The sequence below is a fragment of the Dioscorea cayenensis genome, chromosome 16 (assembly GCF_009730915.1).
Source record: "Dioscorea cayenensis subsp. rotundata cultivar TDr96_F1 chromosome 16, TDr96_F1_v2_PseudoChromosome.rev07_lg8_w22 25.fasta, whole genome shotgun sequence".
NCBI lineage: Eukaryota > Viridiplantae > Streptophyta > Magnoliopsida > Dioscoreales > Dioscoreaceae > Dioscorea > Dioscorea cayenensis.
Window position 1 is genome coordinate 11,620,030 of NC_052486.1, and position 72,089 is coordinate 11,692,118.

The 72,089-nt window shown below is 34.3% G+C and overlaps 1 protein-coding gene and 1 pseudogene across 1 annotated transcript; one reads left to right on the forward strand and one right to left on the reverse strand.

Annotated features, from left to right (window-relative positions):
* The first annotated feature begins 15,961 nt into the window (after positions 1-15,961).
* On the forward strand, positions 15,962-27,449 carry LOC120278514 (preprotein translocase subunit SECY, chloroplastic). The gene is made up of 8 exons (XM_039285294.1): positions 15,962-16,140; positions 17,976-18,142; positions 19,374-19,759; positions 22,614-22,913; positions 23,027-23,116; positions 24,544-24,667; positions 26,445-26,608; positions 27,138-27,449. Exons 1-8 carry the CDS (start codon positions 15,962-15,964, stop codon positions 27,366-27,368), a joined length of 1,641 nt encoding a protein of 546 aa, XP_039141228.1. The 3' UTR covers positions 27,369-27,449.
* Positions 27,450-37,984: 10,535 nt separating this feature from the next.
* LOC120279463 lies at positions 37,985-39,119 on the reverse strand (annotated as a pseudogene).
* Positions 39,120-72,089: the final 32,970 nt, after the last annotated feature.

Below are 72,089 nucleotides of genomic sequence, written 5' to 3' on the forward strand. Positions count from 1 at the left end.
AACAACTACTATATCGTTTTGACAATGTATTGGATGAAAGGTTGCAACTTTAAGTATAGGAAATCTCATTTTCAAGACATCAATAATGCATTCAATATGATTCCTCAATGAAGCATGTCTCATATTAAATAGTTCTTTGTGATTGCTTGGTCTACATTGTGCCCGTCCTTACTCCTGTAAGTGATAACACACACCCCGATAGGGAGCAATAAAATTTGGAGTATTTGCAAATCCTGCATCCACTAGGTAATATTTACTGGGTGGGACATGGAAGCCTTGGTCAATTGAATGCTGAAGTACTCTAGCATCAGAAGTAGAACCTTCCTAACTAGCTCAAATATATGCAAAACATAGGTTAAAATTGCATGCGACCATAACTTTCTGGGATAATATTTGTTTTCTATTTATATAAGGATCTTGCAAGGGTAAAGAAATAGTGATTAGAATATGTGTTCCATCAATAACACCAATACAATCCTAAAATAATAAACCCATAACATTTGTTAAGAGAAATTTTAAAACATAAATAATAAATTAAAAGATGATAACTTATAATTTAAAGCTTTCTCATCTTGAAATATGGAAAAAAAAGTCTATTGTTCTGGATAACTGCTGATGTAGTTATTGGTGGCAATTCTATATATGTACTAGCAAGTGTAACAATAACTTTAAGCACTTTACCAAAATAACGGCTAACCATTTCTGCCGAATGTTGAAAACATTCTTGCACACTACTACACTAAAGTAGGCCTTTCGTGGCGTTTTTAAATGCCGCTATTTGAGTTGCCGGTGATATCATAAAATGCCACCAAAAGTGGCGCCATTATAGGCGTTAGGATTTTACAAGTGATTTATTATATAAACGCCGCCATCCTAGCGGCATTTTTTACTTTAAGCGCCAATAACCAAGCATCACACCTCAACTTAGACATGGGCACTATTGCGGCTTTTATAACATAAAACACCTCTATATGAATGGCGTTTATCAGTTAAACGCAGCCAAATTAGCACCGTTTAATACTACATATGCCGCCCAGTTCACAACGTAAATGGATGTAAACACCACAAGGTTGGCGGCGTTTAAACCTTAAACGCTGCTAGGTGTCTGCCACATGGCGGCGTTCTTAATTAAAAAGCGCCGCAACAATTGTCTCACATTTGAATTTTTTTTAGTTCGCGGCATTTTTGGGATAAACGCCGCCAACAATTATACTAAAGTGGTTTCATTTACCTCGCAATTCACATTTTTTTGGGCATTTTTTATAATTGATGCCTCTAATAAACCTGGAATAACAATTGCCATTATACCACTCATATATATATATATATACTTGTTTACATACACAAACAATTAAACATATGCAATAATTGATGATTTCTAATAATCCACATGCATTCGAATAAGAAGTCACATGGCATTCCAATCATAATACAAAGTAAATTACAGAAACACCAAAACAACTCATATTTAGGTTTGAGATTCTTGTCCCAAAATAAAAGGCAAAACATAGCAAATATATAAATGTCTAAAGATTTCCAATGCATCAGCAACACCATTAATTAATGATCTCTAGAAGACTGATCCTACAATTAAATTAAAATTATTAGAAGATGGACCTAGGCATAAACATAATAATTTATGCACTTGTATAATACTTGTGATTGTGAAGATGAGCCAATATTGTTAATTCCAGGTATAATAACTCTAGTATACTGATTTTGTAGAAAACTAAGAAGAGCATTGTATTGAGCATGTTAGTATTCATGTTTAGCTCGTTCTTGCGCACGCTCTTCTTTCATTTGTTGCATTTCTTGTTCCATTTTTTGAATTCGCTCAACAAATTCACTTGATTGAGTGTTTGCGTTAGTAGAATTTCTATTTCTTGGACCTTCATAATAGCTTTTGGGTGTTGGACCTAACCCAAACCCTCTTACTAGGCCACATCGTTCTTTTCCAATAACTTGTCTCAAAATCTCAGTTTCAACCATTTGCATACCTCATCAGTTGTTTGACATCCAGCCAACTTCTCATTTGCCTTCTCCTATATCAAAATACAATTTGTAAAAGAAATTAAATACTTTAAAACAAATAGTAAAGTGATTAAAGAACAATAAAAACATAGGTATTACCATAATTTGTTCAATTTCCACATTCATGTGAGAGTCATCCTTCTTAGTATGGGTTGTTCTAAAAAGTTCAAGGCGTCCTACTTTTCTTCCCGTTTCACAATTCTCATTAGGATGAGCAGAGCAGCTCGAATGAAGGCGGTTTTCTGTACCTTTTTGTGTCGTATCGGTGCCTGCTCTTGCTAGCCTCCTACAAGTAATTAAACACAAATTAGTTTGAATCACAAACATAAAAATTTTATAGTTTCTTACCATTTCTTTTTTCCTTTCTTGCAAAACTCTTTGATCCAGAAGTATGCATATTTTTTTGTTGCTTTCTACTAGCAATCCCAAGTTTTTCTGAATCCTACATAACAACATGCATATTAAATTATAAATAACTAAGATATGATACTTTCAATGAAATAAGCAAAATATTTACTCCAACCTCTCCTTTCCATGAATACCAAAAGTCAACTAATTGTTTCCATTGCCATCGAATAGTAGCACTTGGATGTTTATCCTTGTTTGCCTGCAGACCTTTATCTCGTCTGAGATGTTTTGTTTTTAAATCATGCTTGTAATCTCTTCATTTTTTCCCCGAAGATTTGAGCACATACTCTTTTAAAATTTCAAGAGAAAATCGTAACTATATGAGAAAGTTTATATAAACAGTTTGGATTAGTAATAGAACTTACTATCGATACTTCAATATTTATAAGGATAACATTTGAACAATTCAGTTAAGTGAGATTACCTCAATAAATTTCAACAATTCATCCTTCAATGTTTTTGGCACTTTATGCCAACTCTCATATTGGAGGCCAATTTGTTGTCCAGATCGAGTAAACATACCTAGAAATCCAGCCAATAATTGTGCTTCAGATCCAATTGGTTGTCCTAAATGATTGGCACTCACTAAAACCCTTTCTTCAGGAGGTAATGTCCATAACTCTTTTAGAGTTATACGACCCCTTTTCTTTGTTGTCCTTGATTATCAACTACAATAATATATATATGTATATATATAATCAGTATTCATGTAAATACAATGATTTTTAATTGAAGTTGAAGATCATGAAATTACCTGTATTTAAATCAATGGCTTCATTGATTGGGTAAACATTCTCTAATCTTGTGCATGTGTTGTTGGTTGCAACTTCATCATTAAGGTTTGAATCATCTGAGAATGATGGAATCGAGCTATGTGGAGTAAGATCAGGTAGTGGAGCAGACCTAGTAGAACCAACATGGATTGGTGCATTATTATTGCAAGTGGTGCCTATTGTAGCACCGCCAACATCACATTCACTTTCATTGTTCACAGCAGAGACAGATTGGACCATTTTTTCCCTTGTTTGCAAAATATAAAAATAAGTGTGCATAACATCGAGTAAGAAAGCAATTGGTTGTGGCATAAAGTGATGTTCACCCTGTTGCTTGTGAATCATGCCAAAATAAAATGAGTTCTAGATTAACACTCTAATTCTAAAACATTTACTTTAAATATATAGCAAAAAAGTAACAAAAAATTCAAAGGATGATGTTAATTATTGATTCATGACATGCAACAGAAAAAAATTTCAATCAAGTTAGCATTTGGTTGTGTAATAAAATGATGTTTTCCTGCAGTTTGTGGCATTAATGCTTCTCTCACAAATCATGTTAAGATATAGTGCTCAATATTGCCAAAGCTCTGGAAAACAAAGATGTTAATTTGTTGGCATGAGGAGAACTAGTGAAGAAAATTTACAAAATGGTGACCTGGGTATTAATTTCTAGCGTTCAGTAATCTTTTGTAGTTCCTAGTAATAGATGTAACCTGCTTCTATGCGAAAGATGAGTATGAATGCCTAATAGTTTTAACCTTGAATGTGCCTATAGTGTAATGACCTATTCTTATCAACTTCATTTATACATAATATGCTCTAACACTTAATGGTAAAACATCTGAACTGCATGCTTTCTGGTATCTAATTGATTGCTTACTTGAGTGCACAATAAACTTTAAGTCACATTGTGGGCTAAGAATTCCCCTATCTTCTAGTATGTCATCTTTATTATTGTTATATTTTGCAATTTGCCGTGAGAATATTTGTGAAAACCAATTAAACCTCATGCTGTTATCATCATATTCAAACAACCTCAAAAGTTTTTTGTGTCCCAATGAATGCATTCAATGTTTAATAGAAGAGACTAAAATTTCTATATGGCAATCAGTCAATTATGTTTATATAGAAACTTTTGGGTCATGATTTAAAGTGATGTTCACTTAACCAAAATTCTAATAGCAAAGATTCATCAGGAAGCAATGGACAACAACCATGGGAAAATAGGTTGATGGAGAGGAGTAGTAGCTAGATTGATCAAACTTTGGATTTGTTTTGTTTCAAGAAAAAAAACAATAAATCTGAACAAAAGAATTTATATCCCTAAATATCATATTATCAGAAAGCAATGCGGTTCCATAATCAAGTTTTAACATGAGTATTCCATAAAGCAATGCCAGAATGCTAACCTTCTAACGTATGCGCGCTTCCAAGCTGCAGAATAACCCTAAAAGCAGAGAAGCACTTGTATGCTGCACTGGAAACACAGACTCATCTCAGTAAAATAGGAGAAGAAAATTAAGCATCATTGCAAGAGGAAATAAAATTAGATGACTCACGGGAAAGATGAGCAAGACCACACTTGAATTCTGATAAATCTTGCTCAATCTCCTTCAATATCTGTTAAAATCACCATCAAACACAAAGCTGAATAAACTCAATAAGATGCTACAACTACTCTGAAACAATACAAACATAACACTGAGAGTGATTAATTTCAAACAAAATGTGAGAATTAGGAAGATCAAAGCAAGAATAGTAAACAAATATTCTAAACAAAATGTGAGCACGCTTCAATATTTACATATTTGATAATTTGCAGCTGATAAACTCATCATGTAAGTGTCATCAACAAAAGATATACGAAAAAACAAAATGATTGGCTTATTGAAACAAGGATTGAAAACAAAATTAAAAACTTACACATCCAATATACTATCAATAGAAGACTTACGGAATTGCTAAGTGTCAACAGTCATAAATGTCATCATCAACATCTTAACGGGCCCAATGGGAGGCATCATTTGCACTCAAAATACTATCACCAGTGGATGGAAAACATTCGGTTGTAGGTACAATATTTGTACTTACAATATTTGTACTTTCATCATCCATGTTATACACTTCCCTCAGTTGATTGCGTATCACAACCAACTAACCTGCTTTTTTTGGATCTTCAGAATAAAAAAACTTGCTTTACTTGTGATGAAAGCACATATGGCTCATCTAAAATGTATTCTCCCGTGTGAATTGTGCGAGAAAAATTTACCATTGTGAACTCGTATTTATCATTCTTGATTCCCTTGCTACTATTCACATCAGCCCAATCACATTGAAATAGCACAACCTTGAACTTGTTGAAAAAATCCAACTCAATTATATCATTCAATATCCCATAATAGTTAACATTTCCTTCTAATGGATTAACATCCCTTGCACTAGCATAGCTCATTGTTGAAGAAGTAACAACAACTCTAGAATTTTGTGTTTTCCTACATCTTTCATGAGATTTTGTATGAAATCGAAATCCATTAATGATGAGTCTATTATATCTTTTTATAATCCTGTTTGGACCTTGTGCAAGAAATTTAACTTCTTCAACCACATCATTTCCATAAGAAACCTGTTCAAATTACATGTATCTAGATTAATATATGTATATGAATGTATATATATATATATATATATAATGGAGAATTGATCTGGTCAAAAGGTTTTTCCATGGCTTATAGTTTCTCCCAACCATTCATGGAAAGTTTCGGTAAATTTCCTATCAACATCTCGAGCATTTGAACGTTGAGCACACATTTTGATCGCTCAATATATTTTTATACTCACTCCAAGTAATGATAATACATGTCAACAACTTATGTCTCACCAAATAAGAAATCTAAAATGTTTGGCTTACTTTTGGAATGGTTGAATAGTTTCATGGTGTAATAGCACATAACGATGTGCTTGTGCCCATGATTTATCATCCAACTCCACCACTTCAATTTTACGTATTGGTTCTCCACTACTTTCGAATAAATAACAACTTGCAATTAACTCATCATGCACTTGTCGTAGGTTTCTCGCAGGTTTATCAAATACAGTTTCAACATCAACCAAATATCCAGAACAAAAAGTTACACATTCTTTTGCCAAATATCCTTTTGCAATAAACCCTTCAAGAAATCTCTTATTTCGAACATAATTTTTTAACATGAACAAAAGCCTATAACAAATAGCTGAAATTATTAACCACACAAATTTTGGTTGATTAGATATCAAAAAAATTATTGAATGAGGAAACTAATACCATTCGACTGGATACATCCATCGATAATAAACAGGACCGCTGAGCTTGGCCTCCAATGGAAGATGTATAACCAAGTGCACCATTATAGTTAAGAATGAAGGTGGGAAAATCTTTTCTAGGTGACATAAAGCTATTGCTACTCGATGTTGGAGCTTGTCAGGTCTTCCACCTTAAGCACTTTACCACAAAGGATTTTGAATATATTTAAAAGTTCTGAAATGGTAATTGCCACTTGCTTTGACATGGATGAGTGCAAAGCAATTGGAAGCAAATCATGTAGTAATATATGATAGTCATGAGATTTTAAAGATTGTAGTTTTCGTTCTTTCTCATTCACAGCTTTGGAAATATTTGAAGAGTATGCATCTGGAACTTTTATATTTCTCAATACATGAAAAAAATATCTTTTTTCTGCTTTTGACATGGAAAAGAATGCCGGTGGTAGTCTTATATTTCCATTGGAGAGATATTCAGGATGAAGCTCTCGCCAAATGCCCAATTCCACCAAATCTAGTTTGCTTTTTAAATTGTCTTTTGATTTCCCATCCACGTTAAAAATTGTTCCAACAATATTTTCACAAATATTTTGCTCAATGTGCATGACGTCAAGGTTGTGGCGCAATAGATTATGCAATAAGATAAATCAAAGAAAATGGCTCGCTTCTTCTATAGTATTGCCTCATGTGTTTCTTCTTCCTCTACCTCATCCTCATCATTGTCCACATCAATATTGGACACTTGATGTCGCCTTTTCTTTGATCCAGAAGAAGATTTGGATTTCTTCAACTTATCTTTCATCCCCTTTTCATATATAAATCGCACATCTTTTAACATTATTAAGATATCTGTTCCAAAAATAGCCGAAGAAGCTCCTCCATGCATCTCAACTGTGCCATCAAACATGTGTTTCTGTGATCGGTACGGATGATCATGTTGTAACCACCGTCGATGTGCCATGAAACAAAACTTTTTCCCATTAGAAAATCAACTTGAAGAAGTTTGTGCCGCACAACAAGGACATGCATATTTTCCTTTGGTGCTCCAACTTGATAAATTTGCATAAGCAGGAAAATCGTTAATAGTCCATAATAAAGCGGCTCTCAACTGAAAATTCCTTCTCACTGATGCATCAAATGTCTCAACACCGATCCACAATTGATTTAACTCTTTAATGAGAGGTTACAAGTAGATGTTGATATCATTTTCAGGACCTTTATTGCCTGAAATAATCATTGATAAGATGAAAGAAGGTTGCTTCATCCCAATCCATGTGGCAAATTATAGGGAATCAAGACTACTGGCCAAGTACTATAAGATGTGTTTAAAATCTTGAATGGGTTAAATCCATTTGAAGAAAGCCTAAGCCTAACATTTTGGGGTTCAGCAGCAAAATCTAGATATCTTGCATCAAATGATTTCCATGCCTCAGCATCGGCAGGGTGTCTCAAATGGCCTTCATTTGTCGGACCAGTAGTATGCCAAATTATATCAACTGAAGTCTTAGAAGACATGAAAATCCTCTGCAGTCGTGGTTTTCAAGGAAAATACCGTAAAACCTTTGCAGGTCTCTTGCGAACGATATCACCATCATCATTAGTCAGAGATTGTTTGGGATCATTGGACACCCAGCTAGAACGCCCACACATATAACAAGATTGTTGATGTTCATTATCCTCCCAATATAGCATGAAATCATTAGGGCAACTATGAATTTTTTCATACTCAAGATCCAAATCCTTGATAACTTTCTTAAACTTATGACTACTTCTAGGAATGACAGCGGAGGGAAAAAATTCTTTAAGAAATTCAATCAACAGATTGAGCCCTTTTCCAATTATCCCACACATATATTTCAGATTAAAAAGGCGAATAATCTAGAATGTTTTGATCCCTCATTAAGTTTTTCATTCATTTCTGTGAGTAACTTGTAAAACTTTGTAGCTTCCTCCAAAGGTTATTCATCATCTACCACCTTAGAAGTTCCATCCCAACTTGTAAAATGAAAATGTCTAACAATTTTAAAATAATTTATTCTCTTATCAAAATAAAAAAAAATAAAAAATAAAACCTTGGACTAGTTTCACATCCAAATTCCTTTGATCATCTTGATGCATGTTAAAAGCATCCCTTAACAATTCTTCCATGCCATCTTTCCTAACTTGAGAAGTTACGTTATGAGAATTTTGAAATTGAAGCATTTCTGAAAGTACAATCTAGAATGTTTTGATCCCTCATAAAGGTTTTCATTCATTTCTGTGAGTAACTTGTAAAACTTTGTAGCTTCCTTCGAAGGTTATTCATCATCTACCACTTTATAAGTTCCATCCCAACTTGTAAAATGAAAATGTCTAACAATTTTAAAATAATTTATTCTCTTATCAAAATAAAAAAATAAAAAAATAAAAACCTTGGACTAGTTTTTACATCCAAATTCCTTTGATCAGCTTGATGCATGTTAAAAGCATCCCTTAACAATTCTTCCATGCCATCTTTCCTAACTTGAGAAGTTACGTTATGAGAATTTGAAATTGAAGCATTTCTGAAAGTGGTTGTTGTATTAGAAGTCTTTGATGGAACATGTTCTCCATAGAAAAACCAACAAGTATATCCTTGTAGAATTCCATCACATATTAAATGTTCAAGCACTACTTCACAGGTTCACCAATGAATATTCACGAACTTTACGCAAGGGCATACAATCATACCATCTTGACTTGAGTTATCGAATGCAAACTTGAGAAATTCTTCCACTCAATGCTCATATACTTGTCTCAACCTTGACTTATGCATCCAACTCTTATTCTTTCTGCTTAATACATAAAAATTAATAATTGGATACTACAAATTATATTTCTTGAGAAGTGAAGATTAAATATTGATTTTTATATAAGAAATCCCTTCCCTCCAATTAATATTATGTATGTATGTCTCATTCAATACATATATAATTTAAAGCTAATTTTAATTTAAAACTATTTAGAGATATAAGGTTGTAAACTAAATTAAAACTATTCAGTTGTTGTTAATAACTATCATAAAAAAAATTATAACATCATCACCAAAGAAACTAACTTCATATTGAATAGTACTAAGATGGATTGAATCTGTACATCACTGATATACAGAGTTAAACTTAACACACTATAAAATCATTAAAAAGCAAACAAATTAAGGCATTTCACAGAAGGAAAAAGGGAAAATATGAGATGTACAAGGTTTAAATTCTTGAATAAAATAGTCTCATATATCAATCTACTTATGTGTAGCATCCTAAATAGAAGTAAATAAAAATAAAAATAATCTTGCCTGTGAATTAATTGAATAGAAGTAAATCATGAAAAACCTTAAAACCCAAGAATGAATTAAAACAAAACAAAATAAAGGCAGATTAAACTTCATCCTTCCTCTATTCCTATTCATGAACTTGCCATCCATATTCAAAGAATGAAAGAAGCAAAGCACCTCACAAACATTCAGAAAAAATTGTAAACATCTTAAGCCGCAAACTAGGACCCAAAGACCACAAGCATAAAAACCAACTCCAACAATCAAAAAATAAAATACAATGAAACAATCATAAACAAACAACAAGGACATCCAGATCTCCCAAAATAATTATACATCAATGCACATCAAAACCAAATAAACTTCCTTATTCTTTGAGAAAGCCTTCTCAAGATCCTCCTTATTCCTGAGATCCCCCTAGAAAAATCACACCAAAAATTTCATCAAACACCAAACACAAAACCATCCAACAAAATTGAATACCCAAACCCTAAGCTCACCAGTTAGAAATTTGAGATTATTAAGGAGATCCGCACCCGTGAGCTCCCTGACCCGATCTACATCCTCCACATGAAAACCATCCGTGAGAAGCTGCACACGGGTGAAAAACAAGATTTAGAAAGGGATTACCATGAATTAGTGAAAGATAAATGCTAGATTTTGAAGAATGAGAGCAATACAACAAATGATAGAAAGCCGAGGATGACAACGAACGAAACCGATCTAAATGCTCTACCATAGTGAAGCTCCACGAGGTCTCTCTACCACAGTGAAGTGATCTAAATGCTCTGCCATAGTGAAGCTCTATAGGACAACGACGAACAAATTAAAGCCGGTTAGGCTGTCTTGGCTGCATAGGCCTAAAGAGAAAGAGAGTGAGAGTGAGAGGGAGATGGAGAGAGAGAGAGAGAGAGAGAGAGAGAGAGAGAGAGAGTATATTATACTTAAAAGTATTTAGGAAATAAAACAGTCCCGGTGTTTAACATTAAACGCCATGATATTAAATATATTATTTATAATTACTGAGAAAACTAAAACTTCCCAGCATTTTATTCCCAAAACGCCGGTCCAATAAAACACCATACCAGCGTTTATGTTAAAAAATGCCGCAAATAAAAATAATTTCTCGTGCCAAACTTTTTGTTGGCCCATGAAACAATTTTCCCGGTATTTTAGTCAAAGGATGCCATAAAATGTAATATAGTGCCAGCGTTTATATAAAACGCCGCCATAAAAATGCCGTGAAAGGCCTACTTTGGTGTAGTGACGTCATGATTACTAGCGTTGTGAGGAAGAGTATACACAACCATTGCTAGTTGTTCCTCGATTGTATTTTTTTTTTCAAGTTGCGAAAAAAAAGAGATCTTTCCCTAAAACTATTAGCAAGTGCTTCAAATATACAAGGCTCCATACAAAATTCTCTCTTACAACGTGCCTCATGACCTTTGATAAGTGTTAATTAGTTCATATTTTTCATATTGTTTACACTGCATTCAGCATGGAATTTGACATGTTTAGCACCAAATTAGTACTTAATTTCATTCTTTTGTTCACAATGAGGTCAACTTGCATTTCAGGGAAAAAGAAGCAAATATTGAGTCGATTTGAGGCAAATCGGACCAAAATACAATTTTCCATAACCTCAATGGACAGAGGATAATCGCATATACTACAAGTGAGCTTTATTTTGGAAATATTCAAAAGATTTGTTGAAGCTCACACACATCCGAGCAGATTTCAGTCACCAAATACTGTAGCAGATTAGTGTAGCAAAATACTATAGCAAATTGATACAGCCCTTGTGTATCTGCAAGTGCACAAGTCATACAAGTAGTAAAGTGTACCCAATAGAATCGGGTAGTCAAATTTACAGGGACTGGTATAGCTCTCAATACTAGCTCATTTTCAATATCTAGCCGGTTCCAAGATTAGGTTTGAATTAATTAATCTACTAAAGATTAGAAGAATAAAAGAGAAAAGAATAGGCAGGATTTTGGGTTGAGAAGACAATGATGAAAAGGATAGTATCTAAGATTAATCCCCTTGACAAATGCAATGACTAGTCAATGATTCAAGAGCTTCCTCTTAGACCACGGTAAATACCTGTGGAGGGTTTGCAAATGTACGTCCCCGCTTAGTAGCGCGGAGTGGAATCAACCCTTGCCCTAATGCGTGCCTTAGTTAGACGAGTAACGATTACTCTCTAGACAGTAAGCCAATCTAGGGTTGAATAGCAACTTAAAATGTAATGGCAACCTAATGTGGAAACTAGCAATGAAACATCAACGCTTGCACGGCTATCTGCAATCCCCACATCAAGCTAGCAACATATAAGCATCAAGGCAATGAACACAAAGAAGGATAACAATATGAACAAAAGGGAGATCACAAGGAAACACAAGAATCAATATCATAAAATTAAAACATTAAAAGTCAAGATTCATAATCCGGGGTACCGAAAAATGGTTAGCCCCTCATAGTTTTACAATCAAGCATAGCAAAACAAGTAGGGAAATAAAGATTATCCATTAAAGTCCTTTCTTGCTTCATAATCACGTTGGAGAAGGCTTCCAATGGTCGTTACCGATAATCCTCAGTTTTTACCTTTATATTCCGTCCAGATCTCGCCCTAGATGGTGCTCTCCATTACCCTAGCCGTGCCTCCAAAAGATAGAAGAAGATCCCTTTGAAATCTAATTTTAGGGTTTAAATATTCTTTTCCTGATACAAGCATGCCCGTGTTGGTGAACGTGATGATGACCCAGCTCAGCTCTAAATCCTAGGAAATAGCCTCGGCATGATTCCAGTAAAATGCACCGAGGTAAGCACGGACGTGCTTACCGACCATGCTTCCCCAGCACGATGGTGCTAGGAGCACTTGTAACCAAGCTGAGTTTTTGATGACTTTCTAGTAAAACGCACGGGGATAAGCACAGCCGTTCTTACCGACAATGCCCTCAAAGCACGAGGGTGCTAGGAGCAGTGAAAACCGTGCTTCAATTTCTATCCAGACACAAGTAAATCGCACAAGGCTCAGCACGCCAGTGCTTCCGACCATGCTTCCCCAGCACGGGTGTGCTTCTGACCCTGCTTGTCCTGAAAACTTATATTCCAACACAGTTTTGAATCGAAATTCATCTGTAATAGTCCTTTTTGGTCAGAAACCTAATTATTTGCACATATTAGCAAACATACCTAAAATAGCATCTGTTACGGCAAAAACATGCTAACAGGACAAGTAAAACACGCAATAGGTAAATAAAAATATATATATATATATAATGCACTCATCACAAATCACTATAGCTGTAAATTTCAATCAGTTCCGATCGTGCCAGAGAGCAATTGGCTTCATAATGGGCATCACAACGGGCTTGGTGAGGCCGTTGTGAACATAACTAGCATGAACTACACCTGTTGAAAGCCCACGCTAGAGATTTCGAGATTTAAAAGTTCACAACAAGTGTGGTGACATCTCACAATGGGCGTTGTGATCACAATGACTTATAATAACGCCTAAAAAGACCGCAGGACATGACTTGGAGCCCAAACAATAACTTACTCACAACGGGTATCACAACATCCATGGTGGGGCTATGGTGGAGCCGATCACTATAAATACCCTAGTTTTCTCCAAATTTGGGGAGACTCTTTTGCTGGAGAACCTAAGGGTAACCGGATTTCTAGAGATTTGAGCGGTGGGAAACGGTGTTTCTTCCATATTCCAACGGGATTCTGGTGGATTTCTCAAGAGTACATCATTGAGCGTCATCGGAGAAGATCGCGCATGAGAGGCATATTCAGAGATCATCATCAGAGGGCCATGAGTGACACACGTCATGCAAACAATCTTGGGATCCTCTAATCCCCAACCTTCAGAGAACTATTGGAGTGAGTTAGTCTAGGAATACATTAAAAGCTTATTTATTCTTTATTTAGTCTTATGATTCTTTTGTTCTTTGATGCTTTACTTGTTATGACCCATAAGAACCTAATTAAAGGGGAATTGTATGTCTAGGTCCCTCGGTTATTATTTATGAATCTTGATTGATTAATACAAATTGTTATAGTTTTCATAATCATTACATGTTCTTAATTAATTGTTACATGTTGATGTGGATAAGGAGGATATGCCCCCATGTTAATGACACCCATGCCATGATAGATCTATGCATGTTCTAAGAGATTAAGCATAGCTAGGTTTTTGAATTAGAGATTGATTGTCCCTTAGGCTTAGGGTCGATTGGTCTTTTCTTGTGGGATTCACGCACTTAAGGCAAACCTAAGAGGCTAGGGTGGAAGAGATTCCATCTTAAGTTCCTAGTGATTTAGACCTAGTCGCTATGGCTTATTTATTACAGCTAGTAGGCCTTTGAATTCCCTCGGTTCGAACCTAGAATACGATTGACACTTGGTGCCTATCATAATTAAAATCAAGATAACTATAGTACAAACTCCCAACTCGTTCTAAGAGTGCTTAGTGTCGTCTCTAATTGTATTGTTTGATAGTGTTGTACAAGTAAACTAAAGAAAAAAGCATAAATGATTAGGCTATTGATTAAGTGTAAAGGAAATAATAGAAGCCTCTCGCCATTCCTGGGGAAATACGACCCTCGTGTTTATCCACGAGGTATTACTGGATGACCCGTACACTTACGGCATTATGAACCAATTGTAATATTAGGTGCATACTTGCATGCTCATATATTTGCATAATTTACACACCCATAACCCGTCCGCCAACCCTCAAGAATTTCTTAGACATATGCAACACCTATTAATATTGATGTATGACAAGGTCTACTTTCTAAACTTCCGGGAAAAAGGCTTTGTAAAATGGTGAGCATTAATCTGTCATCATCTTCATTAAACTTTCTTTATTGATCCAAATCCATATTAAAATAAAAGGCTAGGAGTTGTAAAATTTTAGAGCTGAAGGGAGATAAGTTTACATATTGCATGAAAAGTGTTGGCTTTAAATAGAGAAAAATTATTAAAGGCTAGTTTTTCAAAAACTCCAACGGCTAGTTTTTTTTTAAAAAATTCTAATGGCTAATTTTATTTTCAAAATTAAATTCCTACGGAAAAAAATTTTTCTTGTGCATATCCAAACACCATTCTGATTTTTTTTCTATAGTAAATTCTATAGAAATCATCTTTGAATCCTATAAAATAAAATTCATATAGAAAAGTTTATTATGTATCGAAACAAACTCTTAGAGGGACAACTAGATAGGGGTCTATTAACACTGATGGCGATAGGGGGAGGATGGGACGCCTCTTGGTTCCTGTCCCTCCTCCCTGATGATACTAGGACAATTATTATTATTATTATTATTATTAGTGGAAATTGCCAAAAACACCCTGTAAGTTTGCAATATTGCCAAAAACACCTCGTTAGTTTTGCACTCCCCAAAAACCCCTTCCTTTTGAATACAATAATTTTTTAAACCCCCCAAACATCTAATAGTGATTGATAGAGTTAATTTGGAATTTTTTGGATGAAATTGTCCCTTGCGTGGGAAGTTGTGGCAAGTGTGACAGGGTTTGACTATAATGCCCTTGGGTGCGATGAGTTTCTATTTAAAAATGAAGCTTCTATTTAAAAATACGAGGTATGAGGTTACATTTTAAAAAATGAGTTTCTGTTTAAAAAAATGAGTTTTTCTATTTAAAAAATGAGTTTTTTTGTTTAAAAAAATGAGGTCTCGTTTAAGAAATGAGTTTTTGTGGTGTATTTATCACCCCCAAAAATCTCTTTATTACGAGTTGGGATGGGCGGGTGAGACAAGCATGCGGCTCACAATCACGCGATCACGTTGCAGTGAAAAATGGGATTTTGAACCCTAGAATTTTGATCTCCACCTCGATCTAGATCTCGATCTTGCCAGAGAAAAAGGTGCAACCTTTCGATGCCTTCGCTCGACGACGAGAGCATCACGGTCTTCCCGAGGGTCGGCGAGCGAAGAAGATGAAAGAGATAAGGTCGGCGAGCGGGGAGAGGCGATGAAGGCGAAGGCGGCGAGATCGAGACCCTCAGTCGGGCGCCGCTTCCTCCCTCTGTTCCTGTCATGCGACTTAGGCACCATGGATCCAAAGCCGGGAATGATCCCTAACCCTAACCCTATTGCTATCCATGTTGCGGTCTCCATGATCGAGAATGGTTCCGATTCGAGTTCGACTCGTCTTATCCAGGCGTCGCCATGAAGACCTCACCACTCCGAGCCGAGGAGCGTCACCAGCCGGATCGCCAGCGCCGATAAAGATTTCTCCTTTAAGACCCCACACGAAGCGGGCGCCAGCCGAGATCGCTCGCCCGGATCCGGAGCTCGGCCTCAAGTGTTCGCGAGATCGGCGACGATGAGATACTCGATGTCCCCTACTCAGATGAGGTTTCGTTTAAAAAAATGAGGTCTCTGTTTAAAAAAATAAGCTCTCCGTTTAAGAAATGAGTTCTCAGTTTTATATGCTTGTTTGTCTTTGTTTAACTATCGATGTTTATGTTTAATATATTGCGTTTACGTTTAAAAAAGTGCTTAAATATCGTTGTTTCTATTTAAATATGTACGAGTGGCCAAGATTAATTGGTTTTTATATCCAGGATTAATTTATCACGTAAATATTTGTTTTTCTGTTTAAATATTAATGCTTTTGTCTAAAAAATGAGTTTTATGTTTAAAAATGAGGGTTTACATTTAGAAATGAGTTTTTGTTTAAGAAATGAGGGTTTCTGTTTAAGAAATGAACTCTCGTTTAAGAAATGAACTCTCATTTTAAAAAATGAAATCTACTGTTTAAGAAATGAGATACGTGCAAAGGAATCTGAAAAGAATGAAAAATGTATCTGAAAATGGTTTAAGAATGATGATGGAATTTCATAATGCAGGGGTAAAAGGAAGTGAAAACAATAAAGGAAGAAGTATCAGAGTGTACAAAACTCACAAGTACTTTTGGGAAGTTTTAAATTATCGAGAGTAAAGCATGATAATTTTCTCTTATTATTATTATTATTATTATTTATGTCGTAATGCAACATAAGATACGAGGATACAAATGTTCCACATGCCTGGCCATATTAAATATCACGTCATTTGTGTGCCCCCACTCTAGAGACACTGAGCTATAGTTTTTATAAATAAAAATAATAAATAAATAAATAATCAAGCATCTCTTTAATAAAATTTTCCCTATTAAATATAGAATTCATGTGGTTATAGCAATAAATTTTAAGAAAAAAAGAAAAATTGCCACCACGACCGCTTCGGATAATTTGCCCAAGCAGAAAAAATCGTTTTAGTTCTTCGGAGGCGCAGACGCGAAGCTAGAGTCTTCGTAGTGGAGTTGTTGGGGAGGATGTTCTCTTCAGCGCGCGAGCCTCCTCCCTCCACTCTGTCTCCCTTCTCCCGTCCCTTCCCCATCGGTTCTTCTCCCAAGCACACCGCCTTCTTGAGCTCTATCAAGCGCTCTTCGAACCCTTCTTTGCGCTCCTCAACGCCCGTCACCCTAGGAAAACGCGTGTGGGGACGCTGCGTGGGGGCCTCGCGCCATTCTCCAATCTAGTGCCAGCAGGTTTACGATTCTTTGGTTCTTCTTTTCTGGAGTGATTTTTTTTAAATGTTTTTTTTATTTATGTGTTTCTTTTGTGCCTGGATTTGACTGAGTTTTGTGTAAATTAGGAAGATTTTGAAGCTTTTGGATTTTTTTTCTTTTATGCATTTGATTTTATTGATTTTTTTTTATAAATTTCATTCTATGGATTCTTTATATTTTTAAACTGCTGAAGTACTTTATACTAGATATTGTAGTGAATGATAAGCTTGAAAAATAAAGTACAAGGAGGAGCTTGCATCCAGTTTATTGCTTTGAATATAGTTTTTGATTATATTTTATTATATGTTTATATATATATATATATATATATATATATCTATTATCTGAGGAAGAATGGAGATAGGTTCGAAAAAATATTTTATGGAAAATACAAAAGAATTACAGTGGCCTTTTTGTATTTCCTGAGTTGGAGGAATCAGTTCTGGCGATGAGTGAAAGATATGAGGATTAGAAAAGCAATACAGAAATACATTATCTTTAATATATGTAGAGGATCATGATAAGGGAAGTTTCAATTTTGTTGCTATGTAGTAATTGAAGCTTTGTTTTGAAACTTGTTGTAGATGTAGTCAGCAGACTGATGGCTCTATTTTTGATCCACTGGGTTTAAATTCAGAGGAATTTCATGGGTGCAAATCTTCCTGGAAAAATGTTTTGAATTTCTTTTCACAAATATTTGAGAATACGCCAGGGGCAAGAAAGGAGAGAGCTTCAAATCGAGGAGTAGCAGGTATATCCTTTTATTCTGTACCTGGTGCTTTCTACTTGTTTCTAACATATCATGGATTACTGTTTCTTAAAATGAACAAAATGAGTAGAACAGCTTGACTTCTAGCAAACTGAGCTTAAGTTTGCAGAGTTTAAGGAAGCTAAGCTTGAATGGACTTATTCCTGACTCGTGCTCAAGCTTGAGCTTGTGTCTAGTCTTAGCTCTTGACCTCAGTTTGCTTTGACTTGACAAGAATGAAGCTTTGCTTGTAGACCATAAAGGGGAATCAAATACCTAAACGGGATAAAGAAGTTGGCTGTTCAGAAGCTTCTAATACAAGCATTTGGGCGTGATGATAAACAATCTATCCACTATTGCATCTTTTCTTTTTTAAAATTTATGAGAAAAATGTGTATAATATACAACTGGCATGCTACTTAAATATAAATATAGTTATATTAAACTTCTAAATATATTTGTCTAAATTATCAAACTTTATGGAGCTTATTTAGCTGAACTTAAAAAGCCATCAAATTTTTTAGCTTGCCTTTTTTGATAGTTTAGCCAGACTTTTTGGCTCAAGATTGGCTTGTTAGTATTCAAATGAACTTGAATGACCCTATAGTTTGAGCGGAACTCAAGTGGTTGCAATTATCTTAAATCCTACTCCTATGTGCCTAATAAAAAGTTACTTGGCTTTCAACAGAGTAGGAAGCATAGTTGTTCAAGCTAATAAACTGAACAAAGTATAATCTATCAAATGAATTTGGCTTCTTGGATTTCTACCTGTTATTTATAGAAAGCTGATTTTAAATGAGTATTGAACAATTCATCCTGTGTTGTTATCATCCTGGTAAAAATTATACCAAATTCCACTTTGAATATAAGAGAGTATCATGAGTTCACTCTACAGTTAAAGGATGGAAGAAATACAGGTATAGATGCTTAAACTGGAAATTTAGTTATGTTATTTGGATGATAAACTACATTCTAGTTCTATTATTCTATATGAACTAAATGGACATCTGATATATGAAAAGGGAATTTTAACTAAAAAGTGTTATTAGTTATACCATTTCATTGTTCTTTTAGAATTTTTTCAAGCAGTGACGTTTCCTGGAATGTGCTCCTGAACCATTAAGTGTATCATAGACAGTCATGTTTATCACGAAGTACCACAATTAAAATCTGTTGCTTAAAGTATAATGTGAAACTCCTGCTTCTTTCCTAACTGCTTGCATTTATGCCGCAGCTGCTATTGAGGATAGTTCTATTGACATCAGCGACTTCTTCAAAGGTCCTTTACCAGGAAAATTTCTCAAGCTCTTGGGATATTTAGCTTTATCACGACTTGGAATATATATTCCTCTGGGGGGGGTTAACCGAGAAGCTTTTGTTGGTAATTTGGATCAGAACAGTCTTCTGAGCACATTGGATTCATTTTCTGGTGGTGGCATTGGTAGACTTGGAATCTGTTCACTTGGTATTGTTCCATTTATAAATGCACAAATTGTCTTTCAGCTTCTCACCCAGATTTATCCCAAGTTACAAGAACTTCAGAAGAGAGAGGGAGAAGCAGGTAGAAAGAAGGTTCTCCAATATACACGTTATGCTTCAGTAGGATTTGCAATTGTGCAGGTAGTCTTTAAAGCTTTCTATTGATTCTCTAAGAATAAGTTTGTGAAGAGTTTTAGTTTTCTCAAGGGGAAACTAGTTGCCTCAGATAGTTTCGTTCTTTCATTCTTTACAAATATTTGTTGGAATGATTATTAGAATTCCCTATGCTCTTTGTGCATGAATTGTATTTGAGGTGTTTTCTGTTTCTGAGTCTTTCGATGTATATTTTTTATGGATGGATACTAAACCTTATTCTCTTGGTGAATGGTATCCATAATAACGATGAAGGTATTTATGATCTAAATAGGTCATCTAGCCAATAAAAAATATTACTTTTTCTGTGGCACTGTGCTTGAAGTGGAGCTTGTTTAAGTCAACTTTGGTTTTGTCCATTTGAAATAAATTAAGATAAAAAAAGAATTTAAAAAATTTATATAATTATATTTGTAGGAAATTTATGTCAAATTAGAAAAAAATTTTCTTTTATAGTAAAGATCCTTAATTTCATGATATTGCTAAGATCAGACACATATATTCACCCTCACACTAGCAATGGGCTTTTGAAGAACTTGATTGAGCAATCCAATTCCAGCTCATTTTCAAAGAATTTAGATTAGTTTTGTTGTGATTTGTATGCACAAAATGATGTTGTAGGCAAAAGGTGGATGATAAAACCCATTAACCTGATTCAACCGTATTATACCAGAGTCTAATCATAAATTGCATTCCACTAAGAACCAGATTCATAAGTCTTCGATCCAACGCGAATTTTCTACCTGCAAAATACTCTCAAAAGAACAACTATGCAGTTGCTCTCTTTGGGCCACCACTACTGTTTCTTCCTCCCTTTCTTCAATTTTTTCACTAGAGAAAATAGAGAACTAAGAAAAGCTTTATGAAAGAATATTTGTTCATATTCAAATTTTCCTTTTGCAACCCAATAAACGAAGGAAAATTTTCTTGTGCTTTTGTTCCTTATTTTTGCTAGGGCCTAATGTGGCAGTGAAGTATAAAGCAAGGAGTGCCATCAGCAGATGGCAAAGACAAAGTTTGACGAGAGGAAACTAAAACAGAGGTGGACTCAGTAACCTGCAGAATCTATAGTAGAAGAGAATTTAGGGTAAAATGATCCTTGAGTGTATCTCAACATTTGGTTGTATTTTATGTGCCATATTGAGCATTCAATCTTCAATAACTAAATGCAGTAGTTAAAACAAACATAGTTACAAATCGTAGCATTGGATGACTCTTCTAAATAGCACTTGGAAATTGCAGTACCCCTTAATGTCCAGTTGCTAATGTACATCATTTTATCTTTATTGATTCCAACCACTAATACATTTGAATTAGGGCCTTAAAATTTTCAAATTGAGGGAAGCAAACTTCTGTTTTGTTGTTGTCATGTTTGCAGGTTGTATAAACGCTCTTATGTTTATAACATATTTTGGCCCCCCTTATTTTTGGTGAAAACTTTTCACATCATTGTATATGCTTACACTCACCCATTTCTTTCTTGAGAAATACCAGAAAGTTGAGCCTTTTCTATTGTCCATTTCACACATGCACAAGATGCCCTGGCCTGGCTTGGTGTAAATAGCCAGCTTGCACACACATGACACGTTCGGTGGCTGGTTATTAGTATTTAAAGTAAAACTTAATTTTTTACCCTGTTTGATTTGAATAAGCTTCACTTTCTCCCTCTTCTTCTCTTCTTGAAGGGCCATGTTAATGATAAGCTACTGAACATGGTTTATAGGTCTCAATTCTCTACCGTAAGTAGAGATCAGTCTCCTTTTTTCCGCTTTACCCTATTTGGACATTGAAGAGAACTTAGTTCACCTTAGCTTCTTACTAACATGCACCATCATGCAGTTTGACTATGAAAGTTTTCTGCACCTTGAGGCCAGAGACTCATTTCCATCCCATTTTAACCTTGACTAGTCAGAATTGTTTGTTCTATAATATCAACTTGAATAGATTCCCGGTGCTTCTATATCAATCAAAACGCAAACAGGGGTTTCTATTTTTTCAATCTTTGGAAATGGTTAGGTAAAAGGATGGCTGACAGCTGAGTGCGCAATGTTCCTGTTGATGTCGGTTTTGAGGGGAGAAAAACATATCCTGCTTCAACCTTGTACATGTTAGATCCATGGCACATAGATTGCCATAAATCAACTTTAATGATTTTTCTATGGCCTGTCTCTATAAATGGTTAGGTAACCTAACCTGGTGGGAAATGGAGCCTATCACTATGAGTTTGCCAGGGAGAACATGTTTTGACTGATATCAAATGAAATATATGTGTAATTGTACAACCAAGTGAGATCAGCTTTTCTGAATTGGTATTAGTTCTACCTTTCCAAATATCACTAACTTGATATCTTCTTCGAAATATCCCTTGTGTGCATATGTTTCCTTCTTCAATATCATGCTTGTTAATATCTGAAATTTGTTAAAAATTTCTCAGTTAGGATTTTGCATTATGGGCAGGATATCTTATCTTTCATTTGTTGCTTCCATGCTTATATATATTAGAGTATTGTGATGTTGAAGGCTTGGAGTACGGAATAATAAATTTGAGTTATAGAGTTGTTTTATTGTTTATCTATTTTAATATTTTATATATTTTAAATTTTAATAGAAATTCAGCTGGTTGCCTAGGGACCATAGTTACCTGGATTTATTTCAGAAATTTTCTATTACTACAATTATTACATCGATGTTTTTCTCTTGAGAACATGTTAAAAATGTTTTCTAGTCATATTGTCTTTTGCCATCTTCTGATATTACAGTATTTTCAGCGTTCATTTGTATACCATTTGTTAAACAATTTATACCCTACTTGTATGGAGTATGTAATACGTTCTCTCCACAGGCCATTGGGCAAGTAGTGTACCTCCGTCCATATGTCAATGATTTTAGTACTGAGTGGTTACTGTCATCTGTGACATTGTTAACACTTGGATCGGTGTTTACCACTTTCATCGGGGAGAGGATATCTGACTTGAAACTTGGAAATGGGACATCACTTTTGATATTTACAAGTATTATATCCTACTTGCCGGCATCATTTGGCAGGACAGCTACACAGGCATTTCAGGATGGAAATTACATTGGACTAGCTTCAATTGTCTTCTCTTTTTTCTTATTAGTTCTGGGGATTGTATATGTGCAGGTAATATATGTTTCTGTACTTAAACACAATATGTGTATGTTTCTGTTCTGTCCTTTTTTTAATATGCTTTCCTGTTATGTGTTCTAACAAGCATCAACTTGGAAGTGTTTCAGGAAGCTGAGAGGAAGATACCCCTTAATTATGCTTCAAGATACATGAGCAGAAGTGGTGGGCTTCAAAAATCAGCATATCTTCCTTTTAAGGTTTGTAATCAAATAATGTGTCACATGGTCTTTTAGCCTGGTTACTTGGATTTCATTTCATCCTTGTGAATCAGTATTATAGTACTTGCACCTATCACAGTTATTATGAAGATGTTACATGACAAGGGACAAGTAATAAAAATAATTGTTATATTTTGCTTAAACTTATTGTATGGCATCTCCCTTGTGACATCACTGGTAGGAAAATTCATGAAACTCAGCAGCAAAACATTCTCTTTTTAAAGTAAAATTTTAAAGCATGCTAAATAAAAATTTAAAGAAAGTAAAATAAAAAAATTCTAATTTTAAGACAGTTAAATCTGTAATCGGCATTCACTGTTTTTAATAGCCAATGTGGCTTTACTAAATACACTTGAAGGAGAGATGGTCTCTTGCCATTGCATCTGTACTCAATGAAGAGCTTAATCTTAGAGGCTATTTTTTTAGATGTTGCATTTTTATATTTTATTTACTTAAATACGCATTTTAGGGGTTAATTACTGATATGCGCATATGCGCGGACCCATTTCATAGACCTTCATGTCCCTATACTTACCCTCATCATCCTCTTCTTGTCCGACACCAGAGGCCTCACCAGTACAAAGAAAACATGCCTCCACTTCTCGCACAACACCATCCACCATCTTTCTTTTCCGGCGACCACTATTACCTAACTACTCATCACCATGCAACCAACAAACCTAGAGGAGCTTTTCGGGAATGTAGTCATCGTCGATGACCCTCTCACCGATGACCTAGACCAAACATCAAAACTGATTGGAAGAGCTTAGAGAATGTCCATGTTCTTGTCTAGTGACGCTGGTGAACGTGAACAATTACTTTACACGAAGCGGAAGCACCCTTGTGATGTTGGGACGGGACGCATTTTGTCGGAGATGAGGGAGTTCCTGGTCATTGCTTGCACCAAAAAGTTTAAGTTTGCTCATGTGTATGCTAAGCTCACCGCCAATGAAAGGCTGAAAGCACTGCTACTATTGTAGTTGTTGTTGTTTAGTATTTGCATATTGGTAAATAACCCCCAAAATGCGTATTTAAGTAAATAAAATATAAAAATGCAATATTTAAAAAAAAATAGCCAATCTTAGACAATGACCAAAAAAAAATCTAATCAAAAGGCATTTTTTGCTTAATAAGTTATTAAACCAAACCTTATTTCAACTTTGGAGGTCAAGAGGACTCAAATTGATAATAGGCTTGCTGGGTTTGATATCTCATTATGATGCTTTTAGATAGAATTTCATGGGCCCTTTTTTCTACACTTATCATTTACTTAACACTTTTCATTTTATTACTTTGGGGGGGATTCTGATATGTGCTTTCCCATTATTATATTTGCTAGAATACACGAAAGCTAGTTTGTTGCAAAACTGTATATTTATTATATTCTTGTTTGTATATTTGAGCAGGTAAATAGTTCTGGGGTGATGCCCATTATATTTTCAACATCTTCATTAGCCTTACCAGGTACTATGGCCCGTTTCACTGGTGTAGCAGCTCTCAAAAAGGCTGCATTTGCTCTGAACCCAGGAGGTAAGTTTGACTTGTACTTAATAAATTACTTCTGACGTTGCATGGGCAAGATTCAATTTACTGCTTTTTGATGATCTTTAATTTTTTAATGTCAGATCAAAAGGATTCTGTAGTTTGTGAAGTTAGATTTAATCACCACCCTAAAATGTTCAAATTTTCAGTAGACACTAATCACATGCTGAAGTCTGTTGTAAATGTTGGATATTGGGGGCCATTATATCATCCTCTCTTACACTTTTGATTTGTTGCTACAATTACTTGTATCAACCTTTTGGAAGCAAAATGGGACTAAAAATTTTTTATTCAAATTTTTTTCCTTCCATATCCAGTTCTGGAATGTAATTGTTTTGCATTTTCATGCATACTTCAATTTGATCTTCTCCATCTATCAGCATCATTATCTTCAAGCATCTTATTGACAATTTTTTCTACAAAAACATATGTATAAATGAACAAGATATTCTCTTATGTGTTTCATTTGTTGTTACAATTACTTGTATTACTTTCTGAAAGCAAAATGGGACTAATTTTTTTTTTATTAATTTTTTTCCCATATCCACTTCTGGAGTGTGATTATTTTGCAATTTAATGGATCATGCTTCAGCTGGATCTTCTCCATCTATCAGCATCATTAGCTTCAAGTGGTTTTGTTGACAATTTACTCTACGAAAACATATGTACAACTGAATAAGATATCTGATAAGGCATAGGTGTCACCCATGATGCAATGACTTGATGACTTTTCCTAGTCACTTTACCATATAGGTTGCTGTTTGGAATTGATTTGCAAGTGAGGAGATCTGACTGTTATGAACATGACATGGAAAAAGTGTTATAAAACGTGCAAACCGTTATTTATCATTCTTGAACTTGCTCTCACTTTCTAAATTAGTCAATGCTATGTACAGCAAATTTCAATCCTTGAGGTATTCTAAACTTCATTGATGTGCTTGGACCCTCAGAAAATACCCCAAGACCTTTGGTTGATGGTGCTAATTACTTGTTACCTATAACACAGGAGCACACAAAAGAAATGGATGATAAGATGAAAGAATAACTGTGGTAGGTGGATCCTCATTCGTCTCATTTTTAACAATCATTCACTATGAATAGTTTCTAATGGCTGAGCTTGTTCTCTTATGGACCAGTTCAAGCTCAGAATGGTAAGACTAAGTAACCTAGCCAGTCTACTTGAGCTTAGAATCAGTTCTGGCCTTAGGCACAGACCTTACTCTAGGGCCTCTTGGGACGCTATATTTTTTTTCTTTTCTTTTTTTAAATATGTAATTTATTATTTTATAAAATTAATTAAAAACTTTGTTATAATTTCACAAAGGGCCTCATTTTTACTAAGACTGGCCTTTACTCAGAATGATTCAACTTAGGATGGTTCTAGTGCAATGAGACTGAACGAAACATTGCTCATGTACGTGGGTTGAGGCTATTGGGGCCCAAGGTGGCGCACACATGTATTGAAGAGAACAATCGAGACCTGAGCCCACTTGTGCAGACTAAAGAATTCTCAACGAACACTGCATCTAGAAGTCTCTTGATTATTGAATTCTATGCATACACACACGTGCGTATACTCAAATTGAGCCAAGCTTGAGATTAAACCAAGTAGGCTCAATTTCATCATGAGAAGTTTGATTATTTGATTACAATGCTCATGTACTACTAGGCTACTAGATTTTTTCAGCAATCAATTATTTCATTGGTGAAGTTTCATTTAGTACTTTTAAGTAAGTTATAATTATAAGCCAATTATTTCTTGTAGGTGCACTGTACCTTCCTACTAATATATTGCTGATAGCCTTTTTCAATTATTACTATACTTTTCTTCAATTGGATCCTGATGATGTAAGCGAGCAGTTAAAGCGCCAAGGTGCTTCAATTCCTCTTGTTCGACCTGGGAAAAGCACTGCTGCTTTTCTGAAAACAGTAAGCAGCTGTTTCTGTGCATTTAGGTATCATGCAATTGTGGCAAAGCATGTTGATTGATCTGGAATCTTCATTTGATGTTGTAAGAAGGGGAAACAATTGGCTACTAGGATGAATTGCATTTCATGCTTGTCGAGTGTAGTCTTTGTATTCCACCCATGGAAGAATATTTACATCATTTCTTTCCTTTAGAAACTGTAGAACCAAATGGCACAATGTTTTGGTGGCTTCATTATTTTGTATACATGATTTCCCCATTTATTTTCTCATTTGTTTCAGCTTTTTTATCCCTCCCACAAAGAAATTCATTTCCTTAATAACATATCTTGTTAATGTAAGCTTTTACTTTCTTGTACACTCCACTTTGTCTTCTTTTAGCTTCACCTTGGCTTATATTCTTTAGCCTATCAAACGCCAATCTTTGATTATGTTTACTATGATTTTGGAAATTAGAGTTGTATTTGCAAAACCTATTTCTTTACATGAGAAGCTAACCATATGTTTCCTTTTAAATGGGTTATATTTGTAGGTACTTAGCCGAATATCCGTTCTTGGCTCCGCATTCCTGGCAGTGCTGGCTGCAGGACCAGCCATAATTGAACAGACAACTCATTTGACAGCATTCCGCGGATTTGCTGGAACATCGGTTCTAATCCTTGTTGGTTGCGCAACTGATACAGCCAGGAAAGTCCAGGCTGAGATAATCTCACAGAAATACAAGAACATCGAATTTTATGATATTAACAATGACAATCCTTGATACTGTTAAAATAGACTTCTATTTCAAGTCTTTATTTTTGTCAAATTTCAGTCTTGCATCTCCATTCATGATTTGTTTTTACCAGTGGTCTTTTTATTATTTATTATTTTTATTTTTATTTTTTACCAGTGTTGTTCAAAGGATGAAACGCTTACTTTTCATCCATGTGACAATTTTGCCCTATCTCTTACTTTCAAAGGCGAAGTTATATATTGAAGCGCAAGATTTTATTCTTCCCTATCGGAGCTATTTAATTCATTATTTTATATAAACTCTTAAACCCAATTAGGATCAGAGTTGGGATGTCACGTGCTCACGAGCTTACACGTTGGTTCATTCCAAGCCGTGCCTCCCAAATTTTTAAAATCTAAAATATGCTTCATAACTTTAATGTACCTCTCTACATGATTGAAACATTTCTTTACTAATTTAAAATTAAATATATAATCTATTGGTTAGTTTTAGATTATTGCTTGTGAACTTATGGAGTTAGTGTAATCACATTCCTCTGATTCCCTCAATATAAAATGACTAGTTTGCTCCTTAATATAACACTCTTTTAAGATCTGGTTCTCTACCAACTCTATGAAACATCTATAGAGAACATGGGAGCTTCAGTAAAATGATGAATTCTTGTGTGAATCTCTAGCAACAAAGCGGAGAAGTACTCGGAGAAGGTGAACTTTAGCAGCATAGTAAAGTTGCATTCAATGCGGAGCTCTTGCATCAACGTAGAGAAGCATCAGGTGAAGAGAAAGCAGGTATGAGGGAGATCTAAAATAGATCTGAGAATCTTTAGAGAATCACAGTAAGTGTTTGAGGAAATTTGTGATTTGGTTTCATTTTCTTTTCTTTTAAGTAATTTGTTATCTTGCTGCCTATTGTTTGACGTGGAATTAGTGATGTTTATTATTGAGGAAATTCGGAATTTGTGATATTTGTTTATGAAGAATCACAACTAGTTTTATCTGTAAGAACACGAGTAATTTTTTTGGCTGAGTACCAAACTTTGCTCTGTTTTCAGTTTGAGCACCAACTTTCAATTTGTATCAATTTGAGCACAAAGTTTTAATTTTATTTCTCCGGCGGGGCATTTGGGGAATTCCGATCACAAATTAATGATGTGGCAGCCGGAATGGTGACATGGACTCCCTGGCGCTTCGTCAGCTCATTGCCAACTCAGCGACTTATACAAGTGGGCTTCTATCCCTCCACGTGGCGGCCACGTCAGCAAGGGCTTTTCTCCCTCTTCCCCTCCCCCCCTCCATGATCGTTTCATCATCCTTCCCGACTTCTCCTCCCCTCCCGACCACTTTTCCCTTCCCCGACCATCTGCCAAGCCCTAATAGCCACCGTTTTTTCTTCTCTTCCTTTCCCCTCTTCCCTTATTTCTTCATCTCTTTATATCCCGACCACCGCCGTGCCCTAACATCCATATCCTCTTCCCCCTTTTCGTCATTTCTGTCCCTCCCAACCACAGCCCGAGCCCTAACAGCCACTCATTTTTCCTCCTTTCCTAGTGTTTGATCTCTTGAAGGTCAGCAGGTCTACACTAGGGATTTCAGAAGATCGAGGTGCTATTGTGTGCAAAAAACCAAGAAGCCATGGAGGTCGACTGGATTATCAGACCGGCGGATGCTGGTGAACCAATTTACGGTAAGCTTTGATTTATGTATAGTTAAATGTTTCTTGTTTTGAAACAATGTTAGGGTTTTCAAGCTATGTTCTTGTTTTGAAACAATGTTAGGGTTTTCAAGCTATGTTCTTGTTTTGAAATAATGTCAGGGTTTTGAAGCAATGTTAGGGTTAATGTTAGGGTTTTGAGGCAATTTTAATTTCCAAATAAAAGCTTGTTGTGTGTAACCTTAGACCATAGTAAAATCCACCAGATTACTGTTTTTGAAGCAACATAGTAAAAATTCATTAAATCTGAACTGAAAATCCATCCATTTATGTTTTTTTCACCATTTTACTGGTTTTCATGCAGCTATTTAATAGTTTTTGTTTTTCATGCAATTTTTTTGTATGTTCGCCATTTTTATTAAATGTTGATATCATAAAATAGTATGGTGTTCTTTGCTAACTTATTATGGTGTGCTATGTATTAATCATCACCATTGGCAATTTAATGGCAGAGCCCAAGTCAGAGTATTTTACCATAGAATTCCATTACACAATAGGTGAAAGGATGAGATGGGCTGACAAAAAACTGCTTGGTTTTGTTGATTATTGCTGCCATGACAAGATGTCCAGGTTGGAAATTTTAAATATGGCAAAACAATTCAATTTGGATGTAGAAGGGTGCCAGTTGTGGTGGTTGGATCTAACGAGTGACAATGTGGGCATGAAAGAGTTAGTGACTGACCTGGACGCATTGTCAATGGGCAGGAATGTTGACTTCTGCAAGGCTGTAAACATTTATGTCAATGTCAAGCGAATGCTAGAACCAAGCACTAGGGCACCGGTTGAGATTAATATGCTTTCAGAACATGCAATTAAGATAAATAATTCAGTTGTAGATGTTGGTGGGTTATCTGACTCAGGAGGAGATGAAGACAATCAAGAGAATGATGGAGGAGGAGTAGAAGAAGAGTGTAGTGAGTTGTCTGATTCAGACTTCAATTTCAGTAGTGAAGAATATGATGTGGATGCAAACAATGTGGATGCACAGGTGGGTGAGGCTAATGAAGAAACTTGTGAAATTGGTGCAGAAATAGGAGGTGGTGACACTGATGGAGAACCTAAAGACATTGGTGCATCAGGTGCACAAGAAGCTATTGATAGACCTGCACATGTCAATGAGGTTGAAAGTGAATATTGTGAATCTGAGGAACTCCAATCTGGTTCATCAACAGATGAAGATTTGGTTGGTCCTATCAAGCCTAGGTATGCAGAGTTCAGAGAAGAAACAGACATGAAAGATCCACATTTCAAGATTGGGATGAAGTTTAGAAGCTTCAAGCAATTTAGAGAAGCTGTTAGAGAATATGGAATTAAGCACAGAGTGGTTATGAATTTCAGGCCAAGCAATAGCAAAAGGTGTAAAGCAATTTGCAAAAAGGGCTGCCCATTTTATCTATGGGCTTCTCCCATGGTAAATGATAAGGACACCATTCAGATTAAGTCTGGTCATCTCAAACACGAATGTGCCAGAGACCACAATATACGGCATGTCAACGCAAAATGGATTGCATTGAATTATCTAGAGCAATTCCGGGCTGATCCCACTTGGAGCATTGCGGGTATTATCCAGGCAGTTAAGATGAACCAACAGGTTGATGTCAGTCGGTTGAAAGCTTGGAGGGCGAAGGCAATTGCTAGCAGGTACTTTGTATGGCATACTAAAGTATACCTTACTATGCATGCTATTTTTTTTTTTTTTACTTATGCTTTTTATTTATTCACAGCTTGCTTGATGGTGATGAATATGAACAAATTAAAGGATTGTTCCATTATAGACTGGAGTTGTTGCGAGTACATCCAACATCGACTGTGGTATTTAAATGTTGTGAAAGGAAATTTGAAGGAATGTATGTATGTCTAGCCCCATTAAGGACAGGTTTTCTAGCAGGTTGCAGGCAACTCATCTCGTTGGATGGCTGCTTCCTAAAAGGATTATTTGGAGGCCAGCTCCTAACTGCTGTTGGGATAGATGCAAATTGCATCTATCCCATAGCTTGGGCTAGAGTTGAAAAAGAGAACCGTGATAATTGGCAATGGTTCCTAACTATGCTTGCCGAGGATTTGCAAATCACCAACAACCATCATTGGGCCTTCATGACAGACAGGCAAAAGGTATAAGTTGTTTCATATGTGCCAATTAAATTGAATTTTAATGTTTGTGTTGAAATCCTAACAATATTGTGTGTGTGTGTTTTTTTTCTGTGTTTTCCTTTGTTTGTGTGGGTGTTGTCTGTCCTTTAGGGCTTAATACCTGCAATAGAAGAGATGTTCCCTAATAGTGAACACAGGTTTTGTGTTCGACACATACACAATAACTTCAAAAAAAAATTTAGAGGAAAAACCATTAAAGATCAGTTATGGAATTGTGCTAGGGCTTCATACGTACCTGCATTTAATAAGGAAATGGATGTTCTAAATACAATGTCCCCCCAAGCATGTGAATACTTAAAGAAAATAGGTCATCACCATTGGACAAGGTCACATTTCAAGACCCAATTCAAGTGTGACATGCTCTTGAATAACCTATGTGAGTGTTTTAATAGCATAATATTAGAAGCTAGAACCAGGGGGATAATTACTATGAATGAGTTAATTAGAACAAGGCTTATGATCAGGATACAAAAAAAAAGGGATTCCATGGCAAAATGTGACACAACTCATTGCCCTAAGATTGTAAAAAAATTAGAGCAAGCAAAGACCTTAAGTTGGGCTTACAACACAACTTGGTCAGGGGGCCAGCAGTACCAAGTCTTGGACCCTGATGGGCAATTTGTGGTGGACAATGAACAGATGACATGCACATGTAGGAAATGGCAGTTAACGAGAATTCCTTGCTGTCATGCAATTTCAGCAATCTACTATAATAAAGAAAGACCTGAGAATCATTTAGATGAATGTTATCATGTGTCAAAGTTTCTAGCAACATATAGGAATATTATAAAACCCACACAAGGCAGAGACTGTTGGCCACAAAGCTATGAAGAACCCATGATTCCACCTGATCCTGTGAACATGAAGAGGGGAAGGAAGACAAAGCTGAGAAGGAGAGAAGAAGGAGAAGAGGCTGGATTCAACAAGGGAAGAGTTTCTAGGGTTGGTCTGAAAATTAAGTGCAGTATCTGTGGTGTAATAGGCCACAACAAAAGATTCCATGGGTCAAAGGTAGAAAATTTTTGTTTGCTATGTTAACATGTTGCAGATATATATATATATATATATATATATATATATATGTATGGCCATACCCTCTAGATGCTTATAATGGTTATGATTTATAGGGTGATCAACAACCTGAAGGCACAACGAGTACAACAGAAGCTGTTGTATCAATCCAAGATAATGATGTGAGTTGAGAATAACTATACCATCTTATCTTTTTTCCTTTTAACTATCTGAATTAAATGGATTGTATTTTTTTTAACAGGGTATAAACATTGATCCCAATGTCCTGCAAGAGCATTTTCAGCAAGTATGTGATGGTTCTTTTTTTTCCCTTCGACATGGTTGAATTTCAATTAGATAATTTACACTCCATGTCTACCATTGAAACCTATCTCAGGTTGACCTCATAGTAAGAGACCATTGCAATGAAGATCACGGAACACCTGCACACAATGAAACAGAGCCTGTATCACAGGTTTACTTAATGTTAATAAGCCTTATTGACAACAATGTACTTGCTAATATATAAAATAATTGTACATCCTTTCACTGTAGATCATCAACACATCAAAATATGCACATCAAAATATGCACATCTCATCAAGTGCTGGTCAAGGAAAGGAGACAAGAGGGAACCTTATGACAAGAGGGCTTAAGGGAAAAACAACAAATTTAGAAGAGGAACATGTACCAAAGGAAAAGGGCAAAAATACAATAGCCAACAACAATGACCAAAGAAAATTGAGAATCCCTGGGCTGAGGTCACGAGTGAAGGAGAAGCCGTCAGAAGGCTTAGATAAAGGAGGAGATGCAGGAAAAAAGAGGAAAATGTGGATCCCTCCGGGAGCAGCATAAACAAGAAACTCAGAAAAAAATTTGTCTAGAAATCAAATTTTGTGATGCTTCAAACAATGCTAAATATGTAGAGATGTGAATTCAGGAAATCCAATTTTGTGAAGTTTCAAAAATGCTAAATATGCAGATGTGAAATCTAAGTATGTGAATTCTGGAAATGTGAACTTAGGAAATCCAATTTTGTGATGTTTCAAAAATGCTAAATATGTAGAATGTGAAATCTGAATATGCGAAGTCCGGAAATATGAACTCAGGAAATTCAATTTTGTGATGTTTCAAACAATGCTATATATATATATATATATATTAAGATATGTATGAAATTTGTAACAGTTAATGATTCCATTAGTGACAACAGGTTGTCTTCCTCAATTGTTGTTTTTGGTTTATTTAGATATGTATTGTTTGTGGATTGTGGATTTGGTGAATTACTGATGTGCAGTCAATTTAAAATTCTTAATTTGGTATTGAGAACCTTTGAACATACATAATTCACAACTACAATTTGTAATGTCAAATGAAGATTGTTGGTGCTTCTGAAGTTGCTGAATTAACGGAGTTATATTCTCTCTAGATGCAAAACTTGAATCAATTACACTAGGCTGTTCCTTCCCCTTAGTGTGTTTCTTCTCCATTCCGAACTTTTCCTCATTCTTCTCCTACCTAGTGCGAGTTATGGTATTTATAAATGGACTGTCAATCTGGGGTGATTGTTAGGGCTACGACCGAGCTCGAGATGGGCAGAGATGACGAAAACGATGGAAGAGGGGATGGTTGATATGGCACGGGTGGTGGTCGGGAGGAACAGAGATGAAGAAAAAGGAGAACAATGGACAATTGTTAGGGCTTGACCAATGGTCGGGAGGGGAGGAGAAGTCGGGAAGGATGATGAAACGATCGGGGAGGGGGGGAGGGGAAGAGGGAGAAAAGCCCTTGCTGACGTGGCCGCCACGTGGAGGGATAGAAGCTAACTTGTATAAGTCGCTGAGTTGGCAATGAGCTGACGAAGCGCCAGGGAGTCCATGTCACCATTCCGACTGCCACATCATTAATTTGTAACCGGAATTCCCCAAATGCCCCACCGGAGAAATAAAATTAAAACTTTGTGCTCAAATTGATACAAATTGAAAGTTGGTGCTCAAACTGAAAACGAAGCAAAGTTTGGTACTCACCCAAAAAATTTACTCAAGTACTATGCCTTTTGCAACAGGTTTTTTAAACCATGGATTATGTCATGCCGAATTATTTCCATAGCTAGTTTAATTATACTGATTTCAGGACTAGAGGTATCTATATATACTTTTCTTTGAAAGTTTTCAACTTGGATAAGTAGACTAAGATTTTGTTACCGACTTGAATTAGCAGGTGGATAATCAATATGATTCAAATGAATAAACAGGTGGACCAAAACAAACATTTTATTTTCATGAATCCAAATGAATTTTTGGGTGAAGTGCACCTATACTGCTATAATTAATAGTGTGTGTGCGCACGCGTGTGTGTATTCTTTTAATTTCTGTAGTTCATTTATTTAAAATGCTATTGTCATATTTACATCGGGTTTCATAATGTAGCATAAAGTTCAATACTAGAATGGTGAAGTGAAATAAATTTTATAGTTGGCTAGCTTAGCTGAAAAGCTGATTTAGATGCAAACATAAGTTATGTTTTGGAATATGCCTTATCTTCTGTAATATACATGATGTTTTGGGTGATGATAACATTTCTGGAGATCTTTCCTCTTATGGTTAAAATCATCCACAACGGTTGTCTTTTTTCTAAGAATCTGTTGATTTCAAACATAGGAGCTTAATATTTACCTGCAATTGTAGTCATTGATTTGTATTAAAAGAAAGATCTGCTGCATTGCAGAATGAAGAACCAATTATGTATTCTTCTTGTCAACTAAGATGCTTGATAATAGATGACTACTTGGTCATTAGCTCTATAGTTCATCCTTTATTTTGATTGCGGAAGGGATGGGTTGTCTTTAAGTTTTCCTTTCAACTGTCTTGCCACTGTATATTTAAATTAAATTCTATATTATCTTTTTTTTCATATTGACCCCTAACATTTATTTTATTCTTGTGTCAATCCTTGTAATCAATTAATGACTATTTAAAATTTTTACTCAATAATTAAATTATTTTATTACAAATATGAATAATAGCAAAATTTTTAAATTATAAATCTAGGGTTTTTAAATTTTGGGATGTTACAATAGACCTTTAAAGTAGTGAGATGAAACTTTACTTTAATCTGCCAAAAAGTTTCACCATAGAATTATTAATTAAAGCCATCGTGAAATTACAAGAATATTACACTCAAATTGTTAAAAATTTGAGAAAGGAAGGAATTTTGATGGCCAAGGCATGAGATTACATTTCTTAGGTGTACTATCAAAACAATTAACCTCAAATACAACAAAGCCAGTTAAGAACAGTCTATGAAATTGGATAGAAATGATAAGATAATCCAAAAGAAAACAATCTCTTTATTTATAAATTGAGTCACTTTCCCAATGGATATAATTTACATACGCATCCGTTTGTTACATATTAATAACTGAATTATCCGGTATTAATATTATATATATATATATATATATTAAACGGACTTATTTATTTAAATTAAATTTTATAGGGACCTAAGTGTTTATCTTTGACTATAATTTTGTTTTTTTTTTAAACTCCTGCTGTAATAAACTATTAAACATTGGTGATTTTACTTTCAAAGCTGTTTTAGCTGCTTGTGCGTGGGGAATTTGGAAATCAAGATGCCAATTCATCTTTAAAGGAGTTCATCCTGACTTCAGGCAGATCTTTCAAGCTAGTCTTAATCATGTTGCTGAGTACTCTCATGATCAAAACTCTGTTAACATGGAGACTCTCCTTTCAACTCTAAATCCTTATTCTCTAACAATTTATAGTGATGCCTCTCGGATGAGTGAATCTTCTTTGTGCGGTCTTGGCATCGTTGTGGGGCTTACTAATAGTCGTATTTTAATTGCAGGTTCCATGTCTGCCTTTGTGGAGTCCAGTTTGTATGGCAAAGCTCAAGCCATGATGCTAGCCTTTTCATTTTCACGGATTGTAGAAGTTTGGTTCAGTATATCCATTATGATGATGATAGAATATCTGGGGGACTGAGGGGGGTTCTTGATTCGGTCAAGAGTATGATTCGTTGTTTTCCTATGGCCCAGCTAGAAGTTAATTATAAGGTAAGATCTCAATACCATTGTGGATTCTCTAGCTAACCACGCCCTTAGCAATCTGGCTCTTCCTTATTTCATCAAGGAATGGACCTTTCCCGTTGGCTCAAAGAGGATGTACTGAGGCTCAGGTTTTGATCTTATTGTTTTTCTTATAGTATCCAGTCTGGTTTCTGGTCTTGCTTTTTATAGCTTTGGTTCTTTCCAAGAATGAAAAAAATGTAAATAAGAAGAACTAGAGAAAGAGAGAAAGTATAGGCGCGCCTGCTCATCATCAAGAACGAGATCATTATTGTCATCATCACCTCATCTTGTTCATTGATAAGGATCTGTCGCGATTCCTAGAAAAGGACAAATTCAACGGTTACAATTCTTCAGTATTTTAGATTCGGACTAAAAATAAGTTCTCTATAAAATTATAACCATAAGAATTTTATATTTTGTATTTATTTTCTTTTTCGGTTTTGTTTGCAAGCTGCTCTATTTATAGAAGGGTGCGGGCTGGTTAACTGAGTCCTTTGGGCCTAATATGGTGGAGCATGGTCGACCTTTGGCCGACCCGGCCAACAATGCCAAGATGGTAAGATGACTCAGACCTGACCGGAACCTGCCGATTCACAGGCCGCCCCGCTGGGCTTTACAAATTGTTAAATAAATTTTAAATATAATGGAAAAAAAATAATAATAAGTTAGATTAACTATGACTATTTTTATAGGCAGTTGTCATGCTCTTTTTCTTAAACCAGCTGATGTGGGATTAAATTAGAATTAGTGTGGCCAGCCCGTGCTGATACTACGGGGCTATCTATAACGTTTTTTTTCCCTTTTTTTTAAAATTTATTTGTTTTTTATATATATTCATTGTTTGTTTTTTTTTTGGGAAAAACTTAAATGTAATGAATATTTTATTTGATGATAATTGTTGTTCATTAGAAGTGTTGCAGTAATTTTTGGGGGAAAAACGTCTACTTTGTAAGCATTTATTCATGCATTAACTATAGGCAAAAGTTGAAGTTTTTATTGTCCATTCAAAATAGCAACATAAAATGGTACAAAATAAAATATCTTCATTTCATTCATGGTTTTCATAATGGATGTGCATCAGAAATACTTGTGTGTTCAACATTGTCATCCATGGTAGCTGGAAGGTTGAGGTCGATCAGAGTAATTTCTGTTGGGTTTTAGGGAGATGAATTGGATTTGAGAGGTTTTTTGGCGTTGTTGTTTGATGAGTCAACCTGAAAAAAATAATAATGTATTAGTTCATATATTTATTTTTTTTGTTAAGTAATGTGAAGTTGTTAATTGGGAAGCTATACTAAAAAAAAAGATGCTATAGTTACTAATGCATGGATCGTTTAGTGTTACATTTGTTTTTCAAAATAATCAGAGTAAATCAATTAGTTATGCATTTTGTTTTGTATTTTTTAATCGATATACAAGTATTATTGTTATATGTGATTTTTTTTTTTCATAAATCATGATTAGCCTAAGATGCATTTGTAGTTAACTTGATATTTTCACATATTTAAATTGAACTTACATTTTTTTGGGAGTGTTCTAGTTGCTCATAGTTCCAATTTAGTTTTGATTACACTTGTTCATGACATGGGTAGTAGTCCTATCATTTCAATAGAATTTTTCACACATTAGTAACACATTCATATTTTGGAAAAAATTTTCAAAAACATTTGTAAAAATTTACTTAAAGTTTCTCAATAAGCTGCTTTGCATTTGAAGCGCAGACAATGATATGTCTTGCATTTGGGTTGATGAAACCTTCTTCTACAGCTTGGTTAATGAAAGAAAGCAATGAGTTGTAGTAGCCATTAATATTCAATAATCCAACCTAAAACAACGAATAAGTTTGTCATAATTTGTTCATAATTTCCATTATATATGTCTATAATTGCCATTGAATTACCGGATTGTTATGTATGCCTAATTTTGCCCACGTAATCACTTCAAAAAGTTCTTCAAGAGTACCATAACCTCCTGCATAATAATTTCAATTGAGATTAATTAGATTTTTTTTATTTCAAGAGAAAATAATAATGACTTGTGAGAGGATTTTTATTTTTTTTTTATAATGAATGATAACAGAATGATACCAAAATAAAACAATGTTAGTGAATATATTATAAAAATGAAATGTAGGTTGTGTGCATAGCAATAAAAGCATCAAAATTGCGAGTCATCTCTGCTATTCTTTGGTGCATATCGGCGACTAGTTTTACTTCTCCTATAGTGATGCCAGTAATTTGACAAATTTAAAAACCAATATATTACTGAATATCCATTGATATTTGTGGTTTGATTTTTTTTTTCTTGGAATAGCTTGTCATAAAATTCAATAAATTTTTGTCATACCTCTTTATCCATTAGAGCTTTGGGAATAATACTGAGTATATGGAGAAAAAATGTTAATAACTCAAGTTTTTTTCAAATAAATTAGTGTTTTAAAATTTTTTTTTTTTTTAACATAAACCATACCCAAGAACTTGTCTTCCACCATCAAAGACTGTTTGAGATATCAAGCCCATTAATCCAATATTGCCTCCTCCATATACTAAATTAATGTTTTTCATCACCTGAAGGGATTTGCAAGGTTATTTCATATGTTTGTAGTTGAGCATACACAAATGAGTAGGCTATATGATTATAAGAACAATAACAGAGAAAGAACAATGGAACGGAAGAGAGAGTGATGAAAAAAACAATTTAAATTAAGTAAACGTAAGAAGCCAAACCAGTTCTTAGCCAAGATCAATAGCGGCATCTTGATAACTCTTTTGATTTCCTACGTTGCTACCGCAAAAAACACAAATTGTCTTGAATTTGGATGTACTCATTCTCTTTCTTTTGTTTTGCTTTACTAACACTGTAAATTGCATTAAATTATAATAAGGAAAGATAAATTCAAGCTGCAAGTATGATATGCTTTTTTATTGCTATAAATAAAACAAACTAGTTGACAATTGAATAATAATAATAAGGAAGGATGAGCAAAAGAGGATCTTGGAACCGTAGGAAAATTAGGCTGATGATATGTATTTATTGTTAGAGTCTTACCACGTCTGATCTAGGAGACTGATGATTGTGTGGGAAGAGTACTCTCTTTCTATCAGGCGTTATACATATATATATATATATTTGTTTTTGAGATAACCACTACTACATTAGAAATGCATATATATAGAGAGAGATGGTTACCTTGCGTTGTTCTTCTTTGGTTAATTTTTTAAATTAAATTTTTGTATGTTTAGTCAAAGATATTCATCATGTTTTGTCGGATTTTCTGAAAAAGAGTAGATTTGTTTTAAATTCGTACAATTTTTTTTAAAAAAAAATATAATTTAAAATGTTAAATTTATGATAAAATCCAAAAGAAGAGTAGATTTTTTATACCAATCTAGCCAAAAGCTAGCAAACCCTAGAATTGTGGATCCCGATGATAAAAAAAAATTACATTCCAATCTTGCCATAAGCTAGCAAACCTTTAAATTTTGGATCCCGATGTTTAATGTGTAGATCTGCACCGAATTGTCTTCTTGATTGGATGGGAGCAATGAACAACACATATTGTGTTATAACATATAATGGGCAAAGACCAAGAAGTCAAGCTCAAATACCAAAAATGAATCTAGCTATTTCATACCATGCTTAAATGATTAGTTGTCGATCTTGACACCTATTTTTTTAGCAAATCTTTTTCTTCTTGGACAACGCATTGAGAGCGAGATCCTTAATATCTTTGTACGAAGATGCAAACAAATTATGAAAAAAGTCATGTTTGAGCAAATGACCATCAAGCTATTAAATTGAGGACAAGAAAAGTAAAATCTGAGATGCCCTATAATAGCAAAAATCCTATGACAAATGATATAACCATCTAATAGCCTACAGAAAGTCTTTTACCAAATAAGCTCAAAGAGAAATATATGAATTGATGAAAAATTGTGAAAATTAAAATCAAATCTTACCTCCTTATACAAAGAATTAACAACAAAATCCTTGATATTTCTAATGACATATTCAAACAAATGATATAAAAAGTTGACGTCCGGAAAACCATGCCGACAAGAAGATAGGACAAACACACACACACACACACACACACAATCTCTCTCTCTCTCTCTCTCTCTCTCTCTCTCTCTCTCTTCTTTCTCTATGTATATATACATACATTTATTATGTGTTATTTTTTTTTGTTGTTCTATATATATATACACTTCCATCTATCACAACATTGTTTGGGAGTTTGCATTTGTGGTGATCATTATTCTTTAGTTTGTTAGAACGTTTTTCTTTCCTTATCTAGGTCTATATTTTTTTCCTCAATATATTTTCCTTCATTGCTTGCTTTCATTTTTGTTTGTCTTCAATTTTCTTTCTCACATTACTAATGATAATTTTTTTTTCATTTTGTTAGTATGGGAGAGAAGTATTGCAAGTCTTTTATTGACATCATCCCTCAAGAATTGATTGAAGAAATCGTTGCATATATTGCTTCAACATCTTCTAGAGATCTCTCTCTTGATCTCAAAATATTACATGGCTGGTAATTTTATTAATTACTCATAACATAAAAGAACATAGTTGCTGAATTATGAGTATACGTATATACACATATCTTTTGCAATTGTAAGAGTTTTGCATCAAAAAGTCGGAAAAGTTAGGCAGCTTAATGCGGGTTGATAATCTATGATATCTCGACATGAAGGAGTATATTAGTGTTCTTCAAATATCGTGCCCGCAGAGACAGATTTGGAAGTTAGTTGGTGCTTGGATTGGTGCAAAACTTATCATTCATTTTTCTTGGTATAAGTTATAGGTACTAATATTGGCAATATATTTTTGACATCGATCGATCGATGAAATGGAAATGGATTCAGCATCTAATATCTAACAAATGCAAACTTTTTAAAGGTCATTTACTTCTGTCGGGTATGTAGAATTATTTTGTACAAAAAATCAGGGTAAAACACGTCCTTCTCGTATGACACAATGCTCAACATGGTTACTACTGGAAAAGTTGATCGATGCCTCAAAACCACTTGAAAAGCAAGAAAATCTCGGTAATTATAGGATAAATAATCTGCAAATATTCTGTAAAGAAATTATTTAGAGATATCGACACAAGATAAAACAAAATGGATAGAAGAGAGGGATGGGAGTGTGAGAGCCATTTGTGGTCAAAGTAGATGATATCCTTTGTAATAAATTGTTAGGTGAAGATGGATTAGTGAGAAAGTTTTGTAGTCAAGTTTGTCAGGTGGAAATAGAATTTAATTTGTTTACATAATTTCGTAATGGATCTTATCACGTAATGGAATTTTGAAGCATTGTTTAAAATTTCATTGTTTTCATTCATTCATTTGTTTAGTAATTTATTTATTTATTGAAAAATAAGTTTGTACTTAGGCTAACATGTTCTTCATGATGTTTTTCATTTAAGTGTTGAAAACATGTTCATAACGCTGTTTCTTCATGCTCTTGTCTTTTTTGCATACATTTCATTGATTCAAGAGTGTTGAAGCTGCTAACACTCCCAATTGGGCTTTTGTTGCAACTCCCTTCATCGATGAAATATAATCTTGTTATCATAATGAAATTTGTTTGCCAACTAGCAATAATAATTGTCGAACTTGATATTTATTTTTGTATTAGTTTTATAGAAACTTTTTGACCAAAAACATATAGAAAATTTTTAGTATTCAACTACTTTGTTGTAATATTTATTGATTTCAAACTCTTATTTTATCTTATTGTTAAAGCAGTTAGAATTATGTTAAAATTTTGACTCTCCAAATCTTTCTCAAATTTCTTATGGGTGATGGATTCTTCTAATTTTAAATATTTTATCGAGTAAAATTATTATATGATGCTAAATATAATGTGATAGAGGTGATAAAGCTTATCTTCTTCTTAAATTCTCGCTTTGCTTCATTATAAAGGATGGTTGTAAGTGACTAAATCTCACTCGTGTTTCTTTGCATGGAGTTTTATCTCTATGATATTTGGCCGATAATAACAATAGTTCTATCAATGACACCAACTTTCAACATGCTCCAAATGGCAAGGAGTTAGGGCCTGCAATCCGGATCAATCACTTTAACATAATAAATTTTAAAGGTTAGACCAAACAAACAGCCATGGCTCATCCTCTGCACACCATTAATCCATTCCAATGCACCATCTTATCGTAACAAAATTTTCAAACACTCAAACCACCAATCAGCATGCAAAGAAATGGAGTGTAAAGGTCTGAAGGGATAAACTCCTTTTATAATATGTATATAGTATGTATATTTGTGTATATATATATATATATATACATATGTCCAAAATCTATATTTGGAAAGGCTTTAAAATAGAGAGTATAAGGGCTATTGAGTACTCAGCATTTAGTTTGTATAATCCAATTTTGAAAGTCCAAATGTCAATTGAGAGGCTAGGAGGAGTTACTATTAGTTAAGATTAATATATTGTTATATGTGGTACAAGACTTGTTTATTGTTTACCTCTTTTAGTAAAATAATTATATGTTGTTTTTCCATACTAACTTTATAATAAGATGTCCAACAGCTCGTAGGGCTATCACACATCAACGCACAACAAGACATGCGACTGGGCAATTACCATCTGTTTCTTTTTGCATCTTTAACTCCTCATCTCTTTTATGATTATTTAAATAGCTTATTTGTGGCTTTTTAACCAAATGTAAATTGTTATTAAAATAAAAACATTATTAGAAATTAGAATTACTAGCTATTAATTATTAAAACAGGGAATTATTTTGGGGTTCATTTTATTAATATTTTGATTATTATCAGAGTGCCAATTATTGAAGTAGGATTATTTTAAATTATGATCATCTTTGGTTATTATTAGGTAAAATATTACTATTATTATATTTGGAATAATTTTCAAATTATTTTGGCAATGATTATATTATTGATTTCATTATTATTTATTTTATACGGTTCCTCAAGACTAACCAAAAGTTCCACTCGCTACACGCCGCCGTCCCACCCGCTAGAATGCGAGACTGCCAGCGCAGTGCTTCCCCATCGCTCGAGGACATGGCACCTCCGTGGTGCAAGTGAGGCGCCCGGAACCCTAAGTCGACGCTAATCTCACACTGCGTTACCATGCCCATCCGGCCTCCCGCCCACCCTTTATGGCCGTGAGTTGACAAAATTCCAATCTTACCCGGCGTCTGTCATGTGGTGCCAAGTGATGTAGTAGGGGCATCGAGTCGGGACGCCAACGCAGCTTGACAACCTCAGTGGCACACGCAAATGCCCACTCGATCAATTCTATTATCCATGCTTTCCTCGGTAAAAGTCATGATCCGTAATGTGATTTTATCAATAAAATAGCTTAAAATAATTTCATTTTCCACAATAATAATAATAATAATAATAATTTTAAATAATTAATATTTCATTAATCAAGGACTTAATAATAATCAAAAATACTTAATAAAAATTAAAATAATTTCCTTTTAATAAATCCTCATGTTAATAATAATAATTTGAATTTATAATCATTATATTTTAATAACAATATGGCTAAAAAGCTACAAATAAGCTTAATAAAATAAATTATAAAAGAGATGATGGGTTACAAAGTGCTAAAGAAAAGATTGTTTTAAAACAACGTTTGCACCGAAGCAACGCTTTAGGTACCCACTTCAAACATTGATGTGATGGGACACGCCATTTTGAGAAATAAATGGTCTTCTAAAGCTATTTTGGATAATATTATTATAGCGTTTAGTATGGAAAAGCCCATAATTATATCAATCCAAAACTTATCTGGGTGGTCACGCCTCGAACCCAACTCGCGACCTGGGCCGACACGAAACGGCCGTGACACTACAAGACCTGAGACCCGGAGGCATGCCAGTGCTCCAAAACCCGAACATTCTCACAAAGTGGTGATCTATTAACTCTCGATCTATTAAATAACAGATTATGAGCCTTGATGTGTACTCAAGAAGCATCCACTCATATGGGGATTGGCTTCTATAAAAACTCGTAAATTATCAAAATCAAAATCAAATCAAATTTATTTCAAATAAACAGAGATGTCAAAACCAAGATGATAGCAGGCACTATCGCAAAACAGCCAAATAACAGTAATCTATATATTTACCCTCATGTAATCCGAGAATGTAATTCATCAGTCATATTTTTAATTCCTGAGTGACGAGCTGCACTTTATCAGAGGGCCATTATTGTTCACCTATTATAAAGCAAAGAGAGGGACATAGTTTCTATATCGTGAGTACACACTCCAGCACGGGCCGCTGTTTAACCCTCGTGGTTATTGCAGTTAGCTTAATAGGGACTACGAAGTACCGGTGTCAAAATATTTCATGTCTCACAAAACAACAACTGTCAAAATCTATATCGGGCAAATGCAAGTAATTTGCGAGATAATTTTAAAAAAAAATATTAATGGCTAATAATCGTAATTAACTAGTGATATCTCAAATTGCATCAGTAATACATATTTAGATAAGCCGTCTAAAACTTAGAAATTAAATAACCGGAATTTAAATAGAAATTTAAACATTTTATAATTCTAATCCAAAATAAATATCACTAACCTCGGAATTTCAAATAATTTAAAATAATTCTGAAAATAATAATAAATAAATAACTCAAAATATAAATCAAAATAATTTTTATTTTTCTCAAAAAATCCAAAAGTTCACAAAACTAGAATTTTCACATACACAATGATTTATACGATACTTAATTCGATTAATGCCCCAAAATACCCCAAACCCTACACCTTTGGCATGTCCCATAGTTGAAGAGAGTCCTATTATTTCAACAACAAACGAGGCTAACAATCAATAAGACAAAAATATTTTTAGAATTATATAAACGCAAAGTTCAAACTATTATTCTACACCTTGCAAATATTGATTATCATGAGGGTACAATAGCAATTACCCATTCTAAAGCCGCCACCAATAATTCCAACATGATCAATGAGTGCTAAAATCCTTGCACCCACATACACTTTTCCAAATCACAAATTTCAAAATTCTCGGAAAAATAGACACCTAACAATATGACATCCAAATTACACCACTTAGAGTACAATTTATAACATTCAATTGAATCTCCAATCATTTCCTCAAGGCTTGTAATTCCAAGCGATCCCTTTCAAATAAGGAATATCTCTCTCAATATAAACTTAAAAAGAATAATATTTTACGCCGCAGTGCGCTAGGGTTAACCCAAAGAGAATGCATCATTATTATTTTATTTGCATTTGTATACAACATCTAAGACCATGAGAAACACCAAACAAACTTCGCATTCTCAGAATAACATTGGTCACACAACCACATTGTCAATGCTATATAAATTTTTAAACTACTCATCCAAAAGAATCTAAATTTTTACATGTATCTAGATAATATCAAACTTTATAACTTTGTTATATTACTCTTCTCCAAATTCAATGTGTACAAGACCATCAAATTGTCTAAGCAATCTTTATGTTTTTCCGCAGTAAATATGAATTTGAGCACACCTATGTAAAATCGATTATGAGTCTCACAATCGATACGGCTAAAATCAAATTTTGCGTAGTCAAAAGAGCAAATCATCCGCTATAACTCTCTTTATATAAATCTAACCGAACTTACAACCATGAAATTAATCAAAACTGCTCATGGCATCATAAAAATCCCGCCTGGCCACCCCAGATCTAAACTTTAATTTACAAAGATACTTGTGTAAAATTCAAAATTTTGCAAGCATTTCACCAATCACGATCTCACAAGTTTTTATTTTACTATCCGTCAAATTCATCCTCTAAGACCCCAAAACGAAGAGGGTTTCTCGTAACGCTAACATGAATTTCTTTAATTCTATCCTCAAACAACCAACCTTAATATGGCGAAAAGACAAAAAAAAAAAAAAAAAATAAGAACCTGGCCTCAACCCCACTGCACCGCTAATCTAATAGGTGAGTTCCCTCGCTCATTGCCGTAATCACGTTGAACCGCTTATAGAGCATCTCACTTTTCTAAACGACACTACTAAAACAATGGTATACGGAGCATGTACCGTCACACATTTAAAGAGGTTTCAAATAAAAGGTAACTTAAAAGAAAAAAATCCGAGTTTAAATCTAGCTTATTAGGATCTAATCAAGAGTGGGTCCATTAAAAGAACAAGGATTTCTTTCCAAAATCAAATATACTTTTAAAAAATTTTGAAATATTTAAGATAGTTTCAAATAAATTTAAAATGCATTTAGGGTAATTTCAAATAAACTGCCATAATCAAAAGTTTGTATCATTATTGGTTATTCTGTTAAATACTGAATGTCGATATGTTTTCAAAACTCTTGATATTAATTAATGTGTGATTAAATTTAAATCTTATTAAGAATTATTGATTTGATTGAAGGGATAATCGGTGAAATGGAAGAGATTTTATAATATATGGAAATTTATTTATAAAAAAATAATTAAATATAGAAAGATTATAGTTTTAATAAATAATAATGTATTTTTTACTTTTTAATATTATCTTATAATAAATATTTTTATCACTTTCATTAAAATATATTGTTACCATGAAAATTTATAAAAAATTTATAAATAAAATATATTTTTTAAATCATGTTGAGTGAAAAGTTTTATTAATTTGATAATTTTAAATTAATTATTTATTAATTCAATATATTATAATTTTAAGTTAATAATATGTTTAAAAATGCAAAAAATACACCAAAATATTGTAGAGAAGATTATAGTTTTAACATTTAGACCACTGCACATTATTATTGAATTATGTTACTTTATATAATAATTTTTTTTATATAAATAATTTGAAATAAATTATATTGATTTTGAATAATATTTATAAAAGGATTGTGATGTTAAAATTATTTTTTTTTTGAAATAAATTAAAATTAATTGAGTACAAGCATTTGTATTTCATTTGGTTAAACCTTCTCCACATAAGCAAGAGCCCGAGATGTCATGGGGTCCAGTTTTGCTAAAAGCCTATGACAGTTAGGCAGATTTTTAATAGAACATAAAATAAAAGCCAAACCATCGGATTTTAGCTGGCCCAATCCAGTGGCTGAGCCCGTGTGACCCGGCACGGATTACAAAAGTTCAACCTGTAAACCAATCCACTACGTCATTTACGGACTGCCGGGCCTGGACCCATTGCCAGCTGAACCCGACAACTTGACAGGGCGTGGGCTAGAGCGAGTCAAAGTCTGCTCATGTGCCTTATATTAGTTGTCTCTTTATTTCTGATCAACAGTGTAACCTTAACATTTTAGCCTTCTAATTAAGTAGCTCTCCCACCAATTAAAAAAGCAGGTTTTGCATCCCCTGTTTAAAACCTGTACACACCCAAATATTAGAAAGAAATGTCGCATCAGGTTATGGTGATGTGACATGTTGAAACGTATGCCTGGCTTTGGAAAAATATTTAAAACCACTAAAAAAAAAAATGAAGAGCACTTTAGCTATAAGTGAAAGTCTTTCCAACATGAAGCAAGAGAAAGCAATTGCTTTCAATTTGGAATTTGAAATTTCAAAAACTCGGCAGTATGAGAGAGAATAGTAATATGGTGAGGATCAAAACAGTCTTGAGAGAAAAACGAGGCAAGTATTTTACCCACTAATCTCTATTTTTTTTATGATTTATCTTAAACAAATAAATATATGAGGAAGATCATAAATTAAGTTTTTTTAAAATTTTATTTTAAAATAAAAAATAATTCTCAATAGATTAAAAAAATTGAGACAACTCAAAATAATCTAAAATAACTTTACGCACTTATTTCGTTGTCAAATTAACTTGTCAAGATATTATCCTTTGAGTATAACAACAAAAATTAAAACTTATGTAATTTTCTTTACTTTGATTATTATGTCATATCCACCAATTATTCATCACTATTGAGTTATGTCTCTCATCTTTAACTATTTTATCAAACTTTACAAGCTGATATTATTATACTAAACATATTGTTAGTAAACATATTGTTAGTGCAAAAGAAAAGATTTACTAACTTCCAAGTTTACCATTTTTGTTTTTTTTATTAAACTTATGCATATTTAGAATCATCCATTAAAATTTATAATTTAATGTTTAGTTGTGACAATTAAAACTTATTATGTTAAGTATGTTTTTCACTGTATTTAATATTTACTATAATTAAAATATACAAAAATATTTTTACAACTACTCATGTGAGCATGAGCTGATTGGCTTTCCCACCATTCACAATGGGTTAATCCTTTACATCCATGTTGATGTTCTCAATGAATTGAAGTTGGACATTACAATTGTATATATATATATATATATATATATATTATATTCCTAATAACATATAGAGAGAAGGTCATGCGATACAAAACCCAAAGGCATTGTTTTATATATTGATATATTCCTAATAACTATGTCACAGAGAAGGTCACGCCATACAAACTCAGGGCATGCATTCTCTCGTATTCTCTTATAGTTACAACCCACCGAGTTGGGGACCCGCCAACCCGTTGATCTCACTTGGTCACGGTGAGAAATCCATCCCGTGACTTGGGACCAAGCGATGCCACAGTACAAATCCTAACCAAGTCAGGAAATCGCACTGCGACACACACCCAGTAGAAAAGTATTATAGCACCTTTCCAACAATTTTAAAGCAATACTACATCGTTAGCAGAGGTGTAAGACCGAAATAGAAAGATGCCCATCTCCAAAGCGAGTGCTCATTGAATGGCCTTTCAAAGAAGCATTTTTAAAGTTCTCATCTCCCGAGCCTGTGTGGTGTTTCTTCAATCAGCTGCCTTTGCATTTCCCCTTCCTCCTCGGGCCATGGCAGGCCAGGGACTAACTTCCTCACTACTCGCCTTCCTGCGCCGACATCACCCTCCCAAGAGATTCATTGTTGGCCAACGCCTTCTTCACTAATGGTCCCATTTTCATCTAAACTCAAAGCTAATAACACGGAGTTTATCCATATGGATAATGATGCCCTTGTCAAGACCCGGGATGAGATTTTAAAACTTTTTGTATGGTGAGGTTTTGCAAGCCACCTCCTTCGATCACCGAAAATGATCCTCCAAAGCCAAGTGGCAGCTCCGTATCTCCGATCTCCAAAATGGTTACTTGTTAATTCATTGTGAGACTAATTTTTGCAATCTGAGACTACTGCTCTCTTGAGAAGGACCTTGGATTGTTAATGGTTCCATTTTACACCGGCGTACTTTGAAAACCTTTCTTTGAACCAGCTCTAAACTCTCCACTTCGTGGCCTAAATGGGTTCCAACTTCACAATCTCCCTGCGATTTATAGGATGGAGCGTTAGTTTAGAAACCATAGCCGGGCCCTTTAGTGCGCTTCCTCCTCCAAGGTGGATGAATACACCTGACTCACTTGTCCCCAATCCAAATATGCAAAAATCTTGCATTAGAAATAGATCTTAGTCAAATGCGAGCAAGGCATTTGGATTGGAGATGATGTCTAGACTGAGTTTTTGCGTACTCTTTGTGAAATTGCCACAGTTTTGTTATGTTTGTGGAATGGTGGAGTCCGCGGATCCGGAAACACGCCATCGCCCGACCGCCCATGCTCGTAGTGAGTCTTCTTTGTCACCAAAATCGCCAAGGTGCCTGTAGGTGGAGCATGAGGATCGGATGGCGGTCAAAGCGCCCAGCAGATGGCAGTACGGGAGGCGTATGTGGATATTCGTGAGGCCACATCCCGACACAAATTGGGTGCAAACTGTCAATCCAATTGATCCGCCAGATGCACCTCCCTGGCTCCTGGACTCATAGTCTCAGCGGAGGAGGGACGAGCTCGCGGGCGGTGGTGGTTCTGAAGGAGCTCGGGGACTCGCTGTGACCCTCATACGATCGTGGGTTACCGAGCGTCGACCCGAGCTCGGTTTGACCGCCCGGCCATCGCCGGTGCGGGTTAGTGGCGGAGGGTCAAGGAGGTTGGTTTGGACCCGTCTGCCTATCCCTCTACCTCGTGATGCGCAAGTCGTCTCCTTTGTTTGCTTTACCGAGGGCGGGTGCTGGCTGGGAGGCTCTTTGGGCCTTTTTCTAACCTTCATTCAACAGCTACCATGTGCCTACTGGCTCACGATCCTCTCCATCCAACGGGCTCCCTGAGGCTACCCTTAGCCTATGATGCAGTAGTTCCCTCGAAAAACTCCCACTACCTTGTTAATGACCTCAATCAATTCCTCATTATCTGTTGTTAGTGGGGTTTCTTCGAGCCTTCTCGATAAACCCCCTCAGTAACCTCTTCCTCCTTTCTCCTCCCCAAAACCCCTTCTTTCTCTCCCGATGATCAAATCCTCTCTTTCCTTCCCAACCCGCGGGAATCTGGACTACTCCTAGATGACTAACACTTGATGCTTGTTGACACGGTCTCAGATGCTTTAAACTCCTCTCAAATTTTGCGGAGCGATGATGATTAGAGTATGAGTAATTCTGAGGATCTGATTTCTTCCCATGATGAGTCCCAAGGATCAGATGAGGTTAATGATTCCATGACTCGATCATCGGAGGGCTTATACAGAAACCCTACTAGAAAAGGATCCCAAAAGCTTGTCCTCTGCCCACAAGGAAGAGTGGATAGTGAGGATGTTGGTATTTAGCCTTGTTTTGGTTAAAAGCTGACGCCCTTTGGTTTTAATGTTCAGGGAGTTTCTCTCTCCCTTTATTACATTATTTTTCTCAAAAATTTTTATGGACTTAACTCGAAAAATTTATTGGAATTGTAAGGGGATCATGGGTAGAGACACTGCTCGTATCTTTCTGCCTTGATAACAAAGCTTGACCCTTTGATCTGTTGCTTAGTGGAAACAAAGGGTGACTCTCTTAGGTTGGATCGTTTCTCCTAAGATCAATAAGATGTGATTTTAGGCAAATTTCCGAAGCCAATGGTTATTCTAGTGGTATCTTGGTGTTTTGGACATATTGGAAGGGTTACTCAATACGGCGTCTCAATTTGTTCTTCACTTAATCTCTCATTCTAAGAATTGATTTTGTCAATGGTTTACAATTCTGCAGGAATCCGAAATCAATGCCTCTTTGGTCAAAAACTCGGCATGACACCTCTTAACATTCCTTGGATCATTATCGGCTATTTTAATGCTATTTCTGGTATGCATGAGTATAAGGGCAAACACCATTTTCATTACCTTGGCAAAGCCAGATACTTCTCTTCTTTCATTTCCTCAAATAACCTTATGGATATTAACTTCAGCCTAAGATCACATGGTGCTAATAATCAATTGGGGCCAAGCCGGGACGCTACGGGCCCAACTTGATCGTTGTCTTCAGAATTCTATTTAAGGTAGGATGTTTGAATCCTATATTGTTAATCATCTTCTAGAATTTCTTCGATCATTGCCCTTTGTTGTTTTCCACTTCTCCTCTTGGTCCTTGTAAAAATCCTGTCTTTCAATTTGATAACTATTGGTTGGAGTATATCTCTTGTCATTCTATCGTCGAAATGCTCGACTTTTTACTTGCTCACTCAAACCCAATGCATGTTTTTCTCATTTAATTACAAGATCTAGGAGAGGGCTTATTCACTCTAGCATGAATTCCATCGAGAAAAGAGTTGAATAAAAACATAATTGGATATTTGTGTAGTGGAGGCCAATGAATTGGATCTCAATCCTAACTCTGATAATTACCACTCTAATATTCTTCCCTTGTACAATAAATTTGCTACTCTTTCAAAGACAGTAATTATCAAAATGGGCCCAAAGAGCTCGCCTTCTTTGACTCTGTGTAATGGTGATTGCAACATCTAGCCTCTTTCATAATTCTATTTGGACTCAAAATCATCCACAACTTGATTTTCATATTGTTGATCCCAATGGCAATTCAATGATAACGTCCCTAGTATCACCCGCATTCTATTTGGTCCCGATATTTCTTCTACTAGTTTTTACTGAAATTTTGCAAGCTCTTCCTTGTGATTCGTCAAGATTAAAATGATGGTTTCAATGCTCACTGCACTATCACCAACTTGAAATTCATCGGGCTCTTTCTCTCTTTGCTTTATGGCAAGAGTCCGTATGATGACAGTTAATGTTGAATTCTTTTTGTTATTTATGGGATGACAGGACTACCTTTTGTGTAACGTTGTCGGTTTTTCTTTGATAATGCAGTCATGCTGGCCTCTTCAGTAGAACTTATGTGTCTCTTATCCCTAGAAGGCCAAATCCTAGCCAGAGTTGTTTATTATCGCCAATTTCCTTTGTGTAATGTTTGCTATAAGATTGTCTCTAAAAATCTTTGGCCAATTGCCTTAGCCCTTCCTTCCAAATTTGATAAGTTTTTGAATAGGTTTATTTCGGCGTAGTCCTTTTGATAATATCATCACTGCCAAAGAGTTTGCCCACCGATTAATAGAGCTTTTAGGCACCCCCGGGATGTTTAATTAAGATCGATACTGAGAAGGCCTACTACACTTTGAGTTGAATGTAATTCTTGCAACTCTAACCAAAATGAATTTTCCTAGAGTATGGGTAAATTGATTCATGCTTGTATTAGCTCTTCTCTTTCTCTTTTCTTATCAATAAACAACCCTCAGCTTGGATCCATTTCTTCTAGGGAATTAGACAAGGTGATCCAATCTCCTCTTACTTGTTTATCCTGGTTTCTCAAAATTTATCTTCCATGCTTAATTTTTCTTTAAGCAATCACATAATCTCGGGTTTCCAATCTGATCTTCAAATTAACTTCAATCAATTAATATGCGGTGATGATCTTATCCTCATAACTCTTTGCTAACAGAAAAGTGGCGGAATATTAACCTCTGCCTTTCAATCATCACCGCTATCGGGAAATCGACTGAATATGTTTAAATCTGGAGATTATTTTCCTGATCGTTCAAATATTAGACTCAAAAGAAGCATCTCCAAAAATCCTTAGTTTTTAAACTTGGTGCTCTTCCCTACCTTGGAGTAATTATCTCGCCCAAAAGTGGCCCTTTCCCATTTTCGCCTTTCTTTGGGTCGGTAAGGCTACCATGATAAACTTTTACGCTTTGTATCTATTCCTGCATCTATTACATGTTTGTGTATCCTATCCTAGACTCGATCTTGGCCCGTATTTCTAAAATTGTTAGGAAATTCTTTTGAGTCTAGATATGGTAATCGAAATGGCATTTGCTTTCGATGTCGCGGAGTGATATTACTCTTTGTAAGTCGTGTTTTGTGGAGGGTTAGTACTGTTAGAAATCTAAATTTGTGCAAAATTTCTCTTATGGCCTAAAATGTGCTCCATTTCCTAATTCTTCAATCTTGTTTGGGCTAGTCTTTTTCGCCACAAGCATGGAAGTTTCAATATGATGGTCTCGATGCTGTCCTCTAAATTGCTCTTCTGAGAGGTCTTTGCAATTCTGCATAAGAAATCAAACATTGTCTTTTGATTAGGTCTCTTAATCCTGAATTTACCTCATTCTTGTTTGATCCTTGGTATTGTGAAGTCTCTATGCCTTTCAAACCTACTTTCATCAATATGGAGATAATTTCAGAAGGCACTCGTATAGGTGATCTTGTTGAAGAAAATAATTGGGATTCTGATAAACTTTAGCTGATCTTTGGGGATCATTTGAATACTTTCTTTATGAAGGAAGGCTCGCTGAATACTCATGGAAATAATCAATGGATTTGGTTTCTAGATTTCTGTTCTGGAAAGACTTCTAAAATCATCTATTCTCACCTAAATTCCATTGCTAGTCAGTACTAGAGTTAGGAGGGCTGGAATCACCTTTGGAGATTGAACATTGCTCCTCGAGCAAAACATTTTTTATGGCTTCTTACTCATGGTAAAATCAAGACTGTGGAATACCTTTACTCTCTAAATTTGGGCCCCCAAACTTTGTGTGCTATGTGCAATTTGGACAAAGAAACTATTGATCACCTCTTTTTAAACTGTCCCAAAACTCTGGGGGTATGGAATGTGATTGGTCATATCCTGGGCAATGGCTTCTCCATTCCTAATTCAATCTCTGAAGGTTATTTGTTAGCAGATTGCCATGCTAGTACTTCTGTCTTTTTAAAATCTATCATTGCTGCTGGAGCTTGGTTTATATGGAAGTCACAATGTAAACTGATCATGTTCCTAATTTGATTGTGAGAAGGGGCTATCTCACATGGCGGGGGAGTATTCTTCATCTAGAATTCATCAACAAGACAAATGCATGATTCTTAATAACTTCTAACTCTGTGATGGACCTTTCCTCCCTCGAATTTGGAAGAACAACTCAAATGAGGGGTACTGCTGGTTTTTTTATTACCAACAACAATTCCTCTATTCTTCTTGCCGGTTGCTACCCTCTCTCAGCTTCTACTATTTCTATTTTTCTTCACAAATATCATAATTGGAGTATTTTGGGTAACATTTCTCAGTCTAAAGTTTCTTGCTTTCATAAAGACATTTTTAAAACTGTGAATATTATCAAACCAAATCTCCATCTTGCAGTTTGCAACCCCAACCTTACCAATGTTTGGGATGATCCTTGGATTTTGGATCTCTAAGTCGTAAGCCCACCTTCATTAATATGAATCTCATTGACAATATTTCTATCAATTCCTTCTTGTTCGATGGTGCTTTTAATCTCCAAGAGTGCTCTATTTTGTTTGGGAACAACTTAAATCATGTCACTTTAAGTGATACTATATTTGATAATGTGGTCAAGAATGACTAGGCCCGCGTCCCATCTCTTCTAAAAGCTTCAACGTGGCTACAGTTTATGATTACCTTAACCCTAAGGGTCCCTAATTCTTTTTGTTTGGAAAGGTTGGCATCTCATTTGGAAACCTCAAGGTCCCCCGCCCACCCCAGCGCCTGCATTAAGACCTTTGCTTGAAATTGGCTCATGGTAAGCTTCCCTACGGGCTTATCTCTCAACTTAAATATTGGACCTGCCACAATTTGCCTTTTCTGTGGCCACTATCCTGAAACGGCTAAGCATCTCTTTTGAAACTGTCATTGTACGACAATCTATTGAAATGTTACTCTCAATTAATTAGGGTTTTGGATCGATCCTTCTATAATCATCTTAGCAGTGGCACTTGGCTTACATGTAACTTCAATTTTACTTATAATTGTAACTTTGCCATGGCTTTAATTGCTTATGTTGCCTACCATTTTAGGACTGCGAGATGTTTTAAAATCTTCCGTCAAATCCCGCCTAACTTCAACCAGATCCCTTTAAAAGCTTGGGCTGGTGTTCAAGCCTTCTTCTGTGCTCATGGTCTCTTTAATAGGAATATTTTTAATCCCTTTCAATTGACTCACTTTTCACTCTTGGTGTACTCTGATGCTGCGTGGGATCCATTGACCGGTAAGGCCGGCTCAGGTTCTTCATTTCCACTAATCATAATGACATTCTTCTTGCAAGGGCTGCTGGAGACTTCTGTGCATCCTCTCTTGAAGCTGAACTTTGCGCCATTCTTCTTGCTTTGGAGCATTGTCGCACGAACAGTTGGACCAAGCTTCTCTCTGATGGTCGTTGTGCCATCCAGTTGATTAATAACTTCAACAACATCACTGACTGGAGATTCTCGACACCATACAAGCTATCAAGATCATTACCCACTCGTGGCCTGATTACATATCGATCATGACTTCAATACAATAGCAGATCGTCTTGCACATTATGGTAGTCCAAACCCCCAAATTTCCCTCTTCGCTCAAGGTCGTGACCGGCCGCACTAGATTGAAGATCTTTGCTTCGCTTCCAAATTCTCCTTTTTATTTTATTTTGTTTTCTTTTTCTTTCTCTTAGCTACTTGTAGATCCTATTGCAGACCAAAACAACCACGAATGTTGAAGCTCAAGCCTTGATCTCAGCTTTAGAAGTCATTCAAGCCTACCAATCCAAAGTTCAACATATCTTCATTGCAAGCGAGGATCTTGACAATCTATCCTTGGATTGTAACTTGAATTATTGGAGGATAGATAGCTGGAAAAGATACATTAAGGAGCTCCTAAATGTAATTGGTGATCCAGGTCTTCATTTTATTCCTTGTAACTGGATGTGTTCAAAGGTCTTTAGCCATGTATGGGTTAGTAATAATCAATCTAATCAAATTAGGGTTAGAAAAAATCGTTCTAATCAAATTAGGACTATCAATTATAATTAATTGATATTTAATCAACAATTAATTAATTATCAAGGATCGATCACATGAACACATGAATATATGTGAAAGATCAGGGTTACCTCACATAGATTTCACAAGCGTAAAATCCTCCAACGTACACACGCAATGTTCTCGAACTTTTCACCCTTGATCCGGAAGAAGTGATGGCTTCTTTTGCTCCAAGCAACTAATGTGAATATTAGGGTTTTTGCCGTAGCCGTCTTTTGATGGCAATCACAAATTAATTAATTGAGAAACCCTAATCTCATATCACATATTTATAGGGAGTAAATATATTCGGATAAGGTTAGAACATGTAGCGTGGACCCATTTGGGATCACTACATCTTTAGCAAATTAGTCCATACTAATTTTATAATCACAATCATGTCCATCAACAAATTGCAATTTAATCCATAAATTAGAGATATTCATATGTGAGGCCCCAATATAATATTTTACATATTAGTCCTTCTATCAATAAATATTCCATATAAGTGGGATAATTAGACCACCAGTGGCACTGTCAATCTCCACTTATATGTGTGTTTCTATACACTATTGGACATAAAACAATTTAAGAAAAATGTATAATAATATATATTTTATATATAATAAAATACTTTTAAAAAATTAACCGGCCAGATTTATCCAACACATAAGAAACACAATCTAGAATATTCTCTCTTACAATAGGAGTGATAGATCCCATCTTGGATGACTACAAACCTTCATGTATTTATTATATAACCTAATGTGTCCGTATATAGCCTGTAATTAGCATCACCGGTTGACACTATCAAAGTAATATAATTTATAGATAAGATTTAATAACATCCTCAGGTAATAAGGACTTTCTGTAATAGAATAACTCTTTTGTTCTGTGACAGTGTTTGGTCTAAGAGTTCTGTATGGTCCAGTTCAATATTTGTCAACTACAAATATCCACAATATTACTAAGAGTCTCCACTCTAGTGGCTGAGACATACCACTTTATCACATATAATAGTACAACATGTGACAACCAATAATGAATACAAAATCATATTTTATCTCATAGGTTGTGAACTATTTTGGGTTGCAAGGAACATAGATAATCATGTCTCATTTTAATAATCTCTATCATTAATTTGAAATTTATACAATGCAAGCCCATAATAGTATATCATCAAACATGAATAATACAATACCCATAATTATGCATGCAATGAAATAAAACTATTTTATTATTAAACAATAACTAAAATTGTCTTTGTTATAAATTCCATATAACAAAACATAGAGTAACATGTTCAAAATGTGAGTTATCACTATGTAGAAAATGTGTATCAGATTTATGTGATTTTACTTTTGAAGAAAAAGAAATAGAAAGATCAAGTAATAAATTTAGTCAAGATAAAGAAATAATTAATCAATTATTAAAAAGGATTAAAACTCTTGAAGAAGAAATAGAAAATTTAAAAGAACAACTAAAACATAAAAAAGAACAAAATAAGGGAAAAGGTATAATCATTCAAGAAATTGAAGAATTAACAGAAAATATTATAACATGACTAAGAAGAAAGTAAATAAGGAAAACACATTGGAATTAGAAAAAATGATTAAAGACTTAAAAGAATTTAAAGATAAAATAATCTTTAAGTATCCAATAACACATTCAAGAAGTAAAATAGTAGATTCTCTACAAAACAACATAGATTTAATTACTAAAAGAAAAAGAAGACTCAATGGAGAAAATAATGAAATAAAAGAGAAAAAATTAACAATGTCTCAGAGGATTACGAAAATAGAAAAAGAAATAAAAGAAATCCAAGATAATATAAAGCAAAGGGAAATTAATGAATATTTAAAACAACAAGAAATAATGCATTATTCATCTTTACAAAAAGAATTTAATTTTTGTTCATCTCCTTCCCTAAATTTAGGACTAGAAACATCGCAACCAACTGAATCTCCGTTATTCCTATCTCTTTGGGAAAAATGTAATTCAAATATTACCCCATAGTTTGTCCATTTGCATTGAGAAAAGCTGGGATCGCATAAAGCCGAGAGTTCATTTCGTTTTTCTTTAATTGTGGGAACTATGTAACAAAGTCCTAAAAGGAAATAAACAAACAAAGGTTTGTTCATCCGAATAAAAAGAGCTGTGGCTACAAAAACAGTAGGTCCATACGCGTCTCTTTTTATGGTGAAAACTCAGCTATCTTTATACTCCCCAACACATGCAAAAAGCATGAAACTCTATTTAGTCGACAAGCTTGTTTTTTGCAGATATGGCAGGAAAAAATTTCTATAACCAATCTTCTTCCTTTGAACCTCAATTGAACCTCCCAATCTTTCCTTTGAACTCTACTATGAAATTTAGAACACAAGCAAACCTCAATCTTCCTCAACAAATAATTCTTGACAACCTTTGGGCCAATAAACACGACCCAAAAACTCTTATCTCCTTGTTTCATTCCCTAGCAAAATATTTTCATCAGACAAATGAAAAAGTCCAAACTCCACCTCATCTGCCCTTACCAGAATCATCAAGTATAAAGTTTTCTTTGAAACCTCAAACACTTGACTACATGGTAGAGCAAGAAAAGAAAATTAAAATATTAGAAGCAGAAATGTCCAACAAAAATGAAGAAATCATTCTGATCAAAGCTCAACTCCAACAAATTACAAAAGAAGCTGAAGAAATGAAGACAGTTCTTATTGAAGAAAGAAAACAAAGAACAGAGAAGTTTGAACTGTTCCCAGAACCAATAGCAGAAGTTAAACAGCTCATTTTCAAGAAAGTAATGGCAACTCAGTATAACCAATTCATCTCTGAACAAGAAATACTGAGGCAACTTGCAAAAGAAGAAATTCTCCTGGCAGGATTTGCAATAGCAGGAAATGTTCTCAGAGAAATAGCCCACAAAGATTCTGGATGCCAATGTAAAGAAGGATTCACTGCAGTTATATGTTCCTTAGACATGTCCCAATGGCATGATCAAGAAATCAATGGTGTTCAGATAAAAGCTATCATATCAAGATTACTCTCCTTCGCCATCATAAACCTGAACAAGAGAGGATTAATTCTATTCGACTGGAAGACATGATCATTCCAGGAGATATCAAAAGACAAATGAAGCTATGGCGAGCATGTGCAATCTCCACTGATTGGAAGAGAACTTGCCCCACAATTGCTGATAACCAAAGATGTCAAATGGTGCTGGAAACAAAAATCATGAAGGTATATGTTGACCAGTACATGTTCCCTATGTATTGTCCTTTTCCAAGCCTTATCTCACAGATGCCAGCTACTGAATCTCACATGAAGCAAGTCTGTTCATGGGCAAGAGAATATCGTTTTGGAGATTATTCAAGACTAAGCATTCCTGCAGATATTTTAATGATACCAAGTCCAGCTGACTCTCCTGAAGGACTAGAAGACATTGCTGAAGAAAACTTAGCCAACATGATGGAAGGCTAGGAAATCTCTGCTAAGAAGGTCTCCAACATCTTTTGGTGAACTAAACCAGTATTGTTTGTTTTTAATATGTAAAGGAGTCGGTATTTGTTTTTTTTAGTGTGTAAAATAGGTCAACTGTAGCAACAGTAGTTTTACTGTTGAAGAGCATGCTTGTACTTAATGGGTTTGGTAATTGTCATGTTAGCTACATGACAATTAGGTATGTGTCTTGTCTGTAATAGTGTCCAACCATGGTTAAGTTAGCTAACCATGAGTTTAGTTGCTTAAGGGTTAAGTCTCTTGGAGCCTATATAAGGCACCCTTGGGTTGTAAGGGAGAGTATCCTAAATCCACTATCCCTAGAAACTCTCCATTACTCTCATCCCTTCATTTGTATCTACCCATCCTAATATTATGCAATAAAGAAGTCCTTTATTTTTGAATACATCTCTTGTCTCTTGTCTCTCTTGCTTATAGCTCTCATGCTCTCTTCTCCCTAACTCTTTCCGTAAGCTTCTGCACTAACCGTTACTTCACCCCGGATGAACCCCGGAGTAAGTTGAACGGCATCCCCAACATCCACGTCCCCTAGGAGCAGGCGCTTGTGGATCTAGTGGTATCAGAGCTACAGTAACCTTCCTTGAAAACCTCAAGGTAAGTCTGAACTCTGACAGTTTCCATAAAATGGAAAATCTATATGGAAACCTACACAAATAAAATATAAAGAATTTCATCAAGATGAATATTTGAAAGAACAAAATAGATTATGGAATTACAGATCAAGATTAAAAAATGAATATGATTCTATAAATATTTGTTATGGGTAAAACAAAATGAATAAACAAACTTACAATCTAGATATAAATCCAAAATATCTATTAGAACAATATAATCAAATTGAAAATTTTGAAAAATGTGAACATAAATTTGAACCATTTAAAATAAATTATAAAACAAAATGTGATAAATGTTATAAATTTCATATAACAAAACATAGAGTAACATGTTCAAACTGTGAGTTATCATTATGTAGAAAATGTGTCTCAGATTTATATGATTTTACTTTTGAAGAAAAAGAAATAGAAAGATCAAGTATTAAATTTAGTCAAGATAAAGAAATAATTAATCAATTATTAAAAAGGATTAAAACTCTTGAAGAAGAAATAGAAAATTTAAAAGAACAACTAAAACACAAAAAAGAACAAAATAAGGGAAAAGGTATAATCATTCAAGAAATTGAAGAATTAACAGAAAATATTATAACATGACTAAGAAGAAAGTAAATAAGGAAAACACATTGGAATTAGAAAAAATGATTAAAGACTTAAAAGAATTTAAAGATAAAATAATCTTTAAGTATCCAATAACACATTCAAGAAGTAAAATAGTAGATTCTCTACAAAACAACATAGATTTAATTACTAAAAGAAAAAGAAGACTCAATGGAGAAAATAATGAAATAAAAGAGAAAAAATTAACAATGTCTCAAAGGATTACAAAAATAGAAAAAGAAATAAAAGAAATCCAAGATAATATAAAGCAAAGGGAAATCAATGAATATTTAAAACAACAAGAAATAATACATTATTCATCTTTACAAAAAGGATTTAATTTTTGTTCATCTCCTTCCCTGAATTTAGGACTAGAAACATCACAACCAACTGAATCTCCTTTATTCCTATCTCTTTGGGAAAAATGTAATTCAAATATTACCCCATAGTTTGTCCATTTGCATTGGAGAAAACTGTGACTGCAAATCCAGCAGGTTCATTTGCGTTTTCTTTAATTGTGGGAACTATGTAACCCAGTCCTAAAAGGAAATAAACAAACAAAAGTTTGTTCATCTGAATAAAAAGAGCTGTGGCTACAAAAACAGTAGGTCCATATGCGTCTCTTTTTATGGTGAAAACCTGGCTATCTTTATGCCCCAACACATGCAAAAGCATGAAACTCTATTTAGCTGACAAGTTTATTTTTTGCAGATATGGCAGGAAAAAATTTCTATAACCAATCTTCTTCCTTTGAATCACAATTGAACCTCCCAATCTTTCCTTCGAACTCTACTCTAAAATTCAGAACACAAGAAAACCTCAATCTTCCTCAACAAATAATTCTTGACAACCTTTGGGCCAATAAACACGACCCAAAAACTCTTATCTCCTTGTTCCATTCCCTAGCAAAGTATTTTCATCAAACAAATGAAAAAACCCAAACTCCACCTCATCTGCCCTTACCAGAATCCCAAACTCTGTAGCTCTGATACCACTAGATCCACAAGCGCCTGCTCCTAGGGGACGTGGATGTTGGGGATGCCGTTCAACTTACTCCGGGGTTCATCCGGGGTGAAGTAACGGTTAGTGCAGAAGCTTACGGAAAGAGTTAGGGAGAAGAGAGCATGAGAGCTATAAGCAAGAGAGACAAGAGACAAGAGATGTATTCAAAAATAAAGGACTTCTTTATTGCATAATATTAGGATGGGTAGATACAAAGGAAGGGATGAGAGTAATGGAGAGTTTCTAGGGATAGTGGATTTAGGATCCTCTCCCTTACAACCCAAGGGTGCCTTATATAGGCTCCAAGAGACTTAACCCTTAAGCAACTAAACTCATGGTTAGCTAACTTAACCATGGTTGGACACTATTACAGACAAGACACATACCTAATTGTCATGTAGCTAACATGACAATTACCAAACCCATTAAGTACAAGCATGCTCTTCAACAGTAAAACTACTGTTGCTACAGTTGACCTATTTTACACACTAAAAAAAACAAACACCGACTCATTTACATAATAAAAACAAACAATACTGCTTCAGTCCACCAAAAGATGAGCAATAGTTATGTCTTCATGTGAAGGGAATGGAGAATCTTCTGAGTCGTTTGGTAGATGACCATTAGGAATACCCAAAGGAAGTTCGTCGTCTTGATCCTCAATTATGGGAAGATAGCTTGAAGAATAGTCTCCCATGTGTTGAAGTGAGATGGTTGCATTTATGTCCTTGAAGTGTTGAACTGCTGCAGGTTTATTATATTTGAGGTTTGCAAATGGAATGTCTATAGGAAGTACCTCTTTTCTTGAATAAACTTTCATAGTGGAATCTTCCATTGCCAAGTGATGATAATAAGATTGTCTGATACTGATGAAAGTGAATGCTCGCCATAAGAAAAGTTGTTCAGTGACTGGAGTAGGGAATGACTGCATTTCTTCTGTGAATACGTCAGTTGGAATATGTAGTTGATATGGAACAGATTTCATGAATAATTCCACCATGATTTGATGTCTTGCATTTTCTAAGTATCCTTCTTCATAGCCTGGTGGAATTGACTTGATTGAAAGATTGAGGACTGCAGGCAGTTTTAGCTTCTTGAATATTTTTGACAGTAGATATGAAAGTTTCCAGTGCTTCTGTAAGAACTTTATTTGTTTTGGCCTTGTGAGTATCAGTCTGCTGATTATGCCATATTGTAGTAGCCTTTCAACACTGAATGATATCCCTTTTATGTCTTGGTCAATCCAGGAAGATAGGTCAAAAGATGCTTTGACAATAAAGAAGCCTTTTTCACACTGGCAGTCTTGATGGCGATGTGCTGAGTCTTGATATAGATCAACGGAGAGTGCCATGCCATGAGGATGTACGTTTTCTTTGGCCATTTCTCGAAGAAGTATTTGAGTTTGGACAAAGTCTTCATAGGCTGTTTTGAGAACCTTTTGCAAAATTATCTGTTGTACGTCTTGGATAACTGGAGGGAATCTTTCAAGAGTTTCTTCTTTTTGTTTCTGATTTTGGATCATATGCTGAGATATTTCTTTGTAGTCTTCAGTTACCTTTTGGAGCTTTTTGTTCAGTTCTTCAATTTCTTTTTTCTTAACATCAATTTCAGTTTCTAGTAATTTTATTGTTCGGTCTTGGGCAATAAAGTGTTCAACGGCTGGTGGAGAATAAACTTTTGTTTGGGGTTGATGTGATGCAGAGTTGTATGGGATAATGTGGCTTGGTTTCTCATTTTGGTCTTGGAAATACTGACTAAGATTCTTCATGGATTGGAGATATTGGGTATTGTTTCTATTATTCCAAAGATTGTCAAGAAGAGTTTGTTGTTCATGGTCCAAGATATTGGTAGTACGGAATTTATGTTTTTGTGGGATAGTTGAGAATTGAAAGGTAGGAAAAGGGTTTCCTTGTGCTGAAGGAACTTTAGACATCTGCAAAACAGAATCCTGTTACTTTTATAAATTTTTATATTTTATATTTTGTATTTTTGGATGATGGTGATCCAGACTCCCACCATAGCAAGAACGCGAATGGACCTGCTGGTTTTTGCAGCCACAGTCTTAGTTCTGCTATAATATTATCTTTTCCTTTAATGTGTTCAATTGAACAATTTCACCAAAGTTTTGAATTTGGAGTCTTTCTAAATCTCTGGCAGCCATAATTAGTTGCTTAAGGGTTAAGTCTCTTGGAGCCTATATATTATCCATTTTTCTTTGAAAGATTTGAGGAGCATTTTTTAATCCAAATGGCATAACTTTCCATTCATAATGCCCATTATGTGTTACAAATGCTGTCCATTTTCTACTTTCTGGTTCCAATCTTTCAAAGAAAAATGGATAATATATAGGCTCCAAGAGACTTAACCCTTAAGCAACTAATTGACACAGGAGCAAGTAAAACTTACTACCTAATTGTCATGTAGCTAACATGACAATTACCAAACCCATCTAGATCCACAAGCGCCTGCTCCTAGGGGACGTGGATGTTGGGGATGCCGTTCAACTTACTCCGGGGTTCATCCGGGGTGAAGTAACGGTTAGTGCGGAAGCTTACGGAAAGAGTTAGGGAGAAGAGAGCATGAGAGCTATAAGCAAGAGAGACAAGAGACAAGAGATGTATTCAAAAATAAAGGACTTCTTTATTGCATAATATTAGGATGGGTAGATACAAAGGAAGGTTTGTTATAGAAAGCAAAGAATTTTTATTAAGAACTGACTGTCAAACTATTGTCTCTTTTTATCATAAAAAGTCAGAAAATAAAACTTGGCAAATAACTCTATTTGATCCATAATTATTGTAAGTAAAAACATGTTTTTGGTTTTTTAGTTTTTGTGGGTTTTTTAAAATTAAACTCCTTTTCACCATGGACATTCTCATGTTGGCTCGTTCAACCTTACCGTCTTAGGACCTACTGACCCTTTCCCTCCGGGTACTTAGGGGCGATCCTTGTAGAGTCTCCGGGCTTTCAAAGCCCCGAGAGTGTTCCACTTTGCATAATTACTTAGAAGAGTAATTTTTTGAGATCATCATGATTATCTTTTAAAATATAAGAGTTCATCTTTCCAACTGTCAGAGTTCAGACTTACCTCCACACTCTGTTTTTCCCTTAACGGACCTCCTGTCCTCTGGCGGGTACTGTTTGGTGCTCTCCTCTTTGTCTTACTCTTAGATTAGTTAGAAAAACTCTTTTTATATAAAAGATACATCCTTGAAGTTCAAAATAATTTTTGCAAAATGTCTGTACAAAACTCATTATTTTCTTATTATTACCATGATATTTATCATAATTAATATTATTATTGTAATACATATTGCTTGTATTATAATTATTTTTTCCAATATACTAAGATATCATCAATATAAGTGACAATAAATGAATCATTTCTGAATATATTATCCATTCATGCTTCCTTCATTTTATTGCTAAATACTAAGATATCATCAATATAAGTGACAATAAATGAATCATTTCTGAATATATTATCCATTTTTCTTTGAAAGATTTGAGGAGCATTTTTTAATCCAAATGGCATAACTTTCCATTCATAATGCCCATTATGTGTTACAAATGCTGTCCATTTTCTACTTTCTGGTTCCAATTTAACTTGCCAAAAACCACTTTTTAAATCAAATTCATGACAATTACCAAACCCATTAAGTACAAGCATGCTCTTCAACAGTAAAACTACTGTTGCTACAGTTGACCTATTTAAACAACATGGTCTAGTATTATCTGAAAAGATAATCATGATGATCTCAAAAAATTACTCTTCTAAGTAATTATGCAAAGTGGAACACTCAGGCTTTGGAAACTGGAGACTCTACAAGGATCGCCTAAGTACCAGAGGGAAAGGGTCAGTAGGTCCTAAGACGGTAAGGTTGAACGAGCCAACATGAGAATGTCCATGGTGAAAAGGAGTTTAATTTTAAAAAACCACAAAAATTAAAAAACCAATAAAAACCAAAAACAAGTTTTTACTTACAATAATTATGGATCAAATAGAGTTATTTACCAAGTTTAACTTCTATCGTATTACATGTTGTGGATCTTGTTATCGCATAAGTATTCTCTTATCTTAAGAACTCTCTTATTTATTTTACTGCAAAGTAGTAGTAAATTTTATTTTATTGCAAAATATAAGTAGATTATATTTTCTGCAAATCTTATTTCAGTTTAAATATAAAAACAAATTAAATCAACAAAAAACATTTAAATCAAAACAACAAAATATCAAAAAGAAAGAAATTATAAATCATTAAATCAAATTAAGAAATTAATGAATCAAATTCTAAAAGAAATATTGGAAAAAATAATTATAATACAAGTAATATGTATTACAATAATAATATTCATTATGATAAATATCATGGTAATATTAAGAAATCTAAATATTTTAAAATGAAAACTAAAAAGAATATCAATCAAGAGATAAAAATAATAACTAAAATATTAATGGTATTAAAAGTATCAATACAAATCATTAAAGAAATAATAGAAAGTTTAATAGAATCATAAACATAAAATGGATGCAAAAATGGATTTGATTATTAAAAAATTAAATAATCTGGAAACACAATTATTAAAATTAGAAACCATCTTATCAAATTTAGATTATGTGAAAAATAGCATAAAAGAAAAAGAAAATCATAAAATAGAAATAGACAACCTATGCAATCAAGTTAAAAATATTCAAATTGGAACAAATCAAAAAATAAGAAAACCAATAACACCATTTAAAATCTGGACTAAAGAAGAATTATTAAAACCACCAGAATATAGATTAAAATTCCCGAGAAATGAAACATCTACTTGAAACAACAGAATATTATAAAATAGAATTAATCAAAATAAGGTATTATCCCTTAGAAGAATTAAATCAAAATAACTTAAAAGAAAAAATTAAATATCAAAAATATATATGGCTTAATGAAGTAGAACAATATTTAACAGAAAAATTAAGAATCATAGAAAATGGAACAGAAGAAGAACAAAAACAATTAAAAAATTGGAAATTAAAAATATTACACAAAATTGATAAAATAAAAGCAAGTTATGTCTAACAAAAATTTAGAAAATCCAGAAGAACAAACAATAGTAAAAAATATAGATCATATTAGAAGATTTTCTGTGCTTAATCATTTTAAATTTATGAACCAAATTAATTTTGCTTTTTTAGGTGTTAATATATAATTGATTCTACAACTGTTTGTCAATTGTCCTATGAATGTTTTTGTTATTATTAAATTTGCTTTATTTGAAGTCATGGTATATCCTTTTGAATTTATTATTAATTTTATATGTTTATAAAATGTTTCAAGTGGCACTAAAAAATTTGGGGTCATATATATGATTTCTGGATTATCAGTAGTAACTTTTATATTTTCTGCAAATCTTATTTCAGTTTAAATATAAAAACAAATTAAATTAACAAAAAACAATTAAATCAACAACAATATATCAAAGAAAGAAATTAATAAACATCAAAAAAGAAAAGAAGTAACTTATACAATTGAAGAACATCAAAATAAAGCAAAAAATGTATCTCCTCTAGATGGATTAGTTCCTAAGATGATTTGCCTAATTTGTCCTGTTACATTATATGGGTTATCAGCCATTTGTACCATGTATTGATATTCTTCTGAATAATTAATTTTCCAACTATTTAGTAAAAAATATATTTTCTGCAAATCTTATTTCAGTTTAAATATAAAAACAAATTAAATTAACAAAAAACAATTAAATCAACAACAAAATATCAAATCAACAATATATCAAAGAAAGAAATCAAAAATCATTGAATTAAATTAAAACATCAATGAATCAAATTATAAAAGAAATATTGGAAAAAATAATTATAATACAAGCAATATGTATTACAATAATAATATTAATTATGATAAATATCATGGTAATATTAAGAAATCTAAATATCTTAAAATGAAAACTAAAATGAATATCAATCAAGAGATAAAAATAATAACTAAAATATTAATGGTATTAAAAGTATCAATACAAATCATTAAAGAAATAATAGAAAGTTTAATAGAATCATAAACATAAAATAGATGCAAAAATGGATTTGATTATTAAAAAAATAAATAATCTGGAAACACAATTATTAAAATTAGAAACCATCTTATCAAATTTAGATTATGTGAAAAATAGCATAAAAGAAAAAGAAAATCATAAAATTGAAATAGATAACCTATGCAATCAAGTTAAAAATATTCAAATTGGAACGAATCAAAAAATAAGAAAACCAATAACACCATTTAAAATATGGACTAAAGAAGAATTATTAAAACCACCAGAATATAGATTAAAATTCCCAAGAAATGAAACATCTACTTGAAACAACAGAATATTATAAAATTGAATTAATCAAAATAAGGTATTATCCTTTAGAAGAAGTAAACCAATATAACCTAAAAGATAAAATTAAATACCAAAAATATATGTGGCTTAATGAAGTAGAACAATATTTAACAGAAAAATTAAGAATCATAGAAAATAGAAGCTTAGCTTCTTGGAATTATCCTTGAAAAAAGCATGGAGACGAAACCATGACCATCTATATTACCATGCTTTCCAAAACTATAGCGTGAAAATTGACATAAAGACAGGAAAGAGTCTTCTATAGAATGAAGCTTTAGCACCTTCAAATGTCAAAACATTTTAAATGATATATGAATGATATGAAAATATCTATATGTCCCACATACAAAACAATTAAAACGTAATTCTTAACTTTTAGAAAAAAAAAAAATGTATTTCTCACATATTAATTTCTTATTAAATAAAAAACGAATAAAAAAATTCATAGGAACAAATTGATGGGTTGTATATCAAAATCAGTACAAGAATATAATAATAGTGCAAAAGCAATAATAAAGTAAAAAAAGACAAAGTTAAAAGGAACCTAAATAGAGTCATACTGATTCTCATTTTAATGCACAATGTAAAGTGATCTTGAATTTCTTGACAAATCATGCATAACCGAGGGAAAACACTCTTGGGAAAAAAATTCAATAGCTTCATGCTTGGGCAAAATGGATCATCCACAAAGACATGATTTTACTTCAAAAGGAATGCTGAAAAGCTACAACAAGTAGATGGAATCGCTTTTGATATTGGAAGAAAATTCTTTGGAGAAAAGTCTGGTATCATACAAAACCACTCACATCAAAGATTGGGAAAAATAGTAACTTGTGCAAAAAGATAATTTTAAATTATAAAGCAAAATGATAAAAACATAACAAAGAGCAAAGAAAGATGCAAATTACTTATAAAAATAAAATTAAATCATAAAATGCAAATGAGAAATAAACAATCTGAAAACAAAAAGAACTGAAATTAATCTAAGCTAATCAGGCAAACAATATGAGTAATAAAAATAAATATATAAAATGCAAAAGTACAAAATGAAATAATAAGATCAAAACAAAAAGGAACTAAAAAAATAGCTCTGGGGGAATAATCTATAGAGATAATAAAACAAAATCATAAAATACCAAAGCGAAAAAAAAAATTCAAAACCGAAGGCAAACTGGGAGAATAGATTGAAGTTATAAACTCAAATAAAATGGGTTTACAATTAACGATGATGCCAATGAAAAGGAAGCACATGTCCATTTCATGAAAACAAGTAATCAAAGGAAATAAATACATGCGAAGTGGGAATGATTGGCAATATTGTCATGCAGAGACTTACAGGTTTTTCGGCCTTTAGGTATGGATTTGGGATCCCATTGTTGTTGGTGCGTAATGAAACAGAAAGCGACCAGTCAAGGTTTTGCATCGGATCATCTTAGCAGAACAACGGCGACTGCAATTATGATTATCACGGAGAATTGACAAGGGAAAAGGTATTGTGTGGGTTGCTTACCTTGGCAAAAACAATGTCAATCAAGTGTAATCTCCAAGATTCTTGACAGAAGAAAACAAAAAAATTTAAAACCTATGCAATTTCATTACAAACAAAAGTTTATGCAAATCGCAAGGAAATAGGCAAATTGAAAGGTAAAAGCAGTTTAATAAATGACCAAGCTCTACAACAAGTAAAACACAAAGAAGCGATTGATTGTTCTAATACACACACAAACACACACACACACCGCGAGAAAGTAATAAGCAAATAAACAAGAAGAAGAAACAGCAACCAAGATAAATCAAATCTTGGCATGTTGAGGAGCCTAAACCAAAACTCATCAATGAAATGGGTACACACGAAGAACAAAAAAAACAAATGAGAATCAGAAAATACGTTCAAATTCTTCCAAAAGAATAACACACATAAACAAACAGTGTTCAATCCATAAGAAACCTACGATCGGATCACAATCTAATTTCCTCATATATAATATGAAATTCAACGGGGAATGAATGTTTCTTAAGGGATTATCTGTGAAACTTGAACTATGTCATAGAAACCATTGCCAAGAAACAAACATTCTTGAAAAAAAAGAAGAATTAAATAAGATCTCCAAGTCTTGACTACTAGCAATAAGTGAACACAAGGTCGATCCACAAAATAGAACATATTTTTCCACTAATGGTTTGACATTAGAAGACAATTGAACTGTCTAAAGACCATTTTCAAGAAAAAAAACATAATAAAAACAAAACATGAAAATAAAAAAAAAGCAAGCAGAGACTAAGTCATAAGAATTAACGAAAATCTTCAAATTCTTGAATATCAACATATATATACAACACTAGCGATGATTGACCACAAACCTAATTGTGAATACATAATCATTTAAGAGTGAGCAATGAGTTGAGAGGATTAAAAAAACGGAGACTTAGTCATAGCAAAGAAGAAAAAACATAAATTGGAAAAGGTTTAATTAATGCAAATAAGCAACTCACAAACTTAGATCAAGAAGCGGGGTTTCTTTGAAAGACCATTGTTGGAAAACAACAAAACCAGCACAACATAAGCCTAATCATATCAAAACAATAAAAAGGCATGAGCAGGGAGAAATCTTGTGAAGAGGACAAACCTTATGGTGACAAATAGCGGCGGCATTGAGGAAAGCAGTGGAATTCACGAGGCAGGCTGACAATGACTCGTGAGAGAGAAAATACTTACATGCATAGAGAATATTTGGGAGGCGTTGTCCCAGATTGGAAACGAGCCGTGGAGAAGGAGGTGATGGCAGTACCATCGCTAAGCACCTTGCAGATTTCACGAGAATCAAAGCAGTAGAACCTCGCCTTGCCGGTGCCTCTTCTAACTATTCCATACTCATTGATGGAAGCTCATGGATCTAATCACTTTCTCCTTTGCCGGAGGTGAGGCGGAGAAGTGAGGTTTGCAGAGTCTAGATGGGAGTGAGGTGGTCTTCCCAGTGCAGTTCTCATCGTGATTGAGGGATTATGGGAGGGTCAGATGAGATGGGGGCGGTGGCGGATGGTTTGAGAGAAAGAGTGGCCGAGGAGGCGGCCGAGGAAGAAATGGTGCAGTGTGGGGTCAGGAAGGGTTGTCGTGGGCGGAGTTTGAGGGGTGGCCTAAGAGTTCAGGGTTTGAGGCCCAGACACGAGGCGGGAGGTGGGCGAAGAGGCAGGACGGAGGAATTAAGGCCAGAAGAGAGAGAGAAAGGATGCTTTTATAATTTTAAAACTAAAATTAATGCAGAGGCTTAACTAAACCGACTCTAAAAAAAAAAAAAAAAAATCCTATTTATTATAAGTGAAATTTTTAAAAACCCCTCTATTTAATTGCCTCTAAAGCCATAAACGACGTAGTGACTTCTTCTACTAGATTATTATATGTTGTTCCATATCTAACTGGTTGAATGTGAGGTTGAAGAACTAGAATTATTTTAAAGGAAAGATTGTGAACTCACCGTTATTAAATCCTAGCCATTGGATATAAGGATATATATATATATGTATATTATC

Bases quoted from the DNA above. Each gene is read 5' to 3' on its own strand.
- LOC120278514 (XM_039285294.1), top strand. From the start codon at position 15,962: ATGGTTCCGATTCGAGTTCGACTCGTCTTATCCAGGCGTCGCCATGAA. The intron at 18,143-19,373 runs GTATATCCTTTT...TTTATGCCGCAG, and splicing joins TTCAAATCGAGGAGTAGCAG to CTGCTATTGAGGATAGTTCT. The intron at 22,914-23,026 runs GTAATATATGTT...GAAGTGTTTCAG, and splicing joins TGGGGATTGTATATGTGCAG to GAAGCTGAGAGGAAGATACC.